Source organism: Mytilus californianus, unplaced genomic scaffold (assembly GCF_021869535.1).
Source record: "Mytilus californianus isolate M0D057914Y unplaced genomic scaffold, xbMytCali1.0.p SCAF_4, whole genome shotgun sequence".
Taxonomy (NCBI): domain Eukaryota; kingdom Metazoa; phylum Mollusca; class Bivalvia; order Mytilida; family Mytilidae; genus Mytilus; species Mytilus californianus.
Window position 1 is genome coordinate 116,953,629 of NW_026262690.1, and position 55,715 is coordinate 117,009,343.

The following is a 55,715-nucleotide window of genomic DNA, read 5'->3' on the forward strand; positions in this document are numbered from 1 at the left end:
ATATGTATTGTTAGTGTATTCAGTAGATATACATAATGTTTTCAAATCTCGTATCGTACCTGTATCATATAGCTGCATTGGAATGATAAATCAGAAGTGCAAATTAAGACATTCAAAATTTCCCTAACATTTTCTGTCAAATGAATGTCATTAAAAAAAATAAATAAAAGGAGCTTACAGGAACTTGAAAATTAAAAGATGTGTTTTACGTGTTTATATGAAACATAACTAATGGAGGAGGAACACTAAATTTCAAAAAGTTTTCTTTACAGATATCAATGAGATATATGAAGATGTTTTGTATACAAATTGAATTTTCCTTTCGAATATTACGAAATGTTTTTGTCAAAATATGTTTTAACATGAATTTGTTGAAAATTTTAAGTTAATTTTGAAATGACTCACTGATTAATTGCTTACTGTCCAAAATGGTCAAACCAAATCGAATATGTTCAATTACCACATGTTGTGTAATCGATGTTGTGTAATCGCGGATCAGCAACGAAAACACCTATTGTTATAAATAGCCTGTTTATTTATAAGTAAATGTTTGTATATAAATAGAATAAATCCCATTGGTCCAATTTAAAGGTATACTATAAAAGATTCTATAAACACTCTATTAGCATGGTTAGTAAATAATTGGTAGTAAAATTGACTCCTTTTTCTGAATGCTCGAGAATTATTTAACGATATTATGACGCGGACATTATTTATCTGTTAATGTTTATTCTACTCAACCTACATTATTTTATTTTTTTCGTTATCAGCTATGTTTAATATATATTAAAAAAAAAGGGGGGGGGGGGGGGGGGTCATATGTATAATAATAATAATAATCAATAAACTTTGTTTAGAGTCGGCATAGTATTCAGACAGGGACATATTATAACGGATTGAGCTTAGTAACCGATATCTCAGAAACTGAACTAGTTTTACCAAGATTCAAGATTTCAAGTTTTGATCATGTGCCTGCCCTAATAAGGAACCTAGCCATTGGTAATAAACTGCTATAAACGCCTCAAAAAGTTGAAAAATCTGCAATTTCAACAACACATGTGGACACAAACATGCATGGATAGTATCCAGCTCTCAAGACCAATACTAGTTTGATGAAAAATTTCCTTGATCAATGAGTAGTTAAATTTCAAACTATCAGCAAACAGGAAGTGGATGTACTGAAGATGTGTTGAAACGACATGAAAATCAGCATATCGGAACGAAACATAAACTTGATCTGTAACTCATCATTGTAGACTCACATATCAAAAATCAGCTCAAAATCTGAAGGCGTGTAGAAAAAAAGTCTGTATAACTGTGATTTTCAACCATTTATCAAAGTCCAAAGCCCGTAATTTCGGCAAAATTTAGCAGAGCGGAACGAAACTTAAACTTGAACTGTTACTCATCATGGTTAACTTACATACCAAAAATCAGCCCAATATCTAAAGGCGTTTAGAAAAAAAGTCCGTATAACTGTGATTTTCAACAATTTATCAAAGTCCAAAGCCCGTAATTTCTGCAAAAATAAGCAGAGCGGAACGAAACTTAAACTTAATCTGTAACTCATCATGGTTAACTCACATACAAAACATCAGCCGAATATCTGAAGGCGTTTAGAAAAAAAGTCCGTATAATGCATATGGTTTGTTATGGAATGACGGAATGACGGAATGACAGATTGACGGCGGGGCCATAACAAAAGTAAAATTTAGAATTAGGTGCTAATTATCCCTGCAGTTTTGAGGGGTATGTATTGTCATTTAAACAGGTTAATGTTTGGGATAATGAATTCATTTCAGCGTGAAACAAATATGAATCATGTATAGTATGTTAGTGTTCTGATCAATCATTCCCAATCAGTATAATAGTTGTGTGAAAGGACGAATGAAAGTAGTTATATTGTATGTCTGTCTTTGTTATGATTTATATGCCTGTTTATGGGGGCCCTGTGATTAGGTTGATAAAAGAATTTGCATGAATTTGAATCATTTATTTCAAAAGAAATATAAAAAAACGAAAATAAAAGAAAATTGAAAAAATAATCTGCATGCTTAGACTGTCCGCAGTTATGAAGACTGCGTCACAAAGTTGCAGTATATCTACCTTCTTCGATTAAACCATACGCATTGTTAAGCAAACAAACACTTGCCCCCTCCCTCAAAAACCATAGGATTTGCACTAAGACAAATTTCTTCCAATCTGGCACATTGCAGAATACTACTAGCTCCGTAGCTTCTGTGAATTTATTAATTTTCTTTCTGTATGGCTCTGCACTGCCTAATGAACCAAACATTGGATCAACCGTCTTGTCAATAAATATCCAACTTAGATGATGAAAGCACATTTTAACGCTCAGATTTTGAGTTGGGAGAATATAATATTTAATTCGATTTAAATACATTTAATAACCATTTTGGGTACGTCATCTCAATTCTTTTACATAAACAAAAGTGGCATTTTAAGTTTGCATCATTCTTGTCTGTAAATTAATGTACTCAATTCAACAGTATTTGGTAATTTGTTGGAACAATTAGTTGTAATTACACGAAAACTCCTTTTTGGTTTAAGATTGTAGTATTCCGAGGTATTCCGATTAAATGTGTTGGGAGAAGATGAACTTATGATATAGTATTGAAGATACAATCTTCTTATTTTCTATCTTTATTCAATTTATTCATTGGTAATTTATGAATATGCTATAATGTGATAAGATTTCAGCATCATACTTTACGTCACAATATCAAATTAAACCAAACTGGTAATTTTATGTGATTATTTCATCATCCGATATGATGCGACGGTAACCAAGCAACATATAACTTGACCACCAAATAAAAAAAGATAAATCTTGATCAACGTACGATCTTCAATGACTATAACTCACGTGGTTATCTCTATGTTGTCCAAAGTGAGTCAATAATATCGAAATGATCATATCCTGAACTGAATAAATCACTTTTTTTACGTTTAAAAGTTGAGTTTTTTTATAGCTTAAATGTTTGTATAGATAACACGTGCTCTGAGCTTCGGGCACAGTGTAAGGCTGTTTTCATACATAGTATAGATCAAGCGATATGAAAATGCTTTCGCTATTTGTACTTCACTAAACCATGTATGCTTCTTTTACTACCGGTCTGGTACGAATGTTTGTACAAGTTGTAAAGATACTTGACATATGTGATTCTGTTGTCTGTACAGGTGTATAATAAAATGCTTCGCTGAGCGCAGCTGGATACAACCGCAGAGGTCCAACCCCGAAAAGTTGGGACAAAAATGGACAAAATATTCGCGCTTGATACAGGTCTGAATTTGGATTGTAATTAAATATTTGACACATAATAGGTTGGTACCATAACCCCTAAAATCAATCCCAACCTTCCTTTTGTGGTATTGAACCTTATGGTAAAATTTCTTAGAGATCCATTCACTTAAACTAAAGTTATTGTTCGAAAACCAATGTGTCTTCGGACGACGACGACGACGACGACGACGCCAACGTCATACCAATATACGACCGCAAAAATTTTTTGCAGTCTTATAAAAACTGAGGTTTAGACTACGATGTCCCGAGATACCATATTATATTTTTTTCATTCTGCGCACACTAAAGAATTAAACAAATTCAAGAGGTGTTCGTTTGGCTGTAATTGAGGTAAAGTATTCATGTCCGGTGCGATTGGCTTTTCTATGAATCAGATGAGAATGCCAGGATCTCTACTTTCAATGGAACCCTTACAACTCTTTCGAAGGTGGGTGTAGGAGGCATAAATACGTAGTCAAGTTTGGACTGTTTGCAGACTTTATTCTAGGTAAAAAATAAAAATCTTATTTTAATAAACTGAGCAACAACTAAGCAGCCGAAAGAACGTAATTCATAGCATGTTGTAGAGCTTATAAAGTATAAACTTCGGGATATCGGTTTAGACATATTTACAAGATTGTATAAAATTTAAGATGGGAAATTTTATAACCTTTGTGTAGAAATGACACGAAACAAATTTACTTTGCTCGGTTTCGGCTGGTTCAACTAGCCATTTTTTTCATTTTTTTATTTCGGACTTTAATTCTTAACATATCTTTGGCGTTCAGTACGTTTGTTAATTCTCATTCCTATCAAACTGGTCCCCGAAGAGTTTCAAGAAACTTTCAAAATGAAGAACAACAATATAAGAGTTCCTTGCTTTGGTAAGTGGCTATTTCTGTTACTATAAGGGATATCTCAAGAAACTCAGATTCTTTCCAGTTGCATTTGGTTGGATAGAATTTCCAGTAACAAAGTACATAAATAAGTTCGCTTAGACGAAATAAAGTTAAACAAATAGTTTTTTGCTATGGCGTTGTCAGGGTATTTTCGATACTTTGGTATCTTTAGCCTCTCTCTCTCTTTCTTTTTTCTTTTTTAAAGAAATCTACATTTACATATTAGTAAGTGTCCTTTTTGTTGTTAGGGATGAGGGATTGATAAATACCCCGCCACGTCCAGTCTTTGTTTAAGCTTAATGTTTTTCTGCTTCGTTTCGATCTGATGAGTTAAGCCTTTTTCAACTGATTTTTAAAGTTTGTTCTTATGTTGTGCTGTTACACCACTGTCCCAGGTTAGGGGAGGATTGAGCCCTCACAACCATGCCTAACCCCGCCACATTCTCTATGTGCCTATCCCAAGTCAGGAGCCTGTAGTTCAGTGGTTGTCGTTGGTTCATGTCTGTAATATTTGTTTTTCGTAAATTGTTTTGTTATAAATTAGGCCGTTAGTTTTCTCAATTGAATTGTTTTATATTTTTCATGTCGGGGCTTTTTATAGCCGACTATACGGTATGGGGTTTTCTCATTGTTGAAGGCCGTACTGTTGCCTATAATTGCTTACATTCACATTTTTAACTATGGTGGATAGTAGTCTCATTGGCAATCATACCAAATCTCCTTTTTTTTATATAGCTATGGAATGTTGTCTGATAGACATCCATGCATTCCAAACGATTTGTTATTCTTAATTCCTTTATTTTCTTATTTGCATGGACTGATGACATACTTTACAGATTAAATATTTTGTAAACAATTGCGTCTTTGCCTTTCCTATTGAGTTTCTGTGTCCCCCTTTTGTAAAATCATAAGTTTTCTTGAACCTATTCTGTTGACCATTTTCACCCTCCCTCTTTTTCTTTTTTAGTAAAAATCATTATTTTCTTTTTGCCCATCTCCCCTTTGCCAATCTCCCCGTTTTTAAAAATATCATTAGTTTGCCTTAAACTCCTGCCGACCTTCTCTCCCCCTTTTCTTCTTAAAATCGCTTATATCAGTAAATTATGTTCGTACCACTTCTATGTTTATCCTACAAACACGAGAAATAAATACATTGACAACATGTAAACTTTAAAATATTTAATGTAAATAACAGTTTATAATCTGAATGTACACGTCCATGTCGTGTCAATATATCACACCATTTAAGGTTAACCTAAGGAGATTCTATAAAATCTGTTAAGAAACATTTATTTCTTACTCAGTTAACAAAGATTGCACATAATACATTTTTTCTTAAAAAAATGAAAAATCGTCAAAAATAAATTTACATAAACGCTCTAAGTAGTCAGACCTTAACTCAAGTCTTTAATCACAGTGGTGTCCTAGGTTATACATCGACTAGTTACAATTACAATTATTTTGACTAGTTAATTTTCATAATTTAAAATCTTTCTAATGATTTAAAAGAATCAGATCTTAAAATTTACAGCAGATAATATACATTACTATTTGCAAGCACCACTTGTATGACAAAATTGCACTAACCATTTTTCAATTTGCAAAAAGAGTATTTCTTTTAGTTCTTATACTGTTTCTGTATTATTTTTGGTAACTAAATATATGAAAACGGCAATGTTTCAACTCCCAACTGCATATATACAAAATAAACACATTTTGACAACTTTTGTAATACATAAACCCCACGACAGTATTGTCATACATGTAGTTTATATATGTACATTCTGTGTCCAAGTTTCTTCAGAATCGTTGTAGATGTAATTTACAATGATCTTGTATATATATACAGAGCTCCGCGCTTTTTTTACACATGTTTATATTGTATTCTCTGCACTTATAAACAGTGAATCCTTGATATTTTTATACACACAAACTCCTTGTCCAGTGTTCATCCAGTGTGTATGGTAACCGTTGGACAGACCAATAGATGATTCTGTAACATCGCCTGTAGTTCGTCCCGCTCTTTTCGCAGACGTCTGATCTCTGTCAGTTTCCTCGTATTGTCCGCCTCTAATTCATTTACTTGCTGTAAATAATAATTATAATTTCAGAAATATATTTACATATCAAAAATCATATGTAAAAAAAAAATACTGATACTTGTTCATTTGTTATTCTGTTTATATATTTTTTTTTTGGTAAGGTGTTGATGTTTTCATTGTGTTTTTGTATTTTGAGGTGTCAATAATTGTCATTATTTCGGTTGGGGTCGTTACTTTTATCAAGATGGAGGATGATGAAACTTACTTATAACTTATGGCACCGATTTCCCCTAATTTGCCACATTTTCGTTTAAACCGACGACAACTTATTCATACCGCACAATATGATGATCAGAATAAGACTCTTAAATTGTCTATAGAAGGCACATATAATTCTATGAAAAAACAGATTATTTTGTTATACATTATGTTTACCTTGGCATACACTGGTCCTTTCGCTCGGCGACGTTGACGGAATCGTCTTGCTGCTAGTTTATTCTGTTCTCGTCTTTTAATAATTTTCTCTTTTTCTTCTTCCGTCAGCTAAAACATTTAATAAGATGAATATAAGTCAAAACGAATATATTTAAGAAAATATTGATAAATTATATGCCGAGATTTGTCAGAAGATTAAAATATTAATTTCTTTCAATTAAATAGTTTTCAGCAATTTGCTTCCATTTTTTTATCTCACAGTATCTTAACAACCTAAATGATAGTTACAAATCTTTAAATATACTATATATAAATACAATAGATAAACATTAACTTACCTGTCCCTGTTCTGGTTCACTGAATTCCACCCCTAGTTCGCCTTGACCATTTGCCAATCTTCTTGATTGTATGGTATACTTTAATTCCTCTTTTACTAAAGGAGTAATTTCTCCCGTTTCCAAAGCAACTAAAGTAGCTTCCGTAAGGCCGTTAGTCTGCTTAGAAGGTTTTAACTCAGCATCATAAAATATGGTAGCCTCCATGAACTTATCGGCGTCTTCGGTCTCAATTTCTGACATAGGATAGTTTTCCAGTGGAGTTATCCACATACTCGGGTAGTCGTATTCTAGCATTATTTACTGTTCATATATTGACATTACTTGCAAAAGTCAATTTAAACTCTTGTGCTATCTTTTCTTTTTTCTTTTTTATTCATTATTTATCGAACTAACGATGCCATGCTTAATATTTACACGTCTTTATCGTTATGTGGTCGTAGTTCTTATGACTATGGGATACCCATTCAATCCTATTTATACAACCGCATGATTGACTATGACGATTAGTTACTACGTGTTGTGAAATGACATGTAAAGTTAATGGAAACACCTTGTACGTATTAATAGAAATACTGACGTGTGATAGATGTTAGGAGAATTTGTATTAAAGCATTTTTAAAGCAATGACACTTATATCAGTCGAAAATTTATTAATGTTGGTATTTTTAATATATGATATTGCACGAATTTATTCAAATGATATCTTTTTCCTGTCTAAAATGACTATTTCAGCCATAGACAGTACGACAACTACGTTTACGACAAATCTGTTCCGAATGATACCAAGTTGGGAGAATTTACACTTATCTATTGAATAGGACTATGTATATATAAATTAAAAAAACATTATTAATAGACCATAAGTATATTCTTACGAGCAGATGTGAACATGGCATACATTTAAATTACACAATGATTGAAATATGATTAATGAAAAGTAGTTCACAAAATATTTTATAATGTAATCGATCTTTGAAAATTTCAAGCAGAGTTGAGCTTTTAACACGCTCGTAGCATGTCATTTGGAAGATACCAAAGAAAGTAAAATATTAGTAACTAGTATAATCAAATATTAAGTTTGGAATTCGATGTAAATTTCACTGTGTTTTTTCATATAAAGTCGGAATTTTCAGTATAGACTTTTAACATTGGGACAAACCGTATAGAATATTAAGATGTTAATTTCTTTCTAATAAAAAATCGTAGGAATAAATATTCAAATACTTTTGTATTACAAAGTATAGACTTGAAAGTTTAGGACAGACGGAGCAATCTTTCCTTTCTATTTTTATGTTTTGATTTTCCTTGGTGGTGCGTTCTGACGGTGGTCCCTTCTTATGCAGGGTGTATTTCTCAATTAAACATATGGTTCGATATGCGCGGGTTTGCTGTGACATTTCATATATTAATCAGGGTAATATTTTCTTTACTTACAAAATCCTACAAAGGAGTACCGGTCAAACCTTTAATGAATTTTATCTAATTGTAAGATGTATAAAGGAATTATCACATTTTTATAGTAGTATAATTTATAAGCTAACAAGTTGAGGAATTGTCCTTCCAATCTGCCTTTTTTACTTTTAAATAGCTAAAAACTTATCGTTAGATGTTATGATTATATTGCAGTTGTTCATTCATTGCGTCTGGTCCTTTTTCGCTAATTTATGGTTTAACATTTTCATTATTTTTTTTCTATAAAAATGATGTACAAATATTTTTGGACCATAGAACAGGTCGCGTCTTCCTGTACTAACTATGCCATTTTTGAATGAGTTTAAATCACAGTACAACCGCCAATATCAGAGTTCAAGGCCTTCCAAGGTCAAGAATGTTGTCAGTGATTGTCTCATATATATATATATATATATATATATGGTCATCGTAGCGACTACCAATGCAAGCCAGACCTCCCTCTCAGTCGACATTTGAGATCCCCTGGCCACACTAAGGCAGATCTCAATCGACTGACCATTACAATCATTGACCACAACTCTGCTTGGTCTAGGGAGGATAGACTCACTCGGGAAAGATTTTGGATAAGAAAATTAACAACTTTGGCACCAAATGGGATAAATGAAAAGATGTAGTTCGACTCCATGCAGTGCTTCACATTTGGGTTGTATTACTTTTTATTACAGTCTCTGTTTCTATTTCTTTACCTTACTCATCTCTAAAATAAATCTGTTGAATATACCAATTTAAATTGCTTAATTTTTTGAGGGATGTAAAAGTACCAAGCCACGTTCAACTAGTTAACCTTAGTCAAAATTTATTATTATATTTTAACGGCCGTTTGTTTGCGATGTTTAAATACGCAGACTCTGTTGCAACTACTCTACCGTTGTCAAATTTGAAATATTTACAAATTTAGATCGTTCAGTGCTGTTTATTTGGAATTCTTATTGACGCAATCGTTCTTGTAACATCATAACTGTCGTCACCGTTAAAGCTTTAGAATTGTGCTAGTTCATATCGCACATTATTATTTTTATTTAAAGCATATATTTGAACTCTCTGTTGTAATTAGTCATATAACCTATGTCGTGTTTAACACATATTTAGAATTGTGCAAGCGTCTTACCTGATGTTCGGTTTGACATTTTTATTGTATAAATTTCAAGATTTGTATAGTTTAATCTAAGTAGACTGATATATGATTCATTCAACATCACAATCATATTTACTGATGAAGGATATCTGTTATCCGAAATATTTATAAATAATTACATTTATAGTTCCTTTTTTTGTTATTGGTGTTGTTGTGTACACTTTTTAGGCGTTTATATATATATATATATATATATATATATATAGGATATCGTACTATTTTGTTTTGTCTTCTGTTTTTTTTGTTTTTTTTTTCTTGTTTAATTTGTTGTTCTGATATTTTATAGACACAGTACTCTCAGATCTGTCCTTTTTTTTTTGTTATAGGGATGAGGGATGGATAAATACCCTGCCACGTTCGGTCTGTGTTAATGTTTGATGTTTTTCTGCTTTGTATCGATCTGATGAGTTAAGCCTTTTTCAACTGATTTTTATAGTTTGTTCTTTTGTTGTGCTGGTACACCTCTGTTCCAGCTTAGGGGAGGGTTGAGCGCTCACAAACATGTCGGGGCCTTTTATAACCGACTATATGGTATGGGTTTTCTCATTGTTGAAAGCCGTACGGTTGCCTATATACGAATCAAATTTGTTTATTATAGTGACATTGTGTTTATATACATTATAATAATAATATATGTCAATACAGTGTTTGTACACCCGGCCCATTGGACATATAACTAAAGTCACTTAAAAATATAAATCTATAAATCATTTCAAAGTAGAATCCTGTAGTTCAAATATTTACATAAATGAATTGTCTGCGTTTTGTAAATGCTTGTAAAATATATTTAGCTGTTCTTCTTGGAAAATAAGTAAGTAGTTGTATTAATTGTTCACAATGTGGTAGTGATAAAAATGTTTCTTTGCCCGGTATGGTAAAGTAAAGTTGCTTACATTCACTTTCTTTAGAGCTGAATAACAATGATGAGAATTGGGTTGACAGAATAGATAATATTAGGCAAATAAATAAAAAAGAAAAAGAGTTAAAGGAATACCCAGCCCTCTAATCCACACTGACTCTGTATTCACAATAAAAGACCACTAGTAACAGCTGAAGGACACATGAGTTGTCTCCCATATATATTAATATTTCACTTGAAATGAAATGAATTACTTCCCTTCTACTAAATATTATTTTACTGGTTACAATATTTAATCGAATTGTTGGTAAACATGTAAGAAAATATCAAGGGACAATCAGATTCGAAGAAGCAGAGATAACATAATGGCCAAAAGCAAAAAAAAAAAAAACAAAACGATTAAAAAGAGTTGGCAATAATAACGCCAACAAAACTATAATAAACAAAAACCCGAAGACTGTGCAAAAAGAAAAGCACCCAATACATTTAGAAATTCAACAAAAATCATGATTAAAAAACCATGCTGAGGAAGGTTAAAAAGAGAAGTGAAGAATGGACAGTCAGGACAAAGGAATAGCCTTCATAATCACAGAATAGTTAGATCAATGGTACAAAAAAAAATTATAGATACAACATGAAATACGTTCACAAATAGGAAATATCCAGCTAGTATGGTTAAACAATAGTTGAGAAAATCATGGCCATGAAACAAATGTTGATATACAACCCTTCGAAGTCTTTTCTAATCTATTGCCATAAATCTCCGATGATAAAATGACTTCAAAGATAAAAGTAAAAAAAAAAAAAACACAATGAATGATATTTATGAATTTGCAGAAAATAATTATTTACATTTTTATCGCGAAATCTATATTTAAAAATGAAAATTAAAAAGCAGTATTGTTTGTTTGTCTTGTGAGTTTTGAAAGAAAAGGGATAGTTATGCTAAGCAGCCTCTTTTTTACAAATGCCACTTCCTATTGCTAATGAAATGAAAACCCATTGACAAGCCACCAAAAAAAAATGGAAACACGTTTTAAAGTGCATGCGTCCGAAGAGCTTTTCTGGATTTAAATTCATCAGGAACGCTCAAAGCCGAATATTTGAAAGCCAATGATGTATAAGAACCGAAACAGTTGAAGAGCTATATTACAAAAAAGGACCACAAGTTGTGTTCAATGAATATCTTTAGTCAGTGAAAACAAAGGACCTTCGTTTAAAATATGACTGCCAATTGTAGATATTACATGTTTACATTTAAAACAGGTGGGGTCCTAATGAAACGTCAAATGAAAAATCGAATTTTCCCATATTATAACAATTATACGGTCCACACAGTTTGTTCAACACTGGTGATCAATCTTAGGGAACATGCTTAAACCAAGAAATAATAAAAGTATATATAGTCCTAAAGTTTTACATATAAATGAATGAATTTAAAAACACGGAGTAACTTGATCACCTGGATCTTGATTTATAGTTTAATGGTAAATTAAAATACATTTGTATTCAATCAAAATCTTCTTATTTCCGAATCCTTTTATTCAACTTTATCTTTGTGTGATTATGTATTTGTAATTATGACGAATAAGTTTTTTTTTTTATTTGGCTGTTGTCTCTTTGATAAGATTCCCCACTTCCATTCTCAATTCTATTTTGGAAATTTTTTTAAGGAGATTTGTTGACATATTTGGGTAAATTGTTCAATACCCGGAAAAGTATTTTAATCTAACGATCACTAGTATTTTCAAGTCTATCTACAGTGCTAATGGAATCAACCCAATTCACTTTATTTTATTATCACATGTTCAAAAACATTGATAGGACGATATAACAATGAAGAAATGAAAAACAAATGACTATATATATAAACTTTAATAAACTGTTCCCCAAAAAAAGAAACCTATAAAAATAAGTAGATGTGATATGATTTCCTATGAGACAACTATCCATGTACCAGAAGGGAAATGGCGTGGATTTTAGCCACGCTACGGCATTCAACATTAAGGAGCACACCTACCGTAAAGTCACCTCTAAAAGGCGACGACATGACAGAATGTCAAACAAACAATTCAAATGAAAAAACCACTGCCTTGTTTTATTACAAAACAATGAACGAAAAGCAGATAAAACAATCGGCAACCAATCCAAGTCAGTCACTGAATTAGAGGCTACTAGCATAGAAAAGGCACATACAGCTGAATGTGGTGGTGTTCAACATAACCTTCCCCGATTACATAAGCATTACCTAAAGTTTGCATTACCAAATAAAAAGTGTTTCTGAAAATGAATTGCACGGATGTAGTATCTGGTAATATAGTTGAGATCGACACTATGACTATGAACACGGCAAAAAAAAAACCAAGAAGCAGCAATTAACAACTAAAGAAATACAAAAAAGAAAGCTTGTGTATCATTAATTAGATTTCAAACTCTCTATCAGTTGGTTAGAAAGTCCATCACATTTTTGCTTTTTTAGTTACACAGTGTTTCATGTTAGGAAGGACAAGGGGCGACAATGGCCGTTTATGGCCCCACCCCAAATTTCATTTATTTTGTCATGTTGGAACTATACCACAGACCTTCTGAAAATGGTGGAATTTTTTTTTTGGTCTAGCTCGTATATTCTGTTGCCTATCAACAGGATAATTGGGGGTGGGGGAGCCTATTATATATCTAAGATCCAACCTGTGTTACATGCAGTAAATACACTGTTTAAATATAACACAATGCAATGCACATTTTTTGGCAAAATCATTATCATTTCTCCCTAGCAACAAATCTTTGCCCGGCAAACACCGGCTGGAAATGGTACAAAGAAGAGCAACAAGATACGCAGTCACTAACAGATATCACAACACCTCATCTAACATTCTTTAGCCTTACCCCGGCAACTCTAACGGAAAACCCTTGAAGATCGTAGGAAAGTATCAAGACTCACAATGATGTACAAAATGACAACGGGATGGGTAATGTTGATACAGAAAACATTCTCACTCTACCAGACAGACTATCCCGTAACATAAAAATCAACGGTTTCCAAGCACCATCGTGTAGAACAGAAGTGAGGAAAGAATCGTTCTACCCAAGAACGACTATAGACTGAAACGCACTACCACTTACCGCCACCAGTGCAGGTAGTCTTGAATGTTTCAAGACTCACCATCAAGTGTACAAAAAAAATTGCAAACGTGACATTGGTAAAACCACGAAATCAAGTGTCCACGAAAATGAAACTTGTCTTCAGTCCACGGAAATTCGTATCCAGTAAAATAAGTCACAGACGTGTTGCGTCGTATTGACGCAACACGAATTTCATTTTTCATGTTAAATCATTTTTGGATTTCCTGTCCTCAAACTATGTATACATTTCCAATTTTCATAATTGTGTTGATTCCCTCGAGTTCATTAAGTACTAGTTCATCTATTGAGTATTAGTTGCTTCATCCCTTTATTATTTCTAACTAACTTATTATGTCAACGATAGACTGATGCAGCATTTTGTCATGATACCAACATAGACCAAATTAAACCGAGAGTATTGTTGCCCCATTTGAGGAAATTCTTTATTGAATTTGACAGAAACACATTTTATTCTAAGATAGTTTTGACTATTAGAATCAAGGTAATAGTTGAATATGATTTACGCATATATTGGTACTGGACAGCAAGAAAGGATTCAAGAGGTGACACGTCTGTAGTATCTTATAATGTGCTAGCAAATAAATTTTGTAAATGAATCAAGAAGTGACACGTCTGCAGTATTTTATAATGTGCTAGGAAATAAAATGTGTTAACGAATTAAGAGGTGACACGTCTGTCGTATTTTATAATGTGCTAGGAAATAAATTGTGTTAATGAACCAAGAGGTGACACGTCTGTAGTATTTCATGTGCTACGAAATAAATTTTGTAAATGAATCAAGAGGTGACACATCTGTAGTATTTCATAATGTGCTAGGAAATAAATTTTGTAAATGAATCAAGAGGTGACACGTCTGTAGTATTTCATAATGTGCTAGCAAATAAATTTTGTAAATGAATCAAGAGGTGACACGTCTGTAGTATTTCATAATGTGCTAGGAAATAAATTGTGTTAATGAATCAAGAGGTGACACGTCTGTAGTATTTCATAATGTGCTAGGAAATAAATTTTGTTACTGAATCAAGAGGTGACACGTCTGTAGTATTTCATGTGCTAGCAAATAAATTTTGTAAATGAATCAAGAGGTGACACGTCTGTAGTATTTTATAATGTGCTAGGAAATAAATTGTATTAATGAATCAAGAGGTGACACGACTGTAGTATTTTATAATGTGCTACTCAATAAATTTTGTAAACGAATCAAGAGGTGACACGTCTGTAGTATTTCATAATGTGCTACGAAATAAATTTTGTAAATGAATCAAGAGGTGACACGTCTACGTCTGTAGTATTTCCTAATGTGCTACGAAATAAATTTTGTAAATGAATCAAGAGGTGACACGTCTGTAGTGTTTTATACTGTGCTAGGAAATAAATTTTGTTACAGAATCAAGAGGTGACATGTCTGTAGTATTTTATAATGTGCTAGGAAATAAATTGTGTTAATGAATCAAGAGGTGACACGTCTGTAGTATTTTATAATGTGCTAGCAAATAAATTGTGTTAATGAATCAAGAGGTGACACGTCTGTAGTATTTCATGTGCTAGCAAATAAATTTTGTAAATGAATCAAGAGGTGACACATCTGTAGTATTTCATAATGTGCTAGGAAATAAATTTTGTTACTGAATCAAGAGGTGACACGTCTGTAGTATTCTTTAATGTGCTAGGAAAAAAATTGTGTTAATGAATGAAGAGGTGACACGTCTGTAGTATTTTATAATGTGTCAGGAAATAAATTTTGTAAATGAATCAAGAGGTGACACGTCTGTAGTATTTCATAATGTGCTAGCAAATAAATTTTGTAAATGAGTCAAGAGGTGACACGTCTGTAGTATTTCATAATTTGCTAGGAAATAAATTGTGTTAATGAATCAAGAGGTGACACGTCTGTAGTATTTCATAATGTGCTAGGAAATAAATTTTGTTACTGATTCAAGAGGTGACACGTCTGTAGTATTTCATGTGCTAGCAAATTAATTTTGTTAATGAATCAAGAGGTGACACATCTGTAGTATTTCATAATGTGCTAGGAATAAATTTTGTTACTGAATCAACAGGTGACACGTCTGTAGTATCTTATAATGTGCTAGGAAATAAATTGTGTTAATGAATCAAGAGGTGACACGTCTGTAGTATTTTATAATGTGCTAGGAAATAAATTTTGTAAATGAATCAAGAGGTGACACGTCTGTAGTATTTCATAATGTGCTAGCAAATAAATTTTGTAAATGAATCAAGAGGTGACACGTCTGTAGTATTTCATAATGTGCTAGCAAATAAATTGTGTAAATGAATCAAGAGGTGACACGTCTGTAGTATTTCATAATGTGCTAGGAAATAAACTGTGTTAATGAATCAAGAGGTGACACGTCTGTAGTATTTCATAATGTGCTAGGAAATAAATTTTGTTACTGATTCAAGAGGTGACACGTCTGTAGTATTTCATGTGCTAGCAAATAAATTTTGTAAATGAATCAAGAGGTGACACGTCTGTAGTATTTCATAATGTGCTAGGAAATAAATTGTGTTAATGAATCAAGAGGTGACACGTCTGTAGTATTTCATAATGTGCTAGGAAATAAATTTTGTTACTGAATCAAGAGGTGACACGTCTGTAGTATTTCATGTGCTAGCAAATAAATTTTGTAAATGAATCAAGAGGTGACACGTCTGTAGTATTTTATAATGTGCTACGAAATAAATTGTATTAATGAATCAAGAGGTGACACGTCTGTAGTATTTTATAATGTGCTACTCAATAAATTTTGTAAACGAATCAAGAGGTGACACGTCTGTAGTATTTCATAATGTGCTACGAAATAAATTTTGTAAATGAATCAAGAGGTGACACGTTTTCGTCTGTAGTATTTCGTAATGTGCTACGACATAAATTTTGTTAATGAATCAAGAGGTGACACGTCTGTAGTATTTTATACTGTGCTAGGAAATAAATTTTGTTACAGAATCAAGAGGTGACATGTCTGTAGTATTTTATAATGTGCTAGGAAATAAATTGTGTTAATGAATCAAGAGGTGACACGTCTGTAGTATTTTATAATGTGCAAGGAAATAAATTGTGTTAATGAATCAAGAGGTGACACGTCTGTAGTATTTCATGTGCTAGCAAATAAATTTTGTAAATGAATCAAGAGGTGACACATCTGTAGTATTTCATAATGTGCTAGAAAATAAATTTTGTTACTGAATCAAGAGGTGACACGTCTGTAGTATCTTATAATGTGCTAGGAAATAAATTGTGTTAATGAATCAAGAGGTGACACGTCTGTAGTATTTTATAATGTGCTAGGAAATAGATTTTGTAAATGAATCAAGAGGTGACACGTCTGTAGTATTTCATAATGTGCTAGGAAATAAATTTGGTAAATGAATCAAGAGGTGACACGTCTGTAGTATTTCATAATGTGCTAGCAAATAAATTGTGTAAATGAATCAAGAGGTGACACGTCTGTAGTATTTCATAATGTGCTAGGAAATAAACTGTGTTAATGAATCAAGAGGTGACACGTCTGTAGTATTTCATAATGTGCTAGGAAATAAATTTTGTTACTGATTCAAGAGGTGACACGTCTGTAGTATTTCATGTGCTAGCAAATAAATTTTGTAAATGAATCAAGAGGTGACATGTCTGTAGTATTTCATAATGTGCTAGGAAATAAATTTTGTTACTGAATCAAGAGGTGACACGTCTGTAGTATTTTATAACGTGCTAGGAAATAAATTGTGTTAATGAATCAAGAGGTGACACGTATGTAGTATTTTATAATGTGCTACTCAATAAATTTTGTAAATGATTCAAGAGGTGACACGTCTGTAGTATTTCATGTGCTAGCAAATAATTTTGTAAATGAATCAAGAGGTGACACATCTGTAGTATTTCATAATGTGCTAGGAAATAAATTTTGTTACTGAATCAAGAGGTGACACGTCTGTAGTATTTATACGACCGCAAAAAAATTTTGCGGTCGTATATTGGTATGACGTTGGCGTCGTCGCCGCCGTCGTCGTCGTCATTGTCGTCCGGCGTCGTCCGAAGACACATTGGTTTTCGCACAATAACTTTAGTTTAAGTGAATGGGTCTAAAAATTTTTACCATAAGGTTCAATATCACAAAAGGAAGGTTAGGATTGATTATGGGGGTTTGTTACCAACAGTTAAGGAATTAGGTGCCAAAAAGGGGCCAAAAATAAGCATTTTTGTAACTTCCAGACAATAACTTGTGTGTTAGTGTATGGATCTCTCTGACATTGTACCACAAGGTTCCATATCACAAAGGAAATGCTGGGATTGATTTTGGAGGTAATTGCCTCAAAATTTTAGGAATTAGGGGCAATAAAAGGGGCAAAAAACAAGCATTTTTCTAGTTTCATGACAATAACTTGTGTGTAAGTGTATGGATCTTTCTGAAATTGTACTACAAGGTTCCATATCACAAAGGGCTGCTGGAATTGAGTTTGGGGGTAATTGCCCAAAACGGTTAGGAATAAGGGGCCAAAAATAAGCATTTTTCTAGTTTCCAGACAATAACTTGTGTTCAAGTGTATGGATCTCTCTGAAATTGTACTGCAAGGTACCATACCACAAAGGAAATGCTGGGGTTGATTTTGGGGGTAATTGCCTCAAAATTTTAGGAATTAGGGCCAAAAAACAAGCATTTTTCTAGTTTCATGACAATAACTTGTGTGTAAGTGGATGGATCTTTCTGAAATTGTACTACAAGGTTCCATATCACAAAGGGAAAGCTGGAATTGAATTTGGGGGTAATTACCTCAAAGTTTTAGGAATTAGGGGCCAATAAGGGGCAAAAAACAAGCATTTTTCTAGTTTCAGGACAATAACTTGTGTGTAAGTGTAAGGATCTGTATGAAAATGTACTACAAGGTTCCGTATCACAAAGGGGAAGCTGGGTTTGAGTTTGGGGGTAATTGCCTTAAACGTTAAGGAATTTGGGGCCAAAAAGGGGCCAAAAAACAAGCATTTTTACAGTTTCCAGACAATAACTTGTGTTCAAGTGTATGGATCTCTCTGAAATTGTACTGCAAGGTACCATACCACAAAGGGAAGGCTGGGATTGAGTTGGGGTGATGAATCATAAGGGGGTTAAAAAATTGGAGGGGGGATTTTTTTTTCCTTTTTTTTTATTCTTTAAAATTTTCCATTTTAAGTTGGTTATTTTTTATTTATATATAAAAGCAAATAATAATGATATGGTTTGATTTCATTAAAAATTGAAATATTGGGGTTCTTTGATATGCTAAATCTAACCGTGTATTTAGATTCTTAATGTTTGGTCCCGTTTTCAAGGTCCAAAGGGTCCAAAATTAAACTTAGTTTGATTTTAACAAAAATTGAATTCTTGGGGTTTTTTGATATGCTGAATCTAACCGTGTATGTATTTCGATTTTGGATATTGGACCATAATAGGTAAACTAAAATTTTTTTAGTTCTTAGACCACATTCATTTTGTGTCAGAAATCTATGCTGTGTCAAATATTTAATCACAATCCAAATTCAGAGCTGTATCAAGCTTGAATGTTGTGTCCATACTTGTCCCAACTGTTCAGGGTTCGACTTCTGCGGTCATATCAAGCTGCGTCCAGCGGAGCATTTTATTTATACTTTGCTAGGAAATAAGTTTTGTAAATGAATCAAGAGGTGACACGTCTGTAGTATTTCATAATGTGCTAGGAAATAAATTGTGTTAATGAATCAAGAGGTGACACGTCTGTAGTATTTCATAATGTGCTAGGAAATAAATTTTGTTACTGAATCAAGAGGTGACACGTCTGTAGTATTTTATAACGTGCTAGGAAATAAATTGTGTTAATTAAGCAAGAGGTGACACGTCTGTAGAATTTCATAATGTGCTACGAAATAAATTTTGTAAATGAATCAAGAGGTGACACTTCTGTAGTATCTTATAATGTGCTAGGAAATAAATTGTGTTAATGAATCAAGAGGTGACACGTCTGTCGTATTTTATAATGTGCTACGAAATAAATTTTGTAAATGAACCAAGAGGTGACACTTCTGTAGTATCTTATAATGTGCTAGGAAATAAATTGTGTTAATGAATCAAGAGGTGACACGTCTGTAGTATTTTATAATGTGCTAGGAAATAAATTTTGTAAATGAATCAAGAGGTGACACACCTGTACATGTAGTATTTTAAACTGTGCTAGGAAATAAATTTTGTAAATGAATCAAGAGGTGACACGTCTGTAGTATTCTATAATGTGCTAGGAAATAAATTTTGTATTGCAAATTTGATATGAACAGGATCTGAGAAGTTTGAACATAAAAATTAAATCTATGGTCAATCCACTACTATCAATAAAATTCTATATAAACTGTTTGACCTGGTGATTAACAACTCAGAAAATAAACTATAGAAAGTGTCTGCAAGCTAAATGTCTGAACAGTACTGTTTTTGCTACAATAAACATGTTTGATTATGACTGATAACAAAACATTGCTTAAATTCATATTTTATGAGGGCCATCGTTGGCTAAATGGTCTAAGTAGTTCATTGATTGTATCACTTGCCTGTCAACACAAAGGTTGCCAGTTCCAGTCCTGCACATGGCAGGTGTGTTCGACTCCAATATTGACTAGTATTTCCAGTTTTCCTGCTATAAGTTGGTGATATTGTGTATCAATTCATTACAGCAATATGGGCACATAAAAAAGCAAACGAACAGCACTACTTCTCAAAGTAACAGTGATTATATTAGTACAGAATATTATTACTAGTGATGGACTTCAAACTCTAAATAGACACATGCATCGATTCTATTGGTTTTGTACTGCAGTATTAAGGATTTTTCAGAAATTAATTAAAATGGACACCTGCATATAATTCAAAAGGCGATATTTCAATGGTATTTCAGAATAGATTTAAAATTATGCAAAATATGGGGGGAAGACAACAACGGGACAATAAAAAAACAGAAGTCAAAGAAAAAAAGACAACACCATAGGCAAAACAATCATGAAGATAAGACAGACAACAGCCCACAAACCACACACCATAACACTAAAGATAGAGCAACACATCTGCCACCAAAAAACTGAGATTCTCAAGCGTCTGAAATAGCAAGCAGTTTTTATTCCAAGTATGGTACTGGTTCTATTCCAAGTATGGTTCTGGTTCTGCTTCTAATGTCAAACAAACAAGCTAGTGATTAGTCACATTTGTCAATGTCACAATCAAGGAAAGAGGACAGAACTGTGGAACATACCCTTCGTCATTCATAAAGGTCATGAAAGTTGCAAGCACCTATTTTGAATTTGACAAAGACAAAGTTTCAAAATACAGTTCAGGTAATTCAAGTTCATATGCAATACAAAAGAAACAGCCAATGAAAAACAGTATAACATAAATGTTGAATTAGTTAAGACGGTATTTTGTTATCAAATTACCAATTTCTTCCTGACCTAACTACCGGTATTTTAAACATGTTCAAGTTCAAAATAAAACTTTTTTGATCTCTTACTGCTATTAAACTGAAGTTCGAAAACAAAAGAAAATAATAATTCATAACCATTGACAAGGAATATAATCCATAAATATTTCCTTAAAGAAAAAAGGAGAGAACAGATATCAAGAGTTGGTACAGTTCTTTATAAATGTAAACAATTTTATTATTTTTTCATTTACAGAAAACATATCATGAAGAAATAATCCAAGTAATAAATTATTGTTGTTTTAGACTGAAGTCTGCAATGTATGCATGTCTGTCCCTCTATCTCATTGAACCAGAACAATGCATTTCCTTTCATCCGAACCTTGGTCCAACAACCTTTCATAGAATGGTCTCACTTTCGAAATGTAACATGTTTTTTATGTAATTTTGATTCTCTTTATTCTGTAATAGTTTATATAGAGGTGAGCTGCACCAATAATTACACCTGTACAATATCCAAACAGTGTCCCCACTACACAGGTAATTGGCCATTCCTGAAAAAGATATCAATTAATTAAAATATTTTACATTGAATTTCTTTACTGCAGTCCAGATGTCAGAGGAAATCATGCAAGTATAAATAGGAAAATGCAATCAATAGCCAAAAATATTGTAATAAATAATAAAAAAAAATCTTCAACCGTTTCAAAAAGGAAATGTGTTTTAAGAAGACATGACTGAGAAACTGATGTTGTATCATTGATGTCAAGCAATCAAAGAAACGACTGGATATAGTAATAAAAAACAATTGTTGTTAAAACACTGAATTGAAAAATATGCTTTCTTTATTACTGATTAGTAAAATTTAAAAAGAATGCTTTTCTCCAAAGAATAATACACTCTTTATCATTTTTCAAATATTTTCATTGCAGTTAACAGGAGCTTTTGTATTGACCTATGCAATTTATAAAAACTTTTACATAAAAGATATAGAAATTTCAAGTGCTGATACAAATAACAGGATTATACAATTAACAGGTACATGTATGTAAACTAAGTGGAGATACCTGTACTGAAGTTTATCACACATTTAGGGTTATATTTAAATCTTTATATCTTGATTTTTTATAATAAACACTGATTGGTAAAACAATACTTTTAAACATCACCAAATTGATACTTCTTTATGTTTTTTTTATTTTGGATCAATTTACTGTATTTAAGACGAAGATTTTTTTTTCTTACATCACTTAAGATATTGTTGAAGTTTTTTAAATCATAGAAACCAGCATTAGTGAAGACATTATTTACCTTTCTTAAGTTTTATGTAGACCCTTTGGCTAAAATGGCTGCGTTTTTAGCTCAAAATTTACTCTAAGTACAGCATCTGGAAAAGTTTTAAGGCATAGCATGCCCTAGATAAATAAAATTCAAATTCATTTTATGTTTTAGAAAATTTAAAATTTAACTGGATTTGCTGTGTACTTTTTTTCGTCCCAGCAGAAGGTGCCAAAATTAACACCACTGTCCCAGGTTAGGGGGAGGGTTGAGCGCTCACAAACATGTTTAACCCCACCACATTCTTTATGTGCCTGTCCCAAGTCAGGAGTCTGTAGTTCAGTGGTTGTCATTGGTTCATGTCTGTCATATTTGTTTTTTATAAATTAGGCCGTTAGTTTTCTCAATTGAATTGTTTCATATTTTTCATGTCGGGGCCTTTTATATAGTCGACCATACAGTATGGATTTTTCTCATTGTTGAAGGCCATACAGTTGCCTATAATTGCTAACATCCTTTCAATTGAACTTTGGTGGATAGTTGGCTCATTGGCAATCATAACACATCTCCTTATTTTTATAAATAGTTGAGTTTCACTTGATATGGTCCACTCAGGTACACAGTTTAAATCACCAATTATTGTCAGGTAGCTATTGTCCATCTATTGTCCATGTCAATCAATACAGTTCACTTCAATTATTACCTGTGGGGAAGTTCTCAAACCTCTTTCCCAACTTTTATTTTGGCACCTTCTGGAGGAATGAAAAAAGTGCACTGCAAAATCCTGTTTATAATTTTTTTAAAGAAAATGTATTTGAATTTTATTTATCTAGAGCATGCTATGCCTTAAATTTTTTCCAGATCCTCAGGTTTTTCTGTACTCTGAGTGTTTTTTTGAGGTGAAAAAGCAGCCATTTTAGTCAAAGTGTCCACATGAACTTAAATATAAGGTAGTTTCAACTTGCTTTCAATTACTTCAATAATACTTTTATAATATATTATACTTTATCGTACCGCTATGTTTTTATTCTGATTTAAGGACAAGCTATTTCACAGATTTTAGTAAAATTTTGTTCTATGAAACATTTCACAAAACTCTGTCACAAAGCCCATTTACTGTACCTTGACCGTAAATACAGATCCTGTGACCCCTCTTTTTTCCCAGGATCTGACAATGCTTGATTCTTCTTTATATTCTGATAGTTATTACAGCATACAATTCAGACTTTGTCTAGATTCAGATCTATTTACCTGCCATGGTCTGTCCCAGTCCAGTGGTATGGGGAAAGCTCCTAACCAGGCACCTATTATACTACATATAGTAGAGAAATACACTATGGATTCGGCTCCAAGTTCTGGACTACAATCAAAATATAATTCATTAAAAGTAACATCATCATGCATGTATAACAGTAATTTTTTTCATTCATTGCAAGTAATATAGTAAAAATATATGCTACATCAAAATAAATATATGAAGTCATGATTATAAAATGTTATAAACTGTCAAAGTGACTTGTTGATTTCCCTAGATACTGTATTCCAAAAGACCACTTTTGAGTTTGTTGCATTTCCATCAAAAACTTTGGTTTTAGTGAACATCATTTGTGTGTTTAGAAGCATTGTCGCTTCCTTCCCGTGTTGAGCCAGAGGGTGAAAAAATATGATGCTATATTGCACGAATTATCATGATTATTGGGCAAATTAAATTCTTATAATTAATAATCAGCACTGCTCTGTCATTAGGGAATTGTGATGAAGTACCTACAGAACAAACATTATTTCTAGTTTATCCTGCCTAATGATGATCACAAAGACGCTTGATGATCTTTAATAGTGCAGGGATACAGGCGAACCCCTCTATCTGGTAAATGACAGCATAAAGGCGCACATAATTGATGAACTTTTCCGATAAGGACATTACTCGAAAGTGGTCTATTAATATTCACTATTAATTTATTTACTTGTCTTTTGCAAGTATAAAAAATGATGTGGATATAAATCTTATATAAGTTTTTTAAAGCAGAGGAAACTTGAGCACCCAGAAAACCTCTCACCTTTGGCAAGAAAACTGGCGACCATTGTCAAATGCATCTCCCATAAGCTGGGTTGGAACTAACAACCTCAGTGTTGACAGTTCTGGTGATCATTGTAGATGAACTACTTAGGGAACGACTATTGAACTTCAAGGGGGGTTACAGTTTTTATAATATAGTGCCATGATGACTGAATGAAAATACATGTACCTGTTTTGTGCAAATATTCTGATCCACTGTACTGTACTGGTACCCATCACACACAGAGCTGGTAATACAACTGTAGCTGACATGGTCATACCAAAGTGAAATGTCTCTGCTGAAGATCTAAAAATATAGGATAATTATCTTAAAACTGTACTGTCATCATAAAATGACAAATGTTGACTTAGTTTTCTATCAATAATGACAATTTTAATAAACTGCTTCGCTCAGCGAAGCTGGATACGCCCGCAGAGGTCCAACCCTGAACAGTTGGGGCAAAAAAAGGACACAATATTCAGGCTTGATACAGGTCTGAATTTGGATTGTTATTAAATATTTGACATATTATAGGTTTCTGAATAAATGTAGTCAAAGAACTTGAAATTGGTTATATGAATTAAATTTATATTCAATTAAAGCAATACACTGTGCTGTTGCTCAATACTTAGTAAATCTGTTGTCAGACTATAAACAAATAAAGTTCAATTAATTCTCAATGTCATATTAGAAATTTATGAAAATATAAAGGGAGCTTACATCAATAGATATAAACAATTCACCAACTTCATGAGAATTGCTGACAGCATTTTTGAGTTATTGTCCGAAAACTGGAAAATCCCACCTGAAAAAAACCCCACAACTCAGAAATGATAAATGAAAAATTTATAAAATTCTAAACGGAGCTTACATCAATTGATATAAACAATTCACCAAAGTTTCATAAGAACTGCTTAAAAGCATTTTTGATTTTTTGTCCGAAAACTGGAAAATCCCCTTTCTTTATGAACAAGAGTGCACACGCTGAACTGTCTCGCCTTCTTTACTACCCATTGATATTATGTTGATAGTCCTAAATGAAAGCTTTACTACAACTATTACATAAACTTAACATGATCCAAGAAAATGAAGTCAAGGTCATATAAACCAAACGAGAAATACATGTACACCTTACAATCATTCAATACACTAAATATAGTTGACCTATTGCTTATAGTTTCTAAAAAACAGACTTAACCAAGAAAACTAAACATTGACCAATGAATCGTGAAAATGAGGTCAAGGTCAGATGAACCATGCCAGGCAGACATGAACAGCTTACAATCCTTCCATACAACAAATATAGCTGACCTATTGCTTATAGTTTAAGAAAAACAGACTGAAACACATAAACTTAACACTGAGCAATGAACCGTGAAAATGAGGTCAAGGTCAAATAAAACCTGCGAGACTGACATGTACATCATAGAATATTTCCATACACCAAATATAGTTGACTTATTGCATATAGTATAAGAAAAAAGACCAAAACTCAAAAACTTAACTTTGACCACTGAACCATGAAAATGAGGTCAAAGTCAGATGACACCTGCCAGTTGGACATGTACACCTTACAATCATTCCATACACCAAATATAGTAGACCTATTGCATAAAGTATAAGAAAAACGGACCAAAACACAAAAACTTAACTATAACCACTGAACCATGAAAATGAGGTCAAGGTCAGATGACACCTGCCAGCAAGACATGTACACCTTACAATCATTCCATACACCAAATATAGTAGACCTATTGCATACAGTATAAGAAAAACAGACCAAAACACAAAAACTTAACTATAACCACTGAACCATGAAAATGAGGTCAGGGTCAGATGACACCTGCCAGTTGGACATGTACACCTTACAGTCCTTCCATACACCGAATATACTAGACCTATTGCTTATAGTATCTGAGATATGGACTTGACCACCAAAACTTAACCTTGTTCACTGATCCATGAAATGAGGTGGAGGTCAAGTGAAAACTGTCTGACATGCATGAGGACCTTGCAAGGTACGCCCATACCAAATATAGTTATCCTATTACTTATAATAAGAGAGAATTTAACATTACAAAAAATCTTAACTTTTTTTTCAAGTAGTCACTGAACCATGAAAATGAGGTCAAGGACATTGGACATGTGACTGACGGAAACTTCGTAACATGAGGCATCCATATACAAAGTATGAAGCATCCAGGTCTTCCACCTTCTAAAATATAAAGCTTTTAAGAAGTTAGCTAACGCCGCCGCCGCCGCCGGATCACTATCCCTATGTCGAGCTTTCTGCGACAAAAGTCGCAGGCTCGACAATAAAAGCCTGTAACTCGGAAATGTAAAATCTAAAATATATAAAAATTGAAAGGGATCTCATGTCAATAGATATAAACAATTCACCACAATTTCTTGCAAGCTGGTGAAAGCATTCTTGAGTTATTGTCCGCAAACTGGAAAATCCCCCTTTTTTTAATGAATAAAACCCCATAACTCGGAAACGTAAAATCTAAAATTTATAAAAATCGAAAGGGAGCTCATGTCAATAGATATTAACAATTCACCACAATTTCTTGCAAGTTGGTGAAAGATGATTCTTGAGTTATTGTCCGAAAACTGGAAAATCCCCCTTTTTATAATGAATAAAACCCAATAACTCGGAAACGTAAAATCTAAAATTTATAAAAAACGAAAGGGAGCTCACGTCAATAGATATAAACAATTCACCACAATTTCTTGCAAGCTGGTGAAAGCATTCTTGAGTTATTGTCCGCAAACTGGAAAATCCCCCTTTTTTTAATGAATAAAACCCCATAACTCGGAAACGTAAAATCTAAAATTTATAAAAATCGAAAGGGAGCTCATGTCAATAGATATTAACAATTCACCACAATTTCTTGCAAGTTGGTGAAAGATGATTCTTGAGTTATTGTCCGAAAACTGGAAAATCCCCCTTTTTATAATGAATAAAACCCAATAACTCGGAAACGTAAAATCTAAAATTTATAAAAAATGAAAGGGAGCTCACGTCAATATATATAAACAATTCACCAAAGTTTTATTCAAATTGGTTAAAGCATTTTTGAGTTAATGTCCGACATGTTGACGACGGACGGACAAACGGAAGGACAACGGTATACCATTATATGTCCCGTAAACGGGCGTATAAAAAGTCAACATTTGCTTACTGGTACTCTCAATACTCAATGGTGATTGAAAGATTGAACATGGTGTTGATGGTAGATAATTTTTTGACTCAAAAATTTTAAGGTTAAGCAGATTTTAAAAAAAATACTGTAGTGTTAGTTAAATATTTCATCTTCATACAAACTGATTTTTCCTCATTTTTGAAGATTTCATCAAGATGAAGAACATTAATAAAAGTATGTTATTGTTCATTTAATTTTTTACACCATGACCATTTGGTTGGTAGATGCAGACATCACTCAATGGATAAACTGTTGCATACCCAAAGTTTCTTTTTAGATCTACGGATATCCAAAAGATTGTTGTAAAATAAGAAACACAAAAACTCTGCATCAGATAAATGTATCTGGTGAAATTTTATTCTGATGTACAATGAACATGATGTTTCAAATAGTTTAAAGGTTTATGTCTGATTATTGATTACAATGTACACTTGCTATAAAATGTTGATGAAGATGTTTGTTAATAAAAGTCACTATATGTATATACCTTACTACAAAGAGTATTTTAATATATGCTGTACTTACTCTAAGAATGGTGCACCAAATAAAACTGCTATTACATGAAAAAATATCGATGAACAAAATAACAATAATCCATTCTTCAAAATGATTCTTATCTGAAATAAAAATAAAAAGTTCCAATAAACTTAAAAAGGTGAGAAAAATTGAAAATTAATGGTGATAAATCATATACTTGAAAATGTAATTGCTTTACTAATCAATGGAAAAATAGTCATCCCTCAATACAGGTGACACATTTATAGTCAAAAAAATATCAGAAATAGTAAATAATGCCCCCGAGGTCATATGTTATAGGACTATAGTGACAGGGTGCAAAATTGACCAGGTGCCAATTTAATCAGGAATTTCGGAGAGAAGGGGAGGGTCTTAGTGTTCTACATGCCAGTGCATTCTATAATAACATAATTACTTTTGATAGTATCCCTGCGTTCCTTTGTGATGTACCTCCCTGGATATTCAGAAAATTGTAAAAAATTATATTGAATACGCTAATAAAAAATATAAATAGTTTTGTGACAATAAAGCGATATTTAACTATACTAAACAGATTTTCATTGGTTATGCTAAAGAACAATAACATCAATGTACTAATAGAGAATATAAGGTGTCCTTTTAGCAAGGAATTTAGAGTTTCTTTCGCCGGCAAACGATTTGCCATGGGGGCAGACATCTTTGTTTACGATTCCCTTAGACAACTTCCGGTTTTTGTCAAAACAAACAGAACCTGTTTCGACAAATCTAATAGTTAACCACCACAATGAGGTAACCAGCACAATGAGGTTTTAAGACACACCTCTTTTCATAAATCAACGCCCACAAAACGGCTCTTTTATAGAAAGGTACAAAGAGCGTTGTCTTTTCCGGGACTGTAAGACTTTTTTTGTTTTACTGATTTAACGGATACTACACTTCAAGAGGATTTCCCACTGGAGTGGATCATCTGAAAAAGGTGAAATTTACAGAATAGGTAACAGGTAACAAGAAGAAACGGCGGGAATTGTAATACACATATATATGCATTTTGGCTTTCATTACCATGATTACAGTAGGTTAGTATCCAATATGTATTTGCTCAATCGGCAATCAGTATGGACAAATGAGTGTTAATTATTATAAAAACTTGGAAGTTGGGCAACAATATTCAATACACACACTTTTTGAGTAGAAATCAGTTGCTGATGATGATAATGGATGGGTGTTAAACGTCCATTGCAGCCACAAATTAGTGCATTCTCAGGTCGAGAGCATGTTAATATAATATAAATATTAACCTTGCTTTGGACTAGACTGACACGATTTTCCGAATACTTAACATGCTTTTCCACAGTAAGACATGTCATTTTATCGGACACAACAATCCGATATCCCAGCTGACCATGTCATCAGTCTTTGTTATTGCTTCTTAATACAGCGTGCTATTCAGAGAATCAGTAAATATCAATTTTAAAGTCTTTGTTTTTACCCTGCCATGGTTCAGCCATTGGTTAAACCAACAACTTGAGCACTGGATGCAACCAAGTTCTGCAACACCACAGAGGCAGTAGTTAAGGGCATCCGATACAGTTTCTCGATATAATGTCATTTTTATAATTTTGAAATATGTTGTAGGCCTTGGCGAGTTATTAAATAAAACACAAAATAAAACATAGGTCACCATGCTTGTTTTCGAGAAAATTGAGGCTGAAAATTGGGGATTTGTGCAATTTTGTAAAAAAGTTAGGCAATGTTATAAAATTTATTGGGCAGATATTCTTCGTCGTAAATTATTAAGATCGGGTTCAATTTAAAGCTGTGATAAGACACAATAAGGAAAAAAATAAATCCCTACACGAATGACTATACAATTATGCAAACCTTGCTTGACATTGCGGACCAGATGCTCAAAGTGGTATTTTTTTTAACCTAAAAATAGGGAAATAAAGTGTTTCTGAAAATGTCATTTTTATCATTTTTCTACATAAACTGCATTTTGTCATGCTTTCTCCAAATCTCAAATAAAAAATATATGTCACCGTGCTGGGTTCCATGATAAACGCGAGTTATCCTAAAAATTGAGTCCCCCCCTTTGGAACCTCAACGTTAGCGCTAAAATGCACGACGTCGCTGGCAGACAATTTCGACGTTATCTCTGCAAGTTACCGGCGACATTTTTAGATGTATAAATATTGCTTGTAAACAGCTACCTATAAATTGGTCAAATTGTTTTCGGAAATAAAATCATGTGAATCATAAATACCTGTCTCCGTTTGTGGTCTAAGTGAGAAACATCGCAAGAAAAGTTATTACGGACTGTTGATAATTTTACGGCTTTTAGAATTAAAGACTCGGCAATTTAGAACTTGACATACAGGTACATGTACTGTACACACTCGTGTATTATTTTTTACAATATGTTGACCTCTAGATGTTGTTTTTTGTTTTGTTTTGTTTGGTGGGCTGCTGTTTCATTACAATACTCCTTAAAATCCTTTTATTCACGTTTTAATCATTTTTTAGAATTTCACATTTATCCATAAAATAAAACTTTTGTTACGGTCAATGATTGCAATTGAATAAAATTTATAGGCTTCTGAATAGTTTTAAAGTTCACTTGATAAAATTATCTCCACTGGATCACAGCACAAAGGTTACTTACATGAGGTCTTTTCCTGCAAACGGAACTTCTTTTTTGTACATAAATTAGGCCGCTAGTTTTCTCGTCTGAATTGTTTTACAGTATAATTTCGGGGCCTTCTATAGTTGACTAATAGATGCGGTATGGGCTTTGCTCATTGTTGAAGACCGTACGATGACCTATAGTTGTTAATTTCTGTGTCATGTTTGTCTCTTGTGGAGAGTTGTCTTATCGGCAATTACACCACATCTTCTTTTTTTATGTTGTCAGAAAACAAAAACAAAATCTTATAAAGGAGAATCTTCAATTTGCCAAAGGATGCTTTTGTCCAGACAGAGAAACTAAACCATAATTTTGAAATTTTTGATTTGGCAAAACGATTGAATTAATAGCGAAAGGATTGGACATATTACCAATTCCCCCACCCACTCCCAGCTTTGGTTTTGTTTCTGTTCCTCTCCCAACTTTCCACACTATACCCACTTAAAGTACGATTGCAAAGCAAGTCAGTGGCGGATCCAGAAATTTTCATAAGTAGGGGCCCACTGACTGCATAAGAGGGGGCCCGCTCTCGTCACGCTTCAGTGATTCTCTATATAACCAACCAAAATTTTTCCTCAAAAAGGGGGCCTGAGCCTCCCCCTGAATACGCCTCTGCACGTCACTTTTATAATCTTGTACTATTATATACTTTCTCTTCAGTTTTTAATGCTGTTTTTTTAGGGGGAAGAGGGGAGAGAGTGGGAGAGGGTAGCAAGTTGCGATTAAAATCCAAATACTAGTACTTCTCTCATAGCGTAATTTTATTGGTAAATAACTATATATATTTTTTCACCACAGCGCGACGCATTGCGGGGTACATAAAATATCACACGCCCATTCCTCTGTCTGTCCTTTATGTCCTTCTGGTTAATAGATTTTTCAAGTGTACAATTCTTGCCAAATTTTTATAAAACTAATATCGTATGGACACGTTCGAAAATCAGTGCATATCAACTGTTCTTTAAAAGAGTTATGCCATTTGGAAATATTAATTATATTGGAAATTGCATTGTATTTGATGTCAATCCGTCATTTCTCTAATATATTTGTAAAAAAAATAAAGAACAAAATAAACAGCTGCGCTACGAGCGCATGATACGCCCATCGTCTTATGAAAAAAACCCATAATAAATGTTTTTAAAATAACACGGGGGTTGTACAGGAATTCATGCTAAGTATATCCTGACTCATTCCTTATTCTTTCTCAATAGGAAGTTTATATATCACATCATGTGTTCTATGATATCAAATTGAAGCTCAATAAAAATTCAAAAACTCAAAAATGAATTAAAGAATCATCACGAAAAAGTATACAGATCTTTAGATTAATTTAAGTAACAAGTATGTGAAGTTTTATGCAATAATTATAAATAGTTTCTGAGATACGGCGCGACATGTGAAAACCCCCTCTTTTTTCATAAACTCAATAACTGTAAAATAAAATTTTGAATCATCCCCAAAAAGTACACAGATCTTCAGATTAATATAACTAAGAAGTGTGTACAGTTTTAAGCAATAATCATAATTCGTTTTTGAGATACGGCGCGAACTGTGAAAAAAAACACCTCTGTTTTAGTTACAAAGTCCTGTAACTCAAAACGTTCACCAAAAAGTATACTTATCGTTTGACCATCATAAAAAACAACTATGTTAAGTTTAATGAAATTTGGATATTTGTGCTGTACTATGTTAAAGACGGACAGACAGACGCCGGACATTTGTATACCATTATTAAGTTCCGTCAAAATTTTTCGGGCGTTAATATTGTTGACTTTTGCCTTTTTGTTAGATAAAATACGTGCAACGTGGAAGAAATAGGAACTTTGTTGTATCATTTTTAATATTAGCGGCATACCATTATTTATTTTAGTAAATTGTTCAGTTAGGAAATTTACTTCTTCGTGTACCTAAATTTTCGGTATTAGTTTTAAAATATCATTGGTTTCCTGTGCTGTAATAAAATGTCAGAAAATCGGATTCGGACCAAATCATGGATGATGAATGATAATAAAAATGATAATTGACATGCATTATATTAGTAACACCAAAAGGGTCAGTCGTCTTGAGATTGCTCACTATACGATACTTTGTTGAAGATCTCACAGAAACAGTTATATGTTTTATTTCTTCTGATTATATTAGACTGTTATCCTGTTAGAATCAAATGCACTAATATTAATGGTTTAGAAGTTAGCATGCGGGAGAAACAGAAATTGAAGCATCGAAAATCCACATTACGTTTTTTATTACGGAAAATTACACGCATTACGTCCCGCAAAAAGTGACGTTTTGCGGGAATTCAAACGCATAACGTCGCGCCAAGAGTTAACTCCCTTGAAACTGTATCGGATGCCCTTAAAGACAGATATCACAATATAACGTGTTTAAGGTTCTGCTAAGGTCAAATTTTTCTTCATGTGAGGCATTTACTATCCTTCTTCTTCCGAATCCGGGAGTAGACTCCTTGGTAGGAGTGTAAAACTTCTCGTAACTTGTGTGCTATGTACATATGGACTTAATTAAAAGTAATATAAACAGTAACAAAAAATAGTCTGTAAAATAACATATATACATTATGTACAGTGGCTTTAAGTTTGATAGTTTAATAAATTGGTGACTGTGTGTCCTTCAAATGTTAGAGTGGATATGCCACTTTTGAAAGATTCCAGAGTGTCAGACATACAATGTACCTATTGCTTCAAGGGGTGAATTCCAATCAGAGATAGTGTTTGGATAAAAAGAATATATAAATAGAAGTCTTTATTAGTTTATACTATTTGCAAAATTTTATGTTGCCCCCTAGTACGTCTATCAGATTTTGTAAAATTGTCCTTTGGAACTTCTACTAACCCTCAATTAATTTTGTATAGCATAATTAATGTAGCTTTTTTTCGTCTATTGTCATGATTGTATAAACTTTCCCATTGTAAGGAATTTATCATGTTGGAAACTGCTCCCGGTGTATAAATGTTTTGTTTCTTAGCTTGTTCTTCCAGTTTTGGCTTCTTATTTTGTTCATGCATTTACATTTGTACAACAATATGAAGTTATTTATTTCAAAAGGACTGTAGAAATTTCAAAAAATAAATACATGATTTTGCTTTAAATTGGGTACACCAATTGCAAGACACATTTTTCAAATAAATCTAGTTCTCATGAATAGGAGTTTTCATTGTCCATAATTGTACAAGTCAATATACTCTTTATAAGTCTATACGAAGTACAAGCTAGCATTTAAAATGCATGTAAATTAATAATTGATCAGTTCTGCAAAATTGTTTTACTGCTTTACAAAATACAAAGGCCGCCACTTTTCAATTTCAAAGTGTCGTTGATTTTCTCGAAATTACTAAACCACAAACATTGAGGATCGTTATCTAGCGAAGTTATTGGACACACCTACTTAAAATAAAACATGCCTACTTTCTTTACTCTTCTTTGTTGGAGATTGAAAAACACTGCAATGTACGGGATTGAAACATAGTTTTATCAACGAGCACTGCACAACATGGCAAAACAGTTCAGAAGCAGATGATCAATTGAAATAGGCACATTTAAAAGTTGTATATATGTTACAATAGATAATTGAGTTACATGGACACAGCTATGCAGCCATTTAATGAGATAACATGGTATTCAGAAGTAAGATTATACCTAATCCTGATTGGTCGTTGTGTACCGCTATATGTTTTGTCTTAAGATACTCCTTGCACTCTGCATTCAACCAAAGCAAAATTTTCCATAGCTCTAAAAAAAACTATACAGTCTTTTCTATGCTACCACAAGAAACATATTTGCAGTGGGGAATTGAAAGGCAAGGGAGGTGAGTAAAATTTGCCTTTACAGAAAAGTCACTGGAATATGACAACTACCGAGGGATGGTCTTGATAAATGTTGTTTTTATAATGTATATAGGTCAGATGTCCATGACAACTACCGTGGGCTGGTCTTGATAAATGATGTTTTTATACTGTATATAGGTCAGATGTCCATGACAACTATGGAGGGCTGGTTTTAATAAATGGTGCTTTTATACTGTATATAGGTCAGATGTCCATGACAACTACCGAGAGCTGGTCTAGATAAATGGTGTTTTTATACTGTATATAGGAGGTCAGATGTCTATGACAACTACTGAGGGCTAGTCTTGATAAATGGTGTTTTTGTACTGTATATACATGATATAGGTCAGATGTCCATGACAACTACCGAGGGCTGGTCTTGGCAAATGGTGTTTTTATACTGTATATAGGTCAGATGTCCATGACAACTACATAGGGTAGGTCTTGAAAAATAATGGATAATTTCAGTGTTTTTTTGTTTACAGAAATGGTCATCATCATTTATCTTTTCCAACATTATTGCTGGATTACAAAATTTGTTAAAAAAAAAAGAAGACAATGAGAAATTGTATTGGCAGTTTTGTACCTGTGATACAATGATGTCCATCCATTTTGTTTTGGAAAAAGCAGATGCTGATTAGCCTGAGTACTTCAAATGCTGTCATTGTCATGTGAGGTACTTATTAATTAAGAAATAGCCTTGATATAATTTGGATAATTTGTTTCAGCATTAAAATCAGTTTGCCAACTGTTATGATAGTGTCAAATTAAATACAAAGATATGATTAGAAATGAAATATTCAAATATCATAGTTCAACTACCATGTACCAATACAAAAGTTGAAATAAGTTTAATGGGCGTATTACCCTTGTTATGAAGCAAGTATATGAAGTCGTACATGGAGTGTTAATTAGGAATTCAATTGTAAAATGCACCATTGATAAATGTTGTATGCCACCAGCAGTAAAACACAATTTCATGGAATGAACATAACTGTATAACAACAACACATTTCATACAGAACATTACAAAAAATCAATGTACAATAATATTGTATGTTTTATATATAGGGCAAATGAAGATTCAAACTAGAAACATATCATCAGCGACAACATTATACTTTGAAGATAAAATAGTCTATTGTGTTAGCACATTAAAAGTGCAACAATTTATTTAACGATTAAACCATCTGCTTTGAAATAATTCAAACTTTTGAGTTCTAAAAATGTAATGAAAATATGTAATTACTTAGAAACAGCTTTTAGTTTTGGTAGAACAGTATTGTAATTTACCCTAATGTAAATTCTAAGACAATTAAAAAATTGTACAACCATGAATATAGTTGTTATAAATACTGTAATGCTGATAAACAGATTGTTAAAAACTAATGAAAAATCTGAATCTGAGATTGGTATCAAGGTTAAGGCCCTATGACATCGTTTTTTTTTAATTCAAAGGAAACTATTAAACTATTCCAATATGATATGTGTAAAAGAATGCTTTGTATGGGAAACAGAGACTGATTTTCCAAGCTGGACACAAATTATAATACAGAATGGAAGAAAGCAAACAGAACCAAGAAATACAAGTAATTATCAAATTACATATTTAAGATTGACTTATTGCAATTACATGACTGTATAGTATTTTTCACATGTTGTATAGTTTAAAGTTATGTAGAATCTGCATTATCTATTATTGTTTGTTTACTAGAAGAAAAAGATGTGTCCAATGCTGTAACAGTTAATTTAAAGTCATACTAACTAGTAGTGACAATTTATGAACCTTCTCATTCACTCCGAAAAAATGTGCTTCAATATAAAAAAAAGATTGGTATGATTGCGAATGAGACAACTCTCCATGTGAGATCACATGTGGTTGGTGTCAGCAACAATATTAGTTACCATATATATGGCCTTCGACATGAGGCAAAAGCTAACAAACTATAAAAGGCCACAAAATGACAAGTGTAAAACAACTTAAACAAGAAAATTAAAGGCTTGTCGCTACTAAATTTACTTGCTGATATGAATAAGCCATCATACTAAGAGGAAGAAGTGTCTGGTCATGCATGTATTCATGTACTAAATGGAAAGATGGTTAAAATAATTTTGTTCTTTGCTATTACATTACAGATAAGTAGATTTGTTTCTCTTTTATAAATATTTACCAATATTTTTGCACACTTATAAATAGGTTCATGTATGAATTGCCCCTCTATGAAAATCCAAAGATGCAGGAAAAGAAAACCATGAACAAGCTTCAAAAGATAAAGATGATAATGATGAATCAGGTCAGTGAATCCTGTATTATAAATTCTTTTCATAAAATAAACATAGGGTTGTAAAAGCCTTGATCTTGTACACAAGATTAGCTCACCTGGCTTAAAGGCCAAGTGAGCTTTTCTCATAACTTGGCATCCGTTATCTGTCATCGTTGTTAACTTTAACAAAAATCTTCTCCTCTGAAACTACTGGGCCAAATTTAAAACTTGGCCACAATATTTATTACGGTATTTAGTTTTAAAAAATGAGTCCTGCCAAACAACACAGACAACATGTTTAAAAGTAGAACATGGGGTAAAATGCAAATGTTGTCTATTATCTTGAAAACAGCTCTAGATAGAGAAAATCTGACAGCAGCAGAAATGTTCAGAATTTTGAGATCTATCTTCTGACTATTAACATTTATAATTTGGGAATTTATTAACTATTGATTGACATAATGAAATCAGTATTTATTCTTCCCATACTGATTGCTCGAGAATATATCTTTTATGACCATTGGGGAAAGTGTAAACTGTGGGTATATTTAAAATAAGTATGCATTCGTAATAACATATAAAGAGAATATTTATGCTTTCCATTCATGAATCACAATTTGCACGATTCACCATGGAGTGGTACTAAACTACAAATTTTACAGAATTTCTACAAACATGTAAACAAGGCAGTTGTCTATATATCACTTTATTTTTCATATTATTATCTTTTTCAGAATAGCTGATAATTATCTTATTTTTTTCATGCCGGAAGAAGCGTTTTTTTTTTTTTTTTTTTTGCACATGAGGAAGCTGGTGAATTATGTGCTGCTACAGAAGAGGATATAGTAAATATACTGAAGAGGAAACATCCAAGCTAGTAGATCTTTGTTGACTACACTTCTGAAAATTTTATATGTTTACAGTTTCTGTATCATTTTATTTTTAAGTTAAATGGATCAAAGTCTCTATTGGAGGGGTTGCAATATTTGTGTCTAATCAATGTAGAATGTTTACAATATAATTGGAAATACATAAAGTAGAGTTGTTTTTTTTTGTATTTGAGAATAATCATAAGTATTATTTTTCTGCAGATTTTAATTAATGCTATGTATAGCAGAAATTAAATAAAGCAATTTCAATAGAGATATAAGCACACATGAGAGAAATATGTAGACAACAGTTATTATGAAACGACTAATTACCAAAAATTGATGTAGAAATTGTGAGTGCTAGATTAATAGTGATTACCATACACTAAGTATAAGTCGAAATGTATATATTTTCCTATTTCATTGTTTTTTAGATTGATAGTAGTTTCCTCAAATGAAACAAATAATTACAGTTTTATAATTCTTTTTAGATTGGAGTATTTGGTTATGATTGCACAATTTAGTCATTTTTTCATTAAAAAAAATTAAGCTAGTTTTATGGTATACCTTAAATGATATTGATTTGTAAACCACATAATTATATAAGAGACAACATTTTGAAAGCTACACGGGTTAATCAGTGTGCACCACATTTTTGATGTTATTTCTTCATAGACAGAAAAAATATTACAGTCATTCCTTAAATATGTTTTGGTTAACCAAAAATGTCTAAAAAAAATGATGATACTAGCAGTCTAAAAATTCTTTTGAGATAAAATTATCTGATTATAATTGAACACTGAAGTAACTTTTTCATTGAGTTGTTCTTTTCTTTTTTGCTAGAACTTGGGTTTTTTTTTATTGGTTCACATATTATATTTTATCAATTTTGAGAACATTTGTTTGCAATTTTATAGAATATATTCATGTATAAAATGTACTGGTACTTAGTGTGATAAACCACTAAGGTTAAGCACAGGTTTAAGAATTTATAAAAGTTAAGGATTTTCACTCCTAACTAAATTCCAAAAGTCACCTTTAAAAATTTCTTTAACTTTTTTCAAATCATCTTGGATTTTCATAAAAAATCTACAGCTATCTCAATTATATATTGATCTTACAAAATGCAAAGTTATTTGGTAGTTTGTTTTATTACTGTCAAATTTAAGGATTTAATCAATGGGTAAAAAAGCTGTAAATTTCATGTTGGACAAAATTTAGATAGTCAACTTTAAAATTTTTTGTAACTTTTTCAAATGATTTCGGATTTTAATAATACTCTTCAGCTATCTCAATTATATATTGATCTTACAAAATGCCAGGTTATTTGGTAGTTTGTTTTATTACTGTCAAATTTAAGGATTTAATCAATAGGTAAAAAAGCTAGAAATTTCATGTCAGACAAAATTTAGATAGTCAACTTTAAAAATATCTGTAACTTTTTCAAATCAACTTGGATTTTCATAATACTCTTCAGCTATCTCAGTTATAAATTAATCTTACAAAATGACAGGTTATTTGGTAGTTTGAATTATTGCTGTCAAATTTAAGGATTTAATCAATAGGTAAAAAAGCTGGAACTTTCATGTCGGACAAAATTTAGATAGTCAACTTTAAAAATTTCTTTAACTTTTTCAAATGATTTTGGATTTTAATAATACTCTTCAGTTATCCTAATTATATATTGATCTTACAAAATGCCAGGTTATTTGGTAGTTTGTTTTATTACTGTCAAATTTAAGGATTTAATCAATAGGTAAATAAGCTAGAAATTTCATGTCCGACAAAATTTAGATAGTCAACTTTAAAAATATCTGTAACTTTTTCAAATGAACTTGGATTTCCATAAAACTCCACAGTTATCTCAATTAAATACTAATCTTAGAAAATGCCAGGTTATTTGGTAGTTTGGTATATTGGTGTCAAATTAAAGGATTTAATTAATAGACAACATTTAGATAATCAACTTTAAAAAGTGTTATTACTTTTTCAAATCAACTTGGATTTTCATAATACTCTTCAACTATCTCAGTTATAAATTAATCTTACAAAATGACAGGTTATTTGGTAGTTTGAATTATTGCTGTCAAATTTAAGGATTTAATCAATAGGTAAAAAAGCTGGAACTTTCATGTCGGACAAAATTTAGATAGTCAACTTTAAAAAGTTCTGTAACTTTTTCAAATGATTTTGGATTTTCATAATACTCTTCAGCTATCTCAATTATATATTGATCTTACAAAATGCCAGGTTATTTGGTAGTTTGTTTTATTACTGTCAAATTTAAGGATTTAATCATTAGGTAAAAAAGCTGGAATTTTCATGTCGGACAAAATTTAGATAGTCAACTTTAAAAAGTTCTGTTACTTTTTCAAACCAACTTGGATTGTCATAATACTCTTCAGCTATCTCAATTATATATTGATCTTTCAAAATGCCAGGTTATTTGGTAATTTGTTTTATTACTGTCAAATTTAAGGATTTAATCAATAGGTAAAAAAGCTGGAACTTTCATGTCGGACAAAATTTAGATAGTCAACTTTAAAAATTTCTTTAACTTTTTCAAATGATTTTGGATTTTAATAATACTCTTCAGTTATCCTAATTATATATTGATCTTACAAAATGCCAGGTTATTTGGTAGTTTGTTTTATTACTGTCAAATTTAAGGATTTAATCAATAGGTAAATAAGCTAGAAATTTCATGTCTGACAAAATTTAGATAGTCAACTTTAAAAATATCTGTAACTTTTTCAAATGAACTTGGATTTCCATAAAACTCCACAGTTATCTCAATTAAATACTAATCTTAGAAAATGCCAGGTTATTTGGTAGTTTGGTATATTGGTGTCAAATTAAAGGATTTATTTAATAGACAACATTTAGATAATCAACTTTAAAAAGTGTTATTACTTTTTCAAATCAACTTGGATTTTCATAATACTCTTCAACTATCTCAGTTATAAATTAATCTTACAAAATGACAGGTTATTTGGTAGTTTGAATTATTGCTGTCAAATTTAAGGATTTAATCAATAGGTAAAAAAGCTGGAATTTTCATGTCGGACAAAATTTAGATAGTCAACTTTAAAAACTTCTGTTACTTTTTCAAACCAACTTGGATTGTCATAATACTCTTCAGCTATCTCAATTATATATTGATCTTACAAAATGTCAGGTTATTTGGTACTTTGTTTTATTACTGTCAAATTTAAGGATTTATTCAATAGGTAAAAAAGCTAGAAATTTCATGTCAGACAAAATTTAGATAGTCAACTTTAAAAATATCTGTAACTTTTTGAAATAAACTTGGATTGTCATAATACTCTTGAGCTATCTCAATTATATATTGATCTTACAAAATTCCAGGTTATTTGGTAGTTTGTTTTATTACTGTCAAATTTAAGGATTTAATCAATAGGTAAAAAAGCTAGAAATTTCATGTCGGACAAAATTTAGATAGTCAACTTTAAAAGATCTGTAACTTTTTTCAAATGATTTTGGATTTTCATAATACTCTTCAGCTATCTCAATTATATATTGATCTTACAAAATGCCAGGTTATTTGGTAATTTGATTTATTACTGTCAAATTTAAGGATTTAATCAATAGGTAAAAAAGCTAGAAATTTCATGTCGGACAAAATTTAGATAGTCAACTTTAAAAAGTTCTGTAACTTTTTCAAATGATTTTGGATTTTCATAATACTCTTCAGCTATCTCAATTATATATTGATCTTACAAAATGCCAGGTTATTTGGTAATTTGTTTTATTACTGTCAAATTTAAGGATTTAATCAATAGGTAAAAAAGATAGAAATTTCATGTCAGACAAAATTTAGATAGTCAACTTTAAAAATATCTGTAACTTTTTCAAATCAACTTGGATTTTCATAATACTCTTCAGCTATCTCAGTTATAAATTAATCTTACAAAATGACAGGTTATTTGGTAGTTTGAATTATTGCTGTCAAATTTAAGGATTTAATCAATAGGTAAAAAAGCTGGAACTTTCATGTCGGACAAAATTTAGATAGTCAACTTTAAAAAGTTCTGTAACTTTTTCAAATGATTTTGGATTTTCATAATACTCTTCAGCTATCTCAATTATATATTGATCTTACAAAATGCCAGGTTATTTGGTAGTTTGTTTTATTACTGTCAAATTAAAGGATTTAATCATTAGGTAAAAAGCTGGAATTTTCATGTCGGACAAAATTTAGATAGTCAACTTTAAAAAGTTCTGTAACTTTTTCAAATGAACTTGGATTTCCATAAAACTCCAATCTTATCTCAATTAAATACTAATCTTAGAAAATGCCAGGTTATTTGGTAGTTAGGTATATTGGTGTCAAATTAAAGGATTTAATTAATAGACAAAATTTAGATAATCAACTTTAAAAAGTGTTATTACTTTTTCAAATCAACTTGGGTTGTCATAATACTCTTCAGCTATCTCAATTATATATTGATCTTACAAATTGCCAGGTTATTTGGTAATTTGTTTTATTACTGTCAAATTTAAGGATTTAATCAATAGGTAAAAAAGCTAGAAATTTCATGTCGGACATAATTTAGATAGTCAACTTTAAAAAGTTCTGTAACTTTTTCAAATGATTTTGGATTTTCATAATACTCTTCAGCTATCTCAATTATATATTGATCTTACAAAATGCCAGGTTATTTGGTAGTTTGTTTTATTACTGTCAAATTTAAGGATTTAATCAATAGGTAAAAAAGCTGGAATTTTCATGTCGGACAAAATTTAGATAGTCAACTTTAAAAAGTTCTGTAACTTTTTCAAATGATTTTGGATTTTCATAATACTCTTCAGCTATCTCAATTATATATTGATCTTACAAAATGCCAGGTTATTTGGTAGTTTGTTTTATTACTGTCAAATTTAAGGATTTAATCATTAGGTAAAAAAGCTGGAATTTTCATGTCGGACAAAATTTAGATAGTCAACTTTAAAAAGTTCTGTAACTTTTTCAAATGAACTTGGATTTCCATAAAACTCCAATCTTATCTCAATTAAATACTAATCTTAGAAAATGCCAGGTTATTTGGTAGTTAGGTATATTGGTGTCAAATTAAAGGATTTAATTAATAGACAAAATTTAGATAATCAACTTTAAAAAGTGTTATTACTTTTTCAAATCAACTTGGGTTGTCATAATACTCTTCAGCTATCTCAATTATATATTGATCTTACAAATTGCCAGGTTATTTGGTAATTTGTTTTATTACTGTCAAATTTAAGGATTTAATCAATAGGTAAAAAAGCTAGAAATTTCATGTCGGACATAATTTAGATAGTCAACTTTAAAAAGTTCTGTAACTTTTTCAAATGATTTTGGATTTTCATAATACTCTTCAGCTATCTCAATTATATATTGATCTTACAAAATGCCAGGTTATTTGGTAGTTTGTTTTATTACTGTCAAATTTAAGGATTTAATCAATAGGTAAAAAAGCTGGAATTTTCATGTCGGACAAAATTTAGATAGTCAACTTTAAAAAGTTCTGTAACTTTTTCAAATGATTTTGGATTTTCATAATACTCTTCAGCTATCTCAATTATATATTGATCTTACAAAATGCCAGGTTATTTGGTAATTTGTTTTATTACTGTCAAATTTAAGGATTTAATCAATAGGTAAAAAAGCTAGAAATTTCACGTCAGACAAAATTTAGATAGTCAACTTTAAAAATATCTGTAACTTTTTCAAATAAACTTGGATTTCTATAAAACTCCACAGTTATCTCAATTAAATACTAATCTTAGAAAATGCCAGGTTATTTGGTAGTTAGATATATTGGTGTCAAATTAAAGGATTTAATTAATAGACAAAATTTAGATAAGCAACTTTATAAAGCGTTATTACTTTTTCAAATCAACTTGGATTGTCATAATACTCTTCAGCTATCTCAATTATATATTGATCTTACAAAATGACAGGTAGTTTGAATTATTGCTGTCAAATTTAAAGATTTAATCAATAGGTAAAAAAGCTGGAATTTTCATTTCGGACAAAATTTAGATAGTCAACTTTAAAAATATCTGTAACTTTTTCAAATGAACTTGGATTTCCATAAAACTCCACAGTTATCTCAATTAAATACTTATCTTAGAAAATGCCAGGTTATTTGGTAGTTTGGTATATTGGTGTCAAATTAAAGGATTTAATTAATAGACAACATTTAGATAATCAACTTTAAAAAGTGTTATTACTTTTTCAAACCAACTTGGATTTTCATAATACTCTTCAGCTATCTCAGTTATATATTGATCTTACAAAATGCCAGGTTATTTGGTAGTTTGTTTTATTACTGTCAAATTTAAGGATTTAATCAATAGGTAAAAAAGCTAGAAATTTCATGTCGGATAAAATTTAGATAGTCAACTTTAAAAAGTTCTGTAACTTTTTTCAAATGATTTTGGATTTTCATAATACTCTTCAGCTATCTCAATTATATATTGATCTTACAAAATGCCAGGTTATTTGGTAATTTGTTTTATTACTGTCAAATTTAAGGATTTAATCAATAGGTAAAAAAGCTAGAAATTTCACGTCAGACAAAATTTAGATAGTCAACTTTAAAAATATCTGTAACTTTTTCAAATAAACTTGGATTTCTATAAAACTCCACAGTTATCTCAATTAAATACTAATCTTAGAAAATGCCAGGTTATTTGGTAGTTAGATATATTGGTGTCAAATTAAAGGATTTAATTAATAGACAAAATTTAGATAAGCAACTTTATAAAGCGTTATTACTTTTTCAAATCAACTTGGATTGTCATAATACTCTTCAGCTCTCTCAAGTATATATTGATCTTACAAAGTGCCAGGTTATTTGGTAGTTTGTTTTATTACTGTCAAATTTAAGGATTTAATCAATAGGTAAAAAAGCTAGAAATTTCATGTCCGACAAAATTTAGAAAGTCAACTTTAAAAATATCTGTAACTTTTTCAAATGATCTTGGATTTCCATAAAACTCCAGAGTTATTTCAATTAAATACTAATCTTAGAAAATGCCAGGTTATTTGGTAGTTTGGTATATTGGTGTCAAATTAAAGGATTTAATTAATAGACAAAATTTAGATAGTCAACTTTAAAAAGTGTTATTACTTTTCAAATCAATTTGGATTTTCATAATACTCTTCAGCTATCTCAGTTATAAATTAATCTAACAAAATGACAGGTTATTTGGTAGTTTGAATTATTGCTGTCAAATTTAAGGATTTAATCAATAGGTAAAAAAGCTGGAACTTTCATGTCGGACAAAATTTAGATAGTCAACTTTAAAAATTTCTTTAACTTTTTCAAATGATTTTGGATTTTAATAATACTCTTCAGTTATCTTAATTATATATTGATCTTACAAAATGCCAGGTTATTTGGTAGTTTGTTTTATTACTGTCAAATGTTAGGATTTAATCAATAAGTAAAAAAGCTGGAATTTTCATTTCGTACAAAATTTAGATAGTCAACTTTAATAATATCTGTAACTTTTTCAAATGAACTTGGATTTCCATAAAACTCCACAGTTATCTCAATTAAATACTAATCTTAGAAAATGCCAGGTTATTTGGTAGTTTGGTATATTGGTGTCAAATTAAAAGATTTAATTAATAGACAAATTTTAGATAGTCAACTTTAAAAAGTTCTGTAACTTTTTCAAATCAACTTGGTTTTTGAAAAAACTTTACAGCTATCTCAGTTGTAAATTGATCTTACAAAATTCCAAGTTATTTGGTTCATTGCTGTCAAATTTAAGGATTTAGTTAATAGAATCAAATATGCTATGAGTTAGGCTAAAATGATGTAAAGGTTTTTTAAGCTCGCTACGCTCTGATGTATTCAATTTTATGGAATTATGCCCATATGCTTTTGAAAAATCCTGGATCCGCCCCTAAAGATAAGAGTACATTTGAAAATCCCTATTATTATAGCACAATAAGAACAAAGAGATTTTGCCTTTGTCATGTGTTAATTTAAAATGTAAACTTTTTACTTTTTTTTTGGTGAATTTTCTCTAAGCATTTCTGTCGAAATTCTTCCTAGTTTAATTAAATGGAATATATTTCATTGTTTCCTTATGAAACTCTGCAGGGAGGTAATGTTTAACAGATTTAATGTATAGTATGATTTATTCTTGTTGAGTTTTTTGGGGCAAAATTTGGATTAAAACCAATTAATATCATTTAGTGGGATTTTTTACAATGAAGCTGGTTTCCATTGATTTTTTTATGAACAGATCTTATTTGATTATTCAACCCTTTCCTAATAGCTTTTACAATTACAAAGTTGAAATGTTTCACAAATTAAACTAATATTCATAATCAAAGGAGAAGTTTTAATTTGGCCACAATTCATGTCAAAATCACTTATATATTGAATTTAATACCCATAAATTGTGAAAATAATCTTAAATGAAATGAACATGTATCATATATGTATTCCTTCAAACATCATTCTGCAAGGAGTAAATTCAATAAATCCCAAACATTGAACCTATTTTTTTTATAAAATTTTCAACATTTGACTTGCATATCTAGTTTGTCAGAAAATGTTGTCTTTATTTCCAATTTCTTTTTTTGTTTGAAATCAAGCAAATTTTGTTAAATTAAATAAAAATTCCTAATTTTATCCAATTTTGGTGTCTATTTCAAAAAGTTCTACAAAAAGCATTCTATTTCACTTTTTATGCCCCCGTAGTAGCGGAAGGGGCATTAACTTTTACCCTTGTCTGTCTGTGCGTCCGTACGTCCCAAAATTGGTTTCCGTTCTGTAACTTTAGTTCGCCTCAACCAAATGTTGTGTAACTTATACACAATGCTTATTACCACAAAACACAGATCAAGTTTGAGTTTGGGTGGCGTCAACCGTTCTAGAGTTATGCCCCTTTACAAATGGAAAAATTGCTGTGTTTTTTGTTTCTGTTCTCTAACTTAAGTTTGCCTTAACCAAATGTTATGAAACTTATACACAAAGCTTATTACCACAAAACACAGATCAAGTTTGAATTTTGGTGGCGTAACTTTTACTGTTCTAGAGTTATGCCCTTTACGAATTGAAAAATTGCTGATTTTTTTGTTTCCGTTCTCTAACTTAAGTTTGCCTCAACCAAACGTTAAGGAAACTTATACTCAAAGCTTATTACCACCAAAAACAGATCAAGTTTGAATTTAGGTGGTGTCACTTTTACCTTTCTTGAGTTATGCCCCTTTACAAATGGAAAAATTGATGAATTTTTTGTTTCCATTCTCTAACTTAAGTTTGCCTCAACCAAATGTTATGAAACTTATACACAATGCTTATTACCACAAAACTCAGATCAAGTACAAATTTGGGTAGCCTCACTTTTGTTGTTCGTGAGTTATGTCCCTATATACTGTTGTATGCAAGTGGGGGCATCATCTGTGTCCCATGGACACATTCCCCATTTATTCACATATGTTTTTCTAAAACTTGAAACGCTTTTCATTTTGAAATATTGGACTTGCTATTGAGGCCCTAATCAAGCACTTAAACTTTCCTTTCAGAAAAGAATATGATTTATATAAACCTATGCAATATAAATAAAAACACTGGTCCTGCTCCTATATAAGATATACATGATATAACTTAATCTTACATGTGTTTTATAAAGCTAAGGTGAGAGGTAGAATTAGAAATATACTTATGTATGATATTAGATAAACACACTGATAAAGGTGAATAGCTTGAATGTACATATTTTCAAATTTATAAATTTAAAATGTCACCTTATAAAATGTATTCACTGTTTGATCTATTAAATATATGACTATAAACACAGTTAAAAATTATGTTGTTCTCTTATTGAAAAGATGTTATTTATATTCTCTGTCTTACACATGAATTACATACTACTCTAGAAATTTGCACACTTCATTAAAGATCTAGACCAATTGTTATCTGCTATTTTAAAATCCAAGATGGAGGAAGACACCCGAGCTACCTTAAGATGTGAAATTCTAAGATATATTCCAAATTAAAATTTTGACTATGATATCACAGTTCACTACATGGAAATGTAATCTTGTGAAAGATATACATTATCAGGCAAGCAAATCTGGTTTTGATAGTTAAAGTGGTGGTCAAATTTATATGAAAATTAATAAAAATGTGACTTATGTTTTTATACTCGAAATTTATGTAACAAAGTATGGTTGTCATCTCAATATCGGACAGTAATGAATGACTGAATATTATTGTGCAAATACGGCATGGAGTTTATTTTCTTCCATGCTAATTGAATAAAAAAGGTATTAGTCAACTTTCTATGTCGACATATTTATTTGTTCATATGATAAATCAGTAACTCTTAGAAATAGTTTAATGTAGATCAGCACTAATTATTTCCTCAGATGGAATTTCTTATACTTTGCATTCATGGAAAACACATTTTTGTGAAAAAAATCTATAGATAGATTTTTTTTCAAAATGTTTTATTATGTGCTTTTAGAAATCTAGAAGTAAAAATGGTGTCACTAAACTCGTTTTCTTGCTACAAGTAAACAAGAGTGCACTCACTGAAATGTGTGGCCTGCTTTACTTATCATTGAATTGATGTTGAAAGTGTGTAATATGAAAGTTTCACCATTAGTTCCACATAAACACACCCGTAGCCAGGGGGGCTTCGAGGGGTTGGTATGAACCCCCCCTTGAAAACAAATAAGCACTGTTAAAGTTGACATTCTGTTTGAATTGTAACTGTTAAAGAGAGCTTCGCGAGTCCAAGTCCATGTGACCCCCCCCCCCCCCCATGGAAATTCCTGGCTATGGGCCTGATAAACCTAAAATATCAATGTAAATGAGGTCAAGGCCAGATGAACCCTACCAGGCAAACATGTACACCTTACAACCATACAATTGACCAAATATAGTTATCATATTGCTTATGGTATCCAAGAAACAGACCTAATTACGAAAATTAAACCCTAAAAATAAGGTCAAGCTCAGATGAACCCTGCTGAACAACATGTTCACCATACGATTATTCCATACACCAAATATAGTTGACCTATTGTTTACAGTATCTAATAAACAAACATAACCATGAAATTTACATGGCCTAATTAACCATGGAAATGAGGTCTACGACATATGAATCCTGCCAGATAGACTACACCTTACTATCATTCCAATCATTGAATAGAGTACAGTTGACCTATTGCCTATAGAATCTATGTAACAAACATCACTATGGAAACTTTAAATTGCCTATGGATTGATTGATTGGTGTTGAACACCACTTTCAGCACTATTTTGCTATTTCGTGGCTGTCAGTTTTTGTTGGTATAGGAAGCCTGAGTGCCCGTATAGAACCACAGACCTTCGGTTGGAAAACTGACAATCGTAGTCAATTAAGATTGGAGTGGAGCCCACCTGCTACATGTGGGATTCGAACTCGCAACTTCCATGTTTACAGACTAGTGATACAGTAGTTCAACTACTTAGACCACTTGGCCATCGAAGCCACTTTGCCTAATGAAGCATTTAAATTGGTCAAGGTTAGATGAACACTACCAGACAAAGCTATACACATTGAACTATTGCTTGTGATTGTTGAAATCCAAGATGTGCTCTTCAGTTGTGTTGATTAACGTATTTATAAGTATTTGGTTAGTGAATAGTTGTATCAATGGGAAATCACATTACATCTCCCTTTTTTCATATCGCATGTTTTTTAACAAGTGTGTATGTATCCGGACTCATAACTACATGTGATTATGTTTATAACTATGCATCAAATAGAAGAGAAAGATACCAAAGGGAAATTCAAACTCATAAGACGAAAATAATGTCAAAAACAGAAAAGGACAAAAAATTATTTGCCAACAGCATGAGATATCAAAACAACAGCACAATCAAACAAAATACAGTTAGAAGTAATACATCTCAGTCTTCAACAACTAGCAGATGTCTACACCTTCCTGTAAAGCTTTGAGCCGTCAAGTAAACTTTTAAATGCAGTGTATAAAATGTAACACAAACCATATTAGCAATCAATATTTCAGACTCGCAAACACCTTCCACAAAAAGATAGTACTACACTTAGTAACGAGTTTTTTTTTCAGACTTACGCCAGTCACAAAACACAAAGTGTAAAAAGGATTAATCCGTGATTAATAACCAGTACAAGAAGTAATAACTGAATTGACAACTGTATACTTTATAAAATAAGTCCAATTTCACGGGTGTCATTCGGTTTATCGAGAGAATTGATCGTGAAAGAATATAACTAACGGTGGTCAAGCATTGCGATATCAGATCGGGAAAGATCTGGTATCGGATCGTGAATGCAATTAAGTGTAATTCTACTTCAAAATCTATGAAACAATCTGCTGTAGTTTCAAAAGGTGGAACAAATTAGAAAAAAATATATGTCTGTCAAAATTATTCAACGTCTTTGATAAAACTGTGCACTTAAAAAATGAAAAAAATGCAGTGCTTTTTAAGAAAACACAAAAGGCGGCACACAATCCTATCAAAATCATTTAGAAAAAAATCACGTTTTGTAACTATAATACTGAGTCACATTCCAATATATCATGATATGTTTAAAACTTAATCTTTACATGTCAGATAGTCCAGTAAAATATATGTATGTTATTACTTGAAAAAGTTCATATTATTTTTGAAAAAATTTTTTTGTTGATTTTTTATCAAAATTGATCGTGAAAGATCATTCAACGCATTATTTGGATCGTGAAAGACAAGGAGTGACCAGACTTAATGATCAGAAAACAGCATTTGTTTTACCAATTGATGTACTTGTAATTGGTTGAAGTGTGTAATTACTTTCTTAGAACGTAAATCATTGCTTTAAATTTTGTTGGGGATGTATATATTTTTACCCATATTTAGACCTTTTTTCATTTATGAGGCAATGCTACGCGTAACTAGGCATCCAAGATAATAAGACCTACATCAGCGTAAATGATCGAAAGGTCAATATTGTGTATACATAATGCATCCACAAATGAGGGAAGCGAGAGGGGGTCTGGTGGTTTTCCACCGGAAATATCTTAATGTGTGCGTTTTTGTTTTCGAAAAGGTAATTGAGATGTATAAGTCCACTCTGTGTTTTTGTTACTTGTTTTTGCTTTGAATCGATCTGATGAGTTAAGCCCTTTTCAACTGATCTTTATAGTTTGTTCAATTGTTGTTCTGTTACACCACTGTCCCAGGTTAGAAAGAGAGTCGCTAACTAGTTTAACCCCGCCACATTATGTAGGTGCCTGTCCCAATTCAGGAGTCTGTAATTCAGTGGTTGTCGTTTTGGTTTATATCATATTTGTTTGTCGTTCATTGAACATAAATACGTTAGTTTTCTCGTTTGAATTGTTTTACAAATGTCATTTCGTGTCCTTTTATAGCTGTATGGGTTTTACTCATTGTTGAAGGCCATACGATGATCTATAGTTGTTAAATTCTGTGTCATTTGGTCTCTTGTGCAGAGTTGTCTTATTGTCAATCATACCACATCTTCATAATTTTATATTAGATCAAATAAGCTTTATCATTTAATTTTACACACAGGTGTATTGAAGATGTTCTTTCCATTAACAATACGAACTTTTCTCATTTGGTCCCATTAATAGTCTTGAACTAGATATTATAGACACCACATATACAGATTCATCTGCATCATTTTTAGACATATACCCCGAATTTGACTACAGCGGTCATCTTTTAATACCAGAGTCTATGACAAACGAGATGATTTCAGTTTTGAAATTATAAAATTTCTGAATAAACTAAATCAAAATAACTTTAAGAACTATTTCAAACAGTGATATTGAACGATATTTCTAGGAGAAAAGTAGTTTATGCATTAAAAATTTGAAAGAAAATCATGTTTGTTTACATTCTTATTTCTCTGAAATTTTGAAAAACAATCTGCCTTTTGTAGTCTTGTGAAAACGGTGTACTTTTAAGTCTTGATTTTTCTCGGATACTAATCAGAATGTTGAACCATTTTGACAGACAGTTTTATTTTTCCAATATTATTCATAATAATTGATTAAATAAGATTATTTACTGACGGAGCATGTGTCTTCTCGATAATATTTCATTCACGATCCTATACCAGATCTTTCACGATCTGATCGCAATGCTTGACCACCGTTAGTTATTCTTTCACGATCAATACTCTCGATAAACCGAATGACACCCGTGAATTTATACAATGACGATATGGTTCCATAATAAATAGTGGTAAACATTGTAATAAGGAGCTTTATCAAATAGAATACAGCTTTAAAAAAATATTATAAAAAAAACCTCATTCTGGTGGTAACCTCTATTGTTTTAATAAGTACAACCATACATTCCTTGTATTATAAAGAAAAAAACCATCGTGGTGGTTACTTCAATCTATTTTACTAGGTACAACCAATAAAAGGCTCCTATCATACAAAACCTCATCCTGGTGGTTACCGCAACCTATTTTACTAGGTACAAGCAATAAAAAGACCATATCATATAAAACCTCATCCTGGTGGTTACCGCAACCTATTTTACTAGGTACAACCAATAAAAAGACCATATCATATAAAACCTCATTGTGGTGGTTACTTCTATTTATTTTAAATATAAAACCTCATTGTGGTGGTTACTTCAATCTATTTTACTAGGTACAAGCAATAAAAGGCTCCTATCATACAAAACCTCATCCTGGTGGTTACCGCAACCTATTTTACTAGGTACAAGCAATAAAAAGACCATATCATATAAAACCTCATTGTGGTGGTTACTTCTATTTATTTTAAATATAAAACCTCATTGTGGTGGTTACTTCAATCTATTTTACTAGGTACAAGCAATAAAAGGCTCCTATCATATAAAACCTCATCCTGGTGGTTACCGCAACCTATTTTACTAGGTACAAGCAATAAAAAGACCATATCATATAAAACCTCATTGTGGTGGTTACTTCTATTTATTTTACATATAAAACCTCATTGTGGTGGTTACTTCAATCTATTTTACTAGGTACAACCAATAAAAGGCTCCTATCATACAAAACCTCATCCTGGTGGTTACCGCAACCTATTTTACTAGGTACAAGCAATAAAAAGACCATATCATATAAAACCTCATTGTGGTGGTTACTTCTATTTATTTTAAATATAAAACCTCATTGTGGTGGTTACTTCAATCTATTTTACTAGGTACAACCAATAAAAGGCTCCTATCATATAAAACCTCATCCTGGTGGTTACCGCAACCTATTTTACTAGGTACAACCAATAAAAAGACCATATCATATAAAACCTCATTGTGGTGGTTACTTCTATTTATTTTACATATAAAACCTCATTGTGGTGGTTACTTCAATCTATTTTACTAGGTACAAGCAATAAAAGGCTCCTATCATACAAAACCTCATCCTGGTGGTTACCGCAACCTATTTTACTAGGTACAAGCAATAAAAAGACCATATCATATAAAACCTCATTGTGGTGGTTACTTCTATTTATTTTAAATATAAAACCTCATTGTGGTGGTTACTTCAATCTATTTTACTAGGTACAAGCAATAAAAGGCTCCTATCATACAAAACCTCATCCTGGTGGTTACCGCAACCTATTTTACTAGGTACAAGCAATAAAAAGACCATATCATATAAAACCTCATTGTGGTGGTTACTTCTATTTATTTTAAATATAAAACCTCATTGTGGTGGTTACTTCAATCTATTTTACTAGGTACAACCAATAAAAGGCTCCTATCATATAAAACCTCATCCTGGTGGTTACCGCAACCTATTTTACTAGGTACAACCAATAAAAAGACCATATCATATAAAACCTCATTGTGGTGGTTACTTCTATTTATTTTACATATAAAACCTCATTGTGGTGGTTACTTCAATCTATTTTACTAGGTACAACCAATAAAAGGCTCCTATCATATAAAACCTCATCCTGGTGGTTACCGCAACCTATTTTACTAGGTACAACCAATAAAAAGACCATATCATATAAAACCTCATTGTGGTGGTTACTTCTATTTATTTTACATATAAAACCTCATTGTGGTGGTTACTTCAATCTATTTTACTAGGTACAAGCAATAAAAGGCTCCTATCATACAAAACCTCATCCTGGTGGTTACCGCAACCTATTTTACTAGGTACAAGCAATAAAAAGACCATATCATATAAAACCTCATTGTGGTGGTTACTTCTATTTATTTTAAATATAAAACCTCATTGTGGTGGTTACTTCAATCTATTTTACTAGGTACAACCAATAAAAGGCTCCTATCATATAAAACCTCATCCTGGTGGTTACCGCAACCTATTTTACTAGGTACAACCAATAAAAAGACCATATCATATAAAACCTCATTGTGGTGGTTACTTCTATTTATTTTACATATAAAACCTCATTGTGGTGGTTACTTCAATCTATTTTACTAGGTACAACCAATAAAAGGCTCCTATCATATAAAACCTCATCCTGGTGGTTACCGCAACCTATTTTACTAGGTACAACCAATAAAAAGACCATATCATATAAAACCTCATTGTGGTGGTTACTTCTATTTATTTTACATATAAAACCTCATTGTGGTGGTTACTTCAATCTATTTTACTAGGTACAAGCAATAAAAGGCTCCTATCATACAAAACCTCATCCTGGTGGTTACCGCAACCTATTTTACTAGGTACAAGCAATAAAAAGACCATATCATATAAAACCTCATTGTGGTGGTTACTTCTATTTATTTTAAATATAAAACCTCATTGTGGTGGTTACTTCAATCTATTTTACTAGGTACAAGCAATAAAAGGCTCCTATCATACAAAACCTCATCCTGGTGGTTACCGCAACCTATTTTACTAGGTACAAGCAATAAAAAGACCATATCATATAAAACCTCATTGTGGTGGTTACTTCTATTTATTTTAAATATAAAACCTCATTGTGGTGGTTACTTCAATCTATTTTACTAGGTACAAGCAATAAAAGGCTCCTATCATATAAAACCTCATCCTGGTGGTTACCGCAACCTATTTTACTAGGTACAAGCAATAAAAAGACCATATCATATAAAACCTCATTGTGGTGGTTACTTCTATTTATTTTACATATAAAACCTCATTGTGGTGGTTACTTCAATCTATTTTACTAGGTACAACCAATAAAAGGCTCCTATCATACAAAACCTCATCCTGGTGGTTACCGCAACCTATTTTACTAGGTACAAGCAATAAAAAGACCATATCATATAAAACCTCATTGTGGTGGTTACTTCTATTTATTTTAAATATAAAACCTCATTGTGGTGGTTACTTCAATCTATTTTACTAGGTACAACCAATAAAAGGCTCCTATCATATAAAACCTCATCCTGGTGGTTACCGCAACCTATTTTACTAGGTACAACCAATAAAAAGACCATATCATATAAAACCTCATTGTGGTGGTTACTTCTATTTATTTTACATATAAAACCTCATTGTGGTGGTTACTTCAATCTATTTTACTAGGTACAAGCAATAAAAGGCTCCTATCATACAAAACCTCATCCTGGTGGTTACCGCAACCTATTTTACTAGGTACAAGCAATAAAAAGACCATATCATATAAAACCTCATTGTGGTGGTTACTTCTATTTATTTTAAATATAAAACCTCATTGTGGTGGTTACTTCAATCTATTTTACTAGGTACAACCAATAAAAAGACCATATCATATAAAACCTCATTGTGGTGGTTACTTCTATTTATTTTACATATAAAACCTCATTGTGGTGGTTACTTCAATCTATTTTACTAGGTACAACCAATAAAAGGCTCCTATCATATAAAACCTCATCCTGGTGGTTACCGCAACCTATTTTACTAGGTACAACCAATAAAAAGACCATATCATATAAAACCTCATTGTGGTGGTTACTTCTATTTATTTTACAT

General features: G+C 31.7%; 2 protein-coding genes and 2 long non-coding RNA genes across 33 annotated transcripts; 2 read left to right on the plus strand and 2 right to left on the minus strand.

Annotated features, from left to right (window-relative positions):
• Nucleotides 1-5,367: 5,367 nt before the first annotated feature.
• On the minus strand, nt 5,368-7,474 carry LOC127739197 (uncharacterized). Its single transcript, XM_052250817.1, has 3 exons — nt 7,019-7,474; nt 6,681-6,788; nt 5,368-6,289 (listed from the first exon to the last, which is right to left on the minus strand). Exons 1-3 carry the CDS (start codon nt 7,310-7,312, stop codon nt 6,152-6,154), a joined length of 540 nt encoding a protein of 179 aa, XP_052106777.1. The 5' UTR covers nt 7,313-7,474; the 3' UTR covers nt 5,368-6,151.
• Nucleotides 7,475-21,256: 13,782 nt separating this feature from the next.
• On the minus strand, nt 21,257-28,799 carry LOC127739218 (phosphatidylinositol-glycan biosynthesis class F protein-like). Its single transcript, XM_052250832.1, has 5 exons — nt 28,530-28,799; nt 28,124-28,215; nt 24,582-24,698; nt 23,587-23,695; nt 21,257-21,611 (listed from the first exon to the last, which is right to left on the minus strand). The coding sequence occupies exons 1-5, from the start codon at nt 28,788-28,790 to the stop codon at nt 21,495-21,497; spliced, it is 696 nt and encodes a 231-aa protein (XP_052106792.1). The 5' UTR covers nt 28,791-28,799; the 3' UTR covers nt 21,257-21,494.
• A 6,197-nt stretch (nt 28,800-34,996) lies between these two features.
• On the plus strand, nt 34,997-38,085 carry LOC127739220 (uncharacterized). Its single transcript, XR_008000353.1, has 4 exons — nt 34,997-35,294; nt 36,077-36,207; nt 36,816-36,912; nt 37,617-38,085. It is a non-coding gene; the product is annotated as an uncharacterized LOC127739220 (long non-coding RNA).
• Nucleotides 38,086-38,248: 163 nt separating this feature from the next.
• Nucleotides 38,249-48,064, plus strand: LOC127739219 (uncharacterized). 30 transcript variants are annotated; one of them, XR_008000327.1, is made up of 8 exons: nt 38,249-39,073; nt 39,811-40,053; nt 40,245-40,383; nt 40,739-40,929; nt 41,312-41,502; nt 42,430-42,620; nt 42,976-43,409; nt 43,757-44,108. It is a non-coding gene; the product is annotated as an uncharacterized LOC127739219 (long non-coding RNA). The 30 variants fall into 30 exon arrangements; XR_008000352.1 differs by lacking the exons at nt 39,811-40,053; nt 40,245-40,383 and adding exons at nt 40,054-40,192; nt 41,694-41,745 and having other exon boundaries at nt 38,251-39,316; nt 42,482-42,620; XR_008000344.1 differs by lacking the exons at nt 39,811-40,053; nt 40,245-40,383 and adding exons at nt 40,054-40,192; nt 40,384-40,435 and having other exon boundaries at nt 38,252-39,316; nt 40,791-40,929.
• The last annotated feature ends 7,651 nt before the right edge of the window (nt 48,065-55,715 follow it).

Excerpts from the sequence above, each read along its gene's own strand:
- LOC127739218 (XM_052250832.1), bottom strand. The coding sequence starts at position 28,790 with ATGTCTGCCCCCATGGCAAATCGTTTGCCGGCGAAAGAAACTCTAAAT. Across the intron at positions 28,216-28,529 it reads ACGCAGGGATACTATCAAAA|ATAAGAATCATTTTGAAGAA; the intron begins GTAATTATGTTA and ends TTTTTATTTCAG. Across the intron at positions 24,699-28,123 it reads TTTGGTGCACCATTCTTAGA|ATCTTCAGCAGAGACATTTC; the intron begins GTAAGTACAGCA and ends CTATATTTTTAG.
- LOC127739197 (XM_052250817.1), bottom strand. The coding sequence starts at position 7,312 with ATGCTAGAATACGACTACCCGAGTATGTGGATAACTCCACTGGAAAAC. Across the intron at positions 6,789-7,018 it reads GTGAACCAGAACAGGGACAG|CTGACGGAAGAAGAAAAAGA; the intron begins GTAAGTTAATGT and ends TAAATGTTTTAG. Across the intron at positions 6,290-6,680 it reads AAGGACCAGTGTATGCCAAG|CAAGTAAATGAATTAGAGGC; the intron begins GTAAACATAATG and ends TATTATTTACAG.